The sequence below is a fragment of the Vicia villosa genome, unplaced genomic scaffold (assembly GCF_029867415.1).
Source record: "Vicia villosa cultivar HV-30 ecotype Madison, WI unplaced genomic scaffold, Vvil1.0 ctg.001623F_1_1, whole genome shotgun sequence".
NCBI lineage: Eukaryota > Viridiplantae > Streptophyta > Magnoliopsida > Fabales > Fabaceae > Vicia > Vicia villosa.
Window position 1 is genome coordinate 434324 of NW_026705676.1, and position 69492 is coordinate 503815.

General features: G+C 37.0%; 1 protein-coding gene and 3 long non-coding RNA genes across 9 annotated transcripts; 3 read left to right on the forward strand and 1 right to left on the reverse strand.

Moving 5' to 3' along the window:
• The first annotated feature begins 31363 nt into the window (after positions 1-31363).
• Positions 31364-32648, forward strand: LOC131636059 (uncharacterized). 3 transcript variants are annotated; one of them, XR_009293946.1, is made up of 4 exons: positions 31364-31727; positions 31826-31926; positions 32032-32290; positions 32406-32648. It is a non-coding gene; the product is annotated as an uncharacterized LOC131636059 (long non-coding RNA). The 3 variants fall into 3 exon arrangements; XR_009293944.1 differs by having other exon boundaries at positions 31826-32290; XR_009293945.1 differs by having other exon boundaries at positions 31826-32285.
• Positions 32649-43002: 10354 nt separating this feature from the next.
• Positions 43003-44287, forward strand: LOC131636047 (uncharacterized). 3 transcript variants are annotated; one of them, XR_009293943.1, is made up of 4 exons: positions 43003-43366; positions 43465-43565; positions 43671-43929; positions 44045-44287. It is a non-coding gene; the product is annotated as an uncharacterized LOC131636047 (long non-coding RNA). The 3 variants fall into 3 exon arrangements; XR_009293941.1 differs by having other exon boundaries at positions 43465-43929; XR_009293942.1 differs by having other exon boundaries at positions 43465-43924.
• Positions 44288-46979: 2692 nt separating this feature from the next.
• LOC131636058 (uncharacterized) lies at positions 46980-48062 on the reverse strand. Its single transcript, XM_058906702.1, has one exon. The coding sequence runs from the start codon at positions 48060-48062 to the stop codon at positions 46980-46982; it is 1083 nt and encodes a 360-aa protein (XP_058762685.1).
• A 688-nt stretch (positions 48063-48750) lies between these two features.
• On the forward strand, positions 48751-51598 carry LOC131636060 (uncharacterized). 2 transcript variants are annotated; one of them, XR_009293948.1, is made up of 3 exons: positions 48751-48947; positions 49519-49693; positions 50991-51598. It is a non-coding gene; the product is annotated as an uncharacterized LOC131636060 (long non-coding RNA). The 2 variants fall into 2 exon arrangements; XR_009293947.1 differs by having other exon boundaries at positions 49553-49693.
• Positions 51599-69492: the final 17894 nt, after the last annotated feature.

Here is a 69492-nt window from a genome sequence, read left to right on the forward strand (position 1 = left end):
CTTTGCCATAAGACTGTCCCATGCCATAGGAGGGCAGGTAGTCTAAGGTAAGGATCAGAATAAGCCTTATTCGTAGGCAGCCAGAAGATACCTCAGCCTTTTTCCGTAGGCAACTTCCGAGGGTCGAGGTCATATTTGTGTATCGAAGGCAGCATCATTTAGGGTCGTATGACCTTTATTTATCGAGGCAGCATGGCTGAGGTATCCTCGTATTTGAGGGACGTGGCTTATTCTGCAAAAACACAAAGGCAACAGGCAACAGGCAACAAGGTAACAAGGCAACAGAGAGGTTACCCCAAAAGAGTGTGTGTGTGCCACAATCACGTGGTTCAGTTCCGTTATTTATCTTGTAAATTTAGTGATTCTATGTTCAATTCAAGGGTTGCACTCCCTAGGATTACTAACCACGCATTTAAACAATATAATCAAAACAGATATGGGGGAGGGAAATTGTAACCAGCGGATCCCTTAATAGGGTTTGACACAAGTAATAATAAAAGCCATAAAATAAAATAGGGTTTAGGGTTACCGATATTCGACGCTTTGGCAATTGACAAACCCTGAAAAGGTGGGAAAAATGACAAACAAAAATAGGGTGAGTGCATTATCAATTCAGCCATAAACAGGGTTAACCCTAATCAATAAAAGTAAAAATACGAGAAAGGGAAAGAATACTTAGCTTCAATTGACGAAGGTTGATAGTCGGGGTTGCCTGAAGCATTGACTCTGACCCTCGGAGAATTGACAGAAAAATAACAAGAAGCAGTGAGTGTATGGCTAATTCAATGGCAATTAAATTTAACCCTAATTTAATAAAAAGAACAAAATAAAATAAAATGATTACTTAAAATAAATACGAAGTAGGACTTAGCTTTTGGCTTGACGTGGCGCATAGTCGGAGCGTATTTGAAGAGCAACCCTGAAAAGGACACAGAAACACAAATATTTTTTCAGTGTATGACTAATTCTCGCAAACCCTAATTAGGGCACAAGTTAACCCTGATTAATAGAATAAAAAAGAAACAAACTAATTAATTATTAAATCGGCAAAAACAAATTTCGATTAAATTTTCTAACCTAATAGGTAACATTAATCTAATTAAAATAATTTAAACAGAATAAACTAAGTTAATCATTTAATTGTTTTAAATCAGATAACAATTAGTATTAACAATTAAATTAAATTGAATATTCAATTATAAAATAAATATCTTTAAAATAAATGTTTTTTTTTATATAAAAAAAAAGAAAGTTTAAGGAAAATTTTATTTCAAAGAATATTTAAAAGAAATCTAATTTAATAAACAAATAAATACATAACATATAAAAAATTAGTTATTGAATAAATAACAATAAAAAATTTAGGAAACTTAGCTTAGGATTCAGTATGGTATAGGCTTGAGGTTCCATGGTGCGCCTGCAGCTCTGGATTGTTGGATGGATCTGGAGATCAGATGGATGGCCTGGATGATGAGGGTGCATGATAGGCTTTGTCTGGCAGCACGCGTGGGATCTGGAATTGGAATAATTCCCAAAATATATGTCTGGGAGCAGGGATCGAACCCTCTCCCTAATGAATACACGACGCTCTCGTTCACCACTAAGCCAGTACAAGTTTGCGTTCAATGAAGTAGACACAAACTAATATATACAAAACGTGAATGACTCAAAAATTTAAAAAACGCAACACACGCGCGCAGATCGTCTTCCTCGTGAGGATGCTTCTGAAAAACTACGTTTTTGGGCTACGGTTTATAAACGTTACCATAGACCTCCCATGTTGAAACCTGCAAATAATCATTGATGAACACAGAACAATAATCCAGGTTTACCATATGCTAGCCTCCGAGTCTAACGAAACCCCTAGTTTCGGCCAATTCGTTGTGTATCCAAAATCCCCAATTCCAAGTTCAGAAAACCTAACTATGGCACAGTCGATAATTTGCAGCCAAACACAAATTAAATAAAACAGAAAGCTTCCAAACATCATTACAATCACAAATATATCATCAAAATGCGTTAAACATGTATAGATATGCGAAATCGAAAGTGAAGAAAAACCATGAAAACGAGTTGCGAATTGTGCAAACCAGAAGGCCGTGCTTGCTTGTGAATCACTGGAATCGATCAATATGCACCAAAGAAGGTATTGGAACGCCTTGTATGACTTCAATCGCGCTAAAGCTTGGTTCACGTCCTTTTTCCAATGCCCCTGTTTTTTGAAGTCTGTCTATAGCTTTTGAGGCTGCCACCCCTTATCAATCCGCCCCTGAAGTCTGAAAACATTTTCTATATATAATGATTCACACTTAGGTTAATAATCTCAAGAAAATCCAATCAAATCCTATATTTTGATGATGAATATTTGATTGAAATTTTTCATATAAAATTCTTCTATTTTGGTCCAATCTTCCTTTCCACGCCTTTCACTCAATATCTCATATTTGGATTTGCTTGTCATGATTCAAAAATGCAATTTAAACTTTTAAATCAATTTATTTCATATTTTATTTTATTTATTTAATATTTAAATGAATAAATTTCAAATGAATATAAACAAATGTCATAAAAATAAAATAAATAGTTTAAAGGTTTTTATTTAGCCCATATGCATGTTTGAAGTCCACAAATTAGGCCCACCAATCTAACATTGTGAAAATTGCTCATTGGGACTTCATGCACTTCTTGGAATTCGATCAATTTGTGCAATTCGTATCTCCCCCAATTTTTTAGATATGGAGAGGTTCTAGGACTTTTTTAGAAACCTTTAAGAGTCATCTAACCAATGTTTTTTGGTCTCATATCAAAATGATTCTCCATGCTCCTTGTGTGTCCTTTTGAAAAAAGTGTCTTCTTGTTGATTTTTGAAAAGGACCTATAATAATTTAGTCCATATCTCTCAAATGAAGCATTTTTGGACTTGGCATGTGAGAGACAATTTTGTAGAGAATCAAATTTCCTTCAAAATGAGCTTTGGATGGGAAATTTATGATGTTCCATGTGAGAGTTATGGCTGATCAAAGTTCAGTTGACTTTCTCCTATACAAAACCCTAATTTAGAAACTTTTTGATTTGTTGATTTTTGATCTTTTCTTGATGAACCATGATCAATTCTTGATCAAATGGTGAATGATACTTCAATATGAGGATCTTGACAACAAATCAGGAGTTTTGACTTTGCTTTGACCACAGTTGACCTTTTGGATCAATCGGTCGACTGTTGACTTTCTGAACAATTGAGTGACCAATCTTTTGATATGAGACTTGATACTTGTCATGGAGACGATGTGAGATATATTGAGCCATATGAGATGCCTTGGAGCCATTGATGCACTGATTTTCCTTTGAATAAGCCAAACCCTAGTTTTAGAGCCTTTGTATAGGAGAATGTGTCTTATGAGTTTTGCGCATTGATCTGATTTTGAATAGGAGAAAATGTATGGGCAAATTTTGGGGTATGACAGAAAGGATTTTTGGCATTTTACCTTGTACTCAATAGTGTTTAATGTACATGCAGTTTTGAATTTTCACTAATCAGTTGTTTTCTTTCTTCTATTATATTTCCGGTTGTTTAGAATGGTGCTGTAAGGCAACTTGCAGCTCTAAAGTGCATGTACATTTCTCTTAGATTAGGTTACTTTGAAAGATGTTGGTTAATGAGAGTAACATTATGCATCACTTTGGTATAATATTATGCACCTCAAGAAATCATGATTTATACCGACTCCCAGCTCGTCGCTTCCCAAGTCAGCGGCGATTACCAAGCCAAAAACGACACACTGGCCGAGTATCTCACTCTCGTCAGAGAGAAGATGAAAAGATTCTCGAAGGCAAGCGTCGAACACATCCCCCGGGAGCATAACTCACGGGCCGACATATTATCCAAACTTGCGAGCACGAGAAAGAAAGGTGGAAACAAGTCGGTAATCCAAGAAGTCTTGCCCAGACCGAGCATAAACAAAAACGCGCAAGCTTTGCAAGTATTCGCTATCGGGGACGACCGCTGTTGGATGACCCCTGTATATAACTTCCTCACCAAGGACGAACTTCCTACCGACGAGAAGGAGGCTTCAGCTATCAAGAGACGAGCATGCTCGTACACTATCCTCGAGGACAAACTATACTGGCGAGGCTTCTCCATCCCCCTTCTCAAATGTGTCGACGCCTCGCAAGCATCTGAGGTACTTCAGGAACTTCACGGGGGGATCAACGGCCAACATCTCGGCGGCCGATCACTAGCAAGGAAAGCCCTCAAAGCCGGTTACTATTGGCCGACCATGCAGCAAGATGCCAAAGAACATGTCCGTAAATGCGACAAATGCCAGCGTCATGCCGACATGCATTTGGCTCCCCCGAACGAACTCAAATCTCTATTCTCGCCTTGGCCCTTCTCCACCTGGGGAATAGATCTCCTCGGACCATTCCCGGTCGGCTCATACCAGAATAAATATCTTGTGGTCGCCGTGGATTACTTCACGAAATGGATAGAAGCCGAAGCACTCGCCAAGATCACGTCCCAAAACGTGCTCCGTTTCTACAAACGAAACATACTCGCTCGGTTTGGGGTACCGCAGGCCATAGTCACCGACAATGGCACCCAGTTCACCGATAGAAAGTTCCAAGAGTTTGTGACCAAGCTCGGCACGAAGCAAAACTTCACCTCAGTCGAGCACCGTCAGACGAACGGACAAGCCGAGGCAGACAATCGAGTCATCCTCTGGGGACTGAGGAGGAGGCTCGGCGAAGCTAAGAAGGCTTGGGTCGAAGAACTACATAGTGTACTTTGGGCATATAGGACAACCCCCCAATCGAGCACGGGTGAAACTCCATTTAGGCTTACCTACGGCACCGAAGCCGTAATCCCCGTAGAGATCCGAGAACCTTCTCGGCGCACCGAGTCACCACTCGAAGAAAAGCTCAACGACGAGGCTATGAGGGAAGAGCTCGACATGGTCGAGGAGATCCGAACAGGATCTTCCCTCCGAGAAGCAAAATTAAAACAACAGATAGCGCTCCGCTACAACACTAAAGTTATCAAGCGCGAATTCGAAGTCGGCGCCCTAGTGCTCCGCAGAAATATGAAAGACTCACGCGAGGGCAAACTAGCTCCGAACTGGGAAGGCCCATACCGAGTTTACGATAAAACCGAGAATGGCACCTATTACCTCGAGGACCTCCTCGGAGTAAAACTTGCTCGACCTTGGAACGCTGAAAAACTCAGACGTTATTACAGTTAGACACAACCTAACGCACCCGGACACCTGTAATCAACACGGGTACTAGGCGGGCATGGACCCGCGTCATCGGTACGAACGCGAGGACTTCACGACAACAACGGTCGAATCCCCCCACCGGATGGGGAGACCGACCACACGAAAGATTCTACACCTAGACCTTCCGTGGAAGTACCTGCACGGCAGAACCCCAGCTCGCAATGGGAACGTTCACGCCGCGAGAACTTGGCCCTGATCACGGTCTCGTACTCGCTACCAGCGCACACCTGCTCTGCGCACCCGGACCGTACTCAACACGCCCGGGCAATCAATCTAGGCCGAGCATAGTCCACAAAACCAAGATAACAAAAATTACGAAGGTAACTCCTCGGCGTATCCGAGCATAAACCAGCAGTTACCAAAAACATTCAAAGTATCGGGGTACATCCCCGGCATACCCGAGCATAACCGATTAAAATCGAAAAATATCCTAAGTGTTGAGGAAATACCTCGGCATACGAGCACAACAGATAGTTATCAAGATACGAGCATACAACGATAAAACTTTGAATGTGCAAAGTAAACAGATATAAGCAAGCAAGATTATATAAAGCATTAAAACTGCCGACCAAATTGGTCGGCGATATCCAAAGGTTACAATCAAAATGCCGGGCACGCAGGCCCCCAAAATAGTTCGGGCATAGCCCAACAAAACATAAGATGGCACGTAGGCCGAAGAAGACGGGCACGCAGGCCCAAGATAACACTACCTACTCTTCACTCCCGGGAGATTCGGTCACCAACACACCATCCACAATCTTCGAAGAAAGCCCGATGTTGTCCTCCTTCAAACTAGGGTTTGGAAACGTTAGCTGTTGAACGACACGCTCGAACCCGGCTTCGGCCATATCGGCGAGACTCATCTTCAGGTTGTCTATCTTATCCACAAGCTCGGCTCTAGACTTCAGGACTGCCACATCCGGCAACTCGTCAGCCGAGGGAGCCTACTCATGCTGGAGATCGGCAACTTTCTTCTTCTCCGCCGCGATCTCCCCATCCTTCTGCTTCAGAACGGCATCAATCTTCTTCTTCAACTTCTCACGATCGACCTCCATGGTTTTCACCTTTCCTCGGCAGTCTTCCTGGCCGCTTCCGCTTTCTTCAGAGCCTCGGCCGAACCCGAGCCACCATTGGCAAACACCTGGGCCATCCCCAGAACCCTCATCACGGCCGCACTATCGCACGCCAGCTGTTTTTGAAGAGCCGGGGAATCCATCTCGCCGATCCGACGGGCTTCATCCGGAGAAGTGATCAGGGGAAACTGGTCGAAATAACCTCCATCTTTGTAACAAGGAGGCAATACGAAGCCACGATCGGACCCCAAGTTCGACGGCTCAGTACGACGAGGCTTCTTGGGAGACCTCTCGACCACTTTCACCCGAGGGGAACCCGCCGAGGCCGAGTTCTCTCCAGCATTAGTTCCTCAACTTTTCTTCTGACGAATCTTCTTCGCCTCTTGAGCCATCTTCAAGACCTTGTCTTCCTTCTCCGGCATAGCATCTAAAAAGAAAAAGGAAACACACGAGTTAGCAAAAACACCAAACAGAAAAAGGCAAAGCAAGGCGAACAGACAAGACCTAACAACGCCCGAGTCTCCTCGGGGGTCCGACAAGATAATAAAGCCTTAGGGTTAATAGGCCGCAGCTCCACAACCGGCACACCATTCTCGTCCAACACGGGATCCCCATTCTTCGTCACCCACTGAGACATGGTGAAGCTATCTACGTACTTGCAGAGGATCGAGTACGACTCCGTGTCTTGTTCGTCCAAATCGCCGTCCTCCCAAGCGTAGTATTTCGGAGGAGACGAGAAATGGCCCTTCCACCAGAAGAACGGGAATGCCGTGCAGAATTCCCTTACTTCCTGTCCGTTCTCGTCCCTCGCTATCTCCCCGTCGGCATCCCGCACAATCACCATATCCGACACCGCAGAATAAGCCATCGGGCTGAGCGGACGAACGACAAAGTATCGATCCTTAAAGCCTTTAACAGAATCAGTATACATCCCGAAGAGTTTTCGGTCGGCACTTCTGAACGAGACCCAACTATACCGCCCGTCTTCCGCCTGCCGTTGAACACAAAAACACCTGCCGAACAGTGCAGTCGTAGCACCTATACCCAAATAATTACAGACGATCTCAAATGCCCGCATAAAAGCAAAAGCATTCGGATGCAGTTGGGACGGAGCCAGAGCTAGAAACGCCATCACCGAAGTCTGAAAGTCGGAGAAAGGCAATCGGAAGCCGAGCTCCTTGAACACATGTTCATACATCGCAAAACCGTCCCCGTCGAACCGAGAGCATACGCGCTCGTCTTGAGACGGACAAACTACTTGATAATTTGGTGGCTCACCCTCTCCCAGAACCTCAATTTCTTTAAAAGCCCCATCCAAAGACTCAGTGTATCGAGAAAAAACCGTCAGAGCTTCATCGGCTATCCAATCGAGCGCAACGGTACAGTCATAACTGAATAGCGGCATCGGGGAAACCCCTCCCTCGGCATCCGAACCAGGAGAATCAATGTGGTCATCGTCGGCCGGGGGAGGCACACATCCATCCTCGACGATTTCAACGTCGGAGCTAGTCGCCATCGAATCGTCCGACCCACTAGTCCACGAGTCGGATTCCGAGCTGGATCCTGAGCTGACACTCGAATCAGATTCACCTGCACGCAAAAGGGAGAAGTGAATTCGACAGTTCATCAAATCCACCCTTCCACCGCAAGGCAAGCGAAAGGGTAGAGCAGGAGAGGCAGAGCCCCCGGCTAAACCCCCATCGAGGAAATGCGCTCGTCAGCCGAGGACTCACGAAAATATTAAAGGACATGGCAACGAAAAAATCGAATCTGGACGAACGCGACGATCCGACGCGAACGTCATCCGATCCGCTAACCAACGCCAACCCCGGGCATCGCCTAGATAACCCGAAGAGAAAGCATCGACTGCGCATCTGGCCCAGCCGACACGGATAGCAATCAGTGACGAAGACCGCGAGAGTAAGCACACTGAAACCCTACGGGAATAGAATAAACGACGAGGGGAGATACAAACTTACTTGTAGACATGATGACAGTAACTGAGAAGAACTCTTCGGTGAACGATGATCGTCGCGACGAACAAGGTGCTAGACAACTGAGGAAGTATCTCCCGAGGGTCGTCTGCCTAAAGCCGAGCAAGTAAACAGAGAGAAGAAAATTTCCAAATGAGGAGATTCGCCCCCTTTTATAGGAAAGAGGCTCGGAAGGCGAAGCGTCGCACCCCCTGACAAGCGCCGCCTCCTAGACCCTAGGCTATCATTGCCTATGCCACGTCAGCGTGTGCCACCCACACGCGACGCTTCGTTCCGACCCAAAGACCAATCCTCCGAGGACGTTGGATAACCGAGGCGATATATCATCGAGCATCACCAAGGTCATGGAATCCGAGCATCATCAAAGTCACAGCTTCTTGACCAGAAAGCTCCTACTTGGTGGGATCCTGTTCTGGACTGGCCCAAGGTTAGGCCCAACATAGTTTCGGCCCAGTAAACCTCAGGGGCCCAAGTTCCACCATGGCTCACTTTTGTGCCTAGGATTCCCACCGTGGACCTGCTCGGCAAGACGGTGTCCACGGATCATATGGCGCTCGGCGTGATTACATACTCCCCGCAAGTCAGCGCTCGGCAGCGGCATTCTTCCCGAACACATTCATTGCCGAGGACCACGCTCCGCGCAAGGCTCCTTCATATCCAACCCTCCGAACAAGACGGCTTCCACGTGGCTCCTAAAAGACCGCGTCTCCCTTGAACTTTGGAGCGGTTAACCAGGACAGAGGGCATGCACGCACCTCTGATATTTCCGTTCAGGAAATCTGGCAGTCTCCTAGTTGGGCTTGGGAATCCAACCCAATAGCGAGATCATGGCCCAGCGCTGGGGGCTATAAATATCCTCTTTGACTAGAGGGTCAGGTATTCAATTCTTACTCACTCTTAGCTGGTACTTGCACTCCTTTGCTCGTCAACTTACTTTGGCATCGGAGTACCTTGCAGGTACACCCCCGTCCTCCTTCCTAAAAGATCCAATCCGAGCAGCTATCGACGATCCTTCTGATCAGGTACGATTAGTAACTAATTCGTTAGAATTGATATTTTAAATATTTTATAAAGGGAAATGATTAATGTCACGTAAATTTATTTCGTGAATTTTCACGAATAATATTGATCTCTTCTTAGAAAAAGTGGCTACGTTATTAAACCTCAATTCAATCAATTTTCTCATCTCTTATAATTTTCTTCAAGGCTCTTCCTGTCTAAAGAATGGTTTTGTAGACATGCGGTAAAGCAACACAGTAGTAGGCAATGCAAGTAGAGTGGTTACTTGTCTACTTTTTTAAAAAAATTAAATTATAAAATTAAAACAATACTTTAAATATAGTTATAAATTTTTATGAGCATATTTAGTTTACGTAGAATGTCGTTATGTTTTCGTGAAATATTTTGTCGCACTAAATAGCAACGCTTTTTTATAAATCATTTATTTAGAATAGAAAAAAAGGGGATATGCGATTTACTAATAGAGAAAAAGAAAAGAATAAAGGGGATATGCATTGACGGTGTAAAATATTTTTTCACGGTCAACCAGTCACAACCATGTATTTAATTAAAGCACAATTTTAATTTTAAAAAACTAAAATGACATGCCGAGTTTAAGGATTTTGATTGATTGTATTATATGTATAAAGTTAGTTTACACTGTCAGTTTTACCTTTAAACTCAAAATAATACAGGTAATTATTTAACTATTTATTTTTCGTTACAATTTTTTTAAAATGACACAAAAAGGCATAGAAACATTTTAATCTTTTTCATTAGGTTAAATTTATAACATCTAATAAATAAATAATTAATTGTTTAGAATTGATATTTTAAATATTTCAAAAATAATTTTTTACATATAGAAAAAAATGTAGGTATTATTTAACTATTTATTTACTTATTTATTAGATACTAAAGAAATTAATTTTTTTAAATGATACAAAAAGTATATAAATAGTTTAATATTTTTTATAAGTATCAATTTTGTGTCCAATAGGGTAAATAAATATTTAACTACTAATTATAATTAATGTAATTTGGATAATGAAATACAATGATTGGATTGATGAAATTAGATAGAGCGAAATTGAATAAAATTATATTATATTATTTGGATAATTTAAAATAGATGGAGCGGAGAAGAATAAAGTGGCATGAATTTCATTTCATTCCATTATTTATCATTATATTTATTCCCTTCCGATTTGGGAAGAATGAATTATTTTCATTATTTCATCATAAATTTTTGAAACAATAAAATGATGTTTTTGTTTCGCTCCGCTCCATCCCACTCTGATCCGCTCCATTCCACTCTGTTCATTTTGTGATATCCAAACATAGCCTAAAATGACAAAATAGTGAAAGTGAGTAAACGCTAATAAATGCATAAAATAAAGTCTCGCATTGGAAGATTTACTCATTTTGAAAACCTTTATAAAGAGTTAATACCATTAACTCAACAAAATGACAGAAGAGGATAAAGTGTCACATTGACAAATGTGGTGGTCCCAAGCATTATGTCACTTGTCTCAATTATACAACCACTCGCCGCTGTCGTCACCGGCGACACCGGTTTTGGGTCCGGAGGCGTGGGCGTAGAGGCGCTAGTGGGGGTTTGTAGACAGCACTTGAGCACTTATTACACCTCTCATATTTTGTTCATTTCCTATGTAATAAGAACCAGAGCTACATTTTACACTTATGTTGTCAAAGAACATTTGGTGGTTCTAAAGTGAAGATATTTTTTATTTTATTTCTAAATATACTAATTGCTTTGATGTTGTCATTGTATAAACTATTTTTGGTTCTGTAAGTATAATGTGAGTATAATTAAGTAATAAAATAAATATTAAGAGAAAATTTAAAGATTTTTAATATGAGTTTAATGTTGTTGTTTTTTTTAAGCAAGATTCATTGATGATAAAAACTCGGTTACAAAGACGCCGAGAAAGCTACTCGAAAAAAAGAAAAAAAGAAGGGGTGTCTCTTACTTAAAGTGAATTTGAAAAGGCTTACAATTCTATTTCTTGGAACTACCTTAGATGGATAATGAGAAGAATGGGTTTTGAGAAGAGATGGATGAATTGGATGGAATCTTGCATCTTCTCTAGTCACATGTCCGTTTTGGTGAGTGGTAGTGCTACCAAAGAGTTTAAAGTTCATTGGGTCTTTGTCAAGGTGATCCGATTTCTCCTTTTCTCTTTGTTACAACTATGGAAGGTCTTAGTGCTCTCATGAGGAAATCGATAGAGGTGGGGGACTTCCAACCTTTCAAATACGGTGAAGATGACTTTGTTGATATTCTCCAATTTGCGTATGACACCGTAATTATTGGAGAATCTGTAAGTAAAAATCTTTGGAGCATGAAAGTAATTTTGAGAGGTTTTGAGCTTATATCCAGATTGAAAATTAATTTCCACAAAAGCAATTTCTTTGGTACTAACATTGGTGATTGGCTTTATACTTCGGCCACTTCTTTCTTATCTTGCAAAAAAGAATCTTTTCTTTTTAAATTTCTTGGCATTTGGGTTGGATAAAGAGCTAACAAGATGAAGGTGTGGAAGGACGTGGTTAACAACATAAAGGCAAGATTGTCGATGTGGAAGGGGAGAAACATTTCTATAGGTGGAAGGGTGACTCTCATTGGGTCGGTGCTTAACGCAATTCCAATTTTCACCCTTTCTTTTTATAAAGCACCGAGCAAGATTATCAAAGAGATTAGAGGTCTTCTTGGTAATTTTTTGTGGAATGTGAATGCAAATAAAAGAAGTATACATTGGGTGAAGTGGGAGAATGTTTGCAAACCTAAGGAGAAAGGGGGTTTAGGTATTAGGGATGTTGGTGATATAAATAGAACTCTTCTTCTCAAATAGAAATGGAGAATTTTGAAGGAGGATAATGCCATTTGGAGTAGATTTCTACTCTTTAGATATCACAACCCGAAATTCAACGTGCTAGCTTCTTGTGGGGATGTTTTAAATCGGGATGATTCTAGTTAGTGGAGGGATATCATTCTTAATGATTATAAAGAGGAGGATAGCGTTGAAGGCTTTACCGATTCGATTAATTGTGAGTGTAAGAATGGAAACAATATTCTCTTTTGGCATAGTTGTTGGTTGGCGATCAAACTCTTCGTGAATCATTACCACATTTGTTCGATCTTTCAACCAATAAACTTCGCAAGGTTAGCGATATCATATCTTGGAATAATGGTGTCTTTTCTTGGAATATCAACGACCTCTTCGGCATTGACGGAGTGTCCATCTTGAACTTGTCTTCACTCTCTTCCGGCCAAAATGGTACCATCTCGGATTTGGCTATTCAATTGAGGGACTTAAAAGAATCTTTGGAGAGATTCACTCCGATCAATTCAGACAATGACGTTTTTCATTGGAAACTTAATCCTTCAGGTGTTTTCTCGGTTGCAAGCGTGACTAGTTTGGTTTCTAATGCCAAAGACAATGCTTGGCCAATCTATACAATCAAGTTGTTGGAAACAATGTGGAAGTCTAAGGTTCCGAAAAAGGTCCATATTTTTTCTTGGAGATTCTTTATTGATCGTCTTCCTTTAAAAGACCTTTTTCATCATAGGGGGGGTTTCTAATTTCATCTCTCTTGATTGTGTCCTTTGTTCTAACCATCTGGAATCTTCGATTCACCTCTTCTTTCATTGCAATGTTTCGAAAGCGGTGTGGGAGAAAGTCTACAATTGGTTGAGAGAAGACATGGGTTTAATTTGGACAAGTTCAAAAGCTTCGGTTGCATTCAAGAGAAGGTGAAGAAACACAATATTAGAATTAAATTAAATTCTATTTGGTTAGCTATAATTTGGTGCATTTGATTGATGAGAAATGCTATTATCTTTGAGAACGCTACTTTTAGCTTCGAAACGGTAATCTCCAACATTTTGTTCTTCTCTTGGAGATGGTTAGGTGGTAGTGATCCTATTTCTAGGATCCCTTTCCATGATTGGTATAAATTACCTCTAAACTGTTTCAACTCTCTTTAGAGTTTTTGTTGTAAGGTTTGCACCCCTAGTACGATATCTTATAAAATTGCTTATTAAATAAAAACTCATATGGACACCTTCGAGTTATTAATTTTTAATTTACTATCTTTTTTTGGAGTTTAACCTTCTTGTATAAAAAAAATGTGAATATTCTGTACTTTCATTCAACAAAAATTCCATTAAAAAAAAACCTTAATTTTACTAAATAAAAAAACCTTATTTCATATTATATAAGTTTGTTTAGTCTTTAAAAAAAAAATTAAGTTAAACATTACAAGACGTAGAAAAAGTTGTTATTATTATTATTATTATTATTATTATTATTATTATTATTATAATTACTATTATTATTATTATTATTATTATAATTATTATTATTATTATTATTATTATTATTATTATTATTATTATTATTATTATAGTAGTAACTTTTTCCTATTATTACTAAATATTAAATATTAAAAGTATTAATTTTAATTGTTGTTCCTCTCCCTTGAAATCGTTCCACAAGAGTAAAAAAAGTTAAGATCATTCATGAAGTGTAAGTTAATTTTATTCAAAAACCAAAACTTAATTTGGTTAGCTTGGACTTAGTTCCAATCGTATTATGTTTTGAAGGATTGCTGTAATTTTTATATTTGGAACATTCTTCCTCTTACTTGATTTGAGTAATTGAAGAATAATTCTGCTTGTTAAAAAAAATAAAAATTTACTCAATATAAAAACTTTATTTCGCACTCTTTAAAAAAAAAAAGTAAGTTTTTTTTTTTTCACAAAAAAAAAGTAAGTTAAACATTACAAAACTTAGATAAAAGTTCTCTTATTTTTTAAATAGTTAATATTAAGTGTTGTTCTTTCACTCCCTTAAACTTCGTTCGTCCACACCCTAGAGACTCGTTCCATCACCCCAACTCGCTCTTGCCCACAAGAAACCCTAACTTCTCTCTCAACCAAAGTTAATTACTTAATCAGTTGAATTTGACCATCACTATAAGAACAGTGCAATCTTGAATCGCTTGTTCTATTGCACAGTTGGATATTCAATCGAATTTCTCACAATCACTTTCTATTCACTAGATACGTCTATTACAATGATGATTCAATCGCTGGGTACATTTGCAATGATGCTTTAAATTGATTCCAAGATGATAACTGTGGTGGGACGGAGATGTGATCATTGATACGAAAAAACTTATGTTGCTCTAAGTTAGTTTAGAGAACTCAATTCAATGGTATATTTTCAACCTTGTTATCCCTTTTTTATATTGATATATAACATGTTTATATCTTTGAATGTTTCTGTTACTATTCTTAAAATGCTATTTAAAATATATTTGAAAAATGCTCATATCATGGCGATTAAACGCTCATATCAAGTTCAATGTTTTCATTATTTTATCATTAAAATATGTTTGAGCATTATGTAAATAAATATTATACTCTTAATTGTGATACAAGTTTGCAAAAGGGAAAACAAAATAAGTTTATTGTATTTTTGTTGAAGGATATGAGCGTGGATGACAAAATATTTGTAAATATTGTGATAGATGTAATATCACTTTTGTTTTTCAGATATTCCTTCAAACCAGTGGATGACAAAATATTTATGATGTGATATTATAATGTCAGTGCAAATAGCATGGATTTTGATATGTTGGAACTATAATGATTATTACTACTTGATATGAGTTGTTGATTCTTGTTAGTTTAGAAGTAGAGAATTTGAGCCCCAACTTTGAACAATTTTATTATTTTCTATATTATTTATATATTCTAATTCCAGTCAATGTGGTAGCTAGCTCTCATGCTGAATTTGTTTTGTTTCAGCTTTTGTATTGACATTCAACTTCTATATTCAATTGTTAATTAAATTATATCAAAGGGATGAATAAGAATTACTGTCTTGAATGTTATAATACTCGCACCATGCTTATAGTTAATTAGATTAAAATTAATTAATTGATTTTTGAGTTGATCTTAAGTTGAAAATTTTGACATCTGTAGGGAATGAGATGAGTTTGAGTTAGTTAAGGTTCTGTGGAGAATTTATTGCTGTGTTTATTATTGTGACTAATGGGTAAATTGTGATTTTATGTCTCTGTTGTTAAAGTTTAATTTGATTGTTATGTAACAAGTAAATACTTTGTAGGAAATTTATTGCAATGCTTGTTATTGTTAGCATTGAGAATATGTTGAGTTTTTATGAGAAGTTGAGAGTACAATTTTTTTTATAGAAGTTATAGTTGATTCAATGGTGGCACCAAAAGGATTAGCATATTTAAAGAATTTAGGAACCTTAACTTTAACCTCCAAAATGATCCCTGACAACATTAATTTAATTGTGTTTCTCATTATAGCAATTAATGAATAGAAGATGAGTGGTATAATAAGTAATAACTGAAAAAGGAATGATTATTTATGGACCAACAATCCATCCAAGTTGGGGGATAGCCCATAATATTGACAATATAGCCTATGCTGATGAGAGCATGGCCCATCCTAATGAAAACAGAATCAGTTTAAATTATATTTTTGTTTTCATAAGGCGGTCGGTCATATATTCTTCTGATATAACTCTTTTCATACGTCTATTTATAATATGTTCTGATTTTCTTTTTATTAGTATGGGGCATGTTTTTATCTTCTTAGGTTATGTTGTAAATTTATGAACTTTAGCCCAAATTAGATGGATTGTTGGCACATAAATTATCTTTCTTTTTTCAATTGTTCCTTATTACACTTTTCATATTCTGTTCATTTATTATCTTAATAAGAACCAAAATTACACTTTACACTAATGTTGTCAAAGAATATTTGGTGGCTCTAAAGTTAAGGTTTCTATTTTTTATTTTAAATATATTAATCGCTTTGATGTTGTCATTGGATAAACCATATTTGTTTCCATAAATATAATATGAGTATAATTAAGTAATAAAATAAAATTTAATAGAAAATTTAAAGATTTGTTAATATGAGTTTTATGTTATTGATGTTTTATGCTTAATTTAATTATTTATATAGAAGTTGAGGGAAGGTTAATGATCCACGTCATATATATGAAACACTTTACATGATTACATTTGGTGTGGGTGAAATATTTCTCTCACATATTCTTGAAATTGATAAGTTACGGTGGTTCTCAAAGTGAATGAAGGGACCTTGACGGAGGAAGGCGCGTGTCTTAGTTTTAAGACTAAGGAGGAGAATAGAGCGAGATTCTGCAAGGCTTACGTAGGCAGAGTTATCATTCCGGGTTCCGCATACAACATTAAAACTCAATTTGAAATAGAGTGTTTATTCGTTATTAAGGTCACACCGATGGCGGGGAATTTATATCTGTTAGAAGAGTCGGGTGAGCGGTTTATATTAGACCTTATAGGAGAGGGTGATACTTGGAACATTGCAACAAATCGTGTAACAGATGAGAGATGAATTGTTGGTCGTAACAAGCTTGTCTTGATTGTCATCATTTTGGTTTATCGTGTGGGTCATCCAACGCTTCTTTAATAATGAAGTTCTCCCTTTCTTTACTTGAAACATGTTCCATTGATATAAAATCTGAATCGAAAAAAACATGTAATATATTAACCGAAACATTTAATAATATGTGTACCTTGATTCCATAATGTATCATATTTCAACTATACTTTAAATGCTAAATGAACTTTGGAGCATATTTATCAATATTTTCTACAACGTAGACAAATTACAAGAACTGTAACCCAGAGGTACAGAAAATTATTTTAAAATGTTTCAAAAACAAACTACAAAATGTTTAAAGAAAGGGTACACATTAGTAGTTTCATTATTTGCAATAGCTTATTGGCAGTATCAATAACTATAAAGTAGCTTTGTGTTATAAGCTACTAATAAATTTCAAGGAACATTTACATTATAGTCATGGCCATATAATCAAGGCTTCCAGCGGACTATTTCAAACTCATTATTTCAATTCAAAATAAATCAAAAGTTCTTCCTGAACTAGATTCACATTGCTTTGGTTGATTCCCTTCATTATACAAAAAATAAATTAAAATAATGCATACACATTTAAAAAATGTTAAATTTTCATAAAATAAACTGAGGCACCTCAAGAGTCCTTGTAGAGACCGTCAATGATTCTACAATGTTAAATTTTCATAAACTAAACTGAGGCACCTCAAGAGTCCTTGTAGAGACCATCAATGATTCGGTTAGAGCTAGTTCACCGAGCCAATTGAGTAGAACCAAAGGATAATTTTTTACATAAATTCCGTCGTGTACATAAATATTTACATGTTTGACGGAATTGCTAGCACTCTCGCTAAGTTTTTGAAAAGGATTGCCCTTAAAATCAAAGTTACAGAGATTTGGGGTAGACAACTCAAATTTGTAAGGATGGTAGACAAACATATTTATTGTTAATTTGACAAGCGTGACACTTGATATGAAGAGTTTCTCTTCGTCATGAATTTTAAAAAAATCAATAATCAAAGTTTTCAAACTTTTAAATGTTAAAAGGGCTCAACATAGCCATCATCACCACTACTGCGAAAGACAAAGGACTCTATAAACAGATTGGTTAATGCCGGAAAATTAAGAGAATATGGAAATATTGTGAGGGGAGTAGTAAATTTAAGAAACGTTAAAGTATGAGAAGAAAAGTAACAAAGTGGAAAGGGTTCAATAGTACAATTTATCCATATTTCCAATATCTTGACATTGTGTGAAAATGCATATTTTATAACTCTTTTGAGCAAGCTATCCGCCATAGAAGCCCGGGGATAAAAATTGACAGCATGCAGCGCAGTTTTGTCATGCGTAGAGACAAAAATCGAGACACAAATTTACTTAAACGACTGATAGTTTTAAAGTTAAGAGAATTCATGGAAAGAACGGTAAGAAACATCTAGAGATTTTTCCAGGAGAGGATGCAAGTTTGAACGGTGTATTTGGTGTTCAAAGTGAACAATACGTGAATTAAAACACAATCAGGTTTTCAAATAAAAATTCATTAAATTAGAAATATATTTTATTAATAATAAATATATGTAATTATTGTTTAAAATGAATATATTAATTTATCGCTTATTATTTTTCTTATTAGGGTTTTGGAATTTAAAAAAAAAAAAAACTCCTTACATTAGAAATTTATTTATTAAAAATAAATATACGTAATTAATAAAAATAAAGGTAGTATATTTAATTAACCCTTCATTAAGAAAAAAGTAGTTAACTAATATATTATTATTATTTTTCTTTAGTAAAGAGTTTGGTTAGCAGGATTCGTGAAATAATTTGTGGGCTTTTAATGTTATCTTTAGGGGGTTCAAACTTGTTTCGGGTCTTAAAGTAAATTTATTTAAAAGTAGGTTTTTTTGAGTTAATCATGAGCCGTAGTTTATCCAAGCGGCATCCTATTTTCTTTGTTGTGACATTGGTTCTTCGTCCTTTGTGTTTCTTAGTATTTCAGTGGGATCAATTCGAGAAGGTGTGCGGTTTGGAGACCAATTGTTTTTAAGCTCAGAAGAAGACTGCGAGGGTGGTATCACAAACATCTTTCTATAGGAGGGAGAGTGGTCTTATTGATTTCTATTTTGTCTAACATTCCGATTTTTTTGTTCTCGTTCTACAAGGCTCTGACATCTATTATCAAGGACATAATGTCCATTCAACGTTCCTTTCTTTGGAGGAGTTGTGAGGAGAAGAAAAATATTAATTGGATTAGTTGTGAGGAGAAGAAAAATATCAATGTGTGTCAACCGAAAATAGAAGGGGGGCTTGGGGTGAAACATTGTGGGAGAATTAATTTGGCTTTATTGAGCAAGTGGAAGTGGCGGATCTTGAACGGTGAAAACTCTATATGGACTAACTTTCTTTCTTGTATGTATGGAGATATTAAAAGAGCAATGCTTAGAAAGCCTTCCTTCAATTCTAGGAGTAAGGTTTCTCTTTGGTGGAGGGATCTTTGTGCCATTGGATCGCTTTCTCCGAGTAATTCAACGAATTGGTTCAAAGACTCAATATCTTGTAAGCTTGGATTGGGTAATTATTTTGAATTTTAGCTTGATCCGTGGATGGGAAATTCTCCTTTTTGCAACCTTTTTCCGAATTTATTCCTATTGGTGGACGATACTCATTGTAAAGTGGCGGAGCTAGGCGACTGGAATGACGATTTGTGGGTGTGGAAGTCTCTTTTTCCGGGTGTTTTGCTTTTCGGGGCAGCCGCGGCTCAATTGGATTATTTATTGATTCTTCTTCAATAGCAATGATATTATTTCAATAGCATTATATTGTCTTCTCTTGATGGTTTGGATAGGATCAAAATTATCTCTTGAGAATGGTTGGTAGTGTTTTATAAAGGGGTTGTTAATGGCTCTTGGGAAGAGGATCGGTGCATTGATCCTAGGCTAATTTTTTGTTGATTGCTTGAGGGGTTGTGTCCTTTTTTTGTTGTTCTTGTTGTATTGTTGGGTTGTAGCACCCTAGTGCTCTTTATTGAAACCCTTTTGCTTAATAATAGAAGAAAACAAAAAATTTCATATAACAAGAATATTTTGATTCAAAAAAGAAAACACAATTTAACTAAATAAAAGAACTTTTTTTTTTCTTATTATATAAACTTTTTTATAAATTTAACTAAATAAAAGAACTTTCTTATTAAGTTAAATATTACAAGACGTAGAAAAAGTTTTTCTTATAAATTTTTTTTAGAATAAATTATTCTTATTATTATTAAATATTAATATTAATTGTTCTTCATACACTCCTTGAAACTCGTTCCTTCACGAGAAAATGTTGTCCATGTCATTCTCGCCCACAAGAAACCCTAGCTTCTCTTTCAACCAAAGTTAATTACTCAATCAGTTCATTAAGTCCATCACTATAAGAACAGTGAAAGCTTGAATTCCAAAATACATTAATTGTACAATTGGATATTGAATCTAATTTCTCTCAATCACATTTTATTTACTAGATACATCAATTATAATGATGATTCCATCCGGCGATACATTTGCAGAGGCTTGAATTGCTGGATGTGAGTTTAGAGAACTCAATTCAATGGTATATTTTATACCTTGTTATCCCTCTTTGATATGATATATAACATGTTTATATCTTTTAATGTTTCTGTATATCCATGCTATCAAATTCAACGTTTTCATTATTTTATCATTAAAGTATGTAAATAAATATTATATTCTTAACAGTTAAACAATTTTCACAGGAGAAACCAAAATAAGTTTATTGTATTTTTGTTAAAAGGATAAAATTGTTTACTTATGTTTTCTTCGAAACCTCTCTATTAAATCTTTAACTCCATAGTTCAATATTGTGATAGATGTAATATCACTTTTGTTTTCTAGATGTTCCTTCAAACTAGTGAATGACAAAATATCTATAACGTGATCTTACAATGTCAGTGCAAATAGATTTGGATATGTTGGAACTATAATGATTATTACTATTTGATATGAGTTGTCGATTCTGTTAGTTTAGAAGTAGATAATTTGAGCCCCAACATTGAACGATTTTAAAAGTGGTTTTATTTGTAGGGTGATTTGTTAGTTGATTATGCTCTCTTGAGTTCTGTGTGTAATTTTCCCAGTTTATATATATGCATATCATGGCTTATTAAAAAAAAAGTGGTTTTATTTTTTATTTATGATTTTTTATATTATATATTCTAATTCCACTTAATGTTTTAGCTCTCATGCTGAAATTCGTTTTGTTTCATCTTTTGTAATGACATTCTCCAACTAGTTTCATCTTTTGAATATTATAATTCTCACATTGTGTTTATAATTAATTAAATTAAAATAAATCACTTCACTTTTGAGTTGAACTTTAGTTAATGAGCTGAATTTTAGTTATTTAAGGTTTTGTGGACAACTTATTGCTGTGTTTATTATATATTGACTAATGGGTAAATTGTGATTTTATTTCTCTGTGCTTAAAGTTTTATTTGATTGTTTTGTAACAAGTAAATAATTTGTAGGAAATTTATTGCAATTCTTGTTATTGTTGGGCATTGAGAATATGTTGAGTTTTTATGAGGAGTTGAGAGTACTATTTTCTTATAAAAATTATAATTGATTAAATGGCCGCACTGAAATGATTAACATATTTAAAAAATTTAAGAACTTTAACTTAAAGCTCCAAGTTGTTCTGACAACATTAATTTAATTGTGTTTCTCACTATAGCAGTTCATGAAGAGAATATGGGAAGTATAATAAGTAATAATTGAAAATAGAATGATACTTTATGGGTCAACCGTCTATTTAAGTTGGGGGATAACCCATAACATTGACAACATAGCCCATGCTGATGAAAGCATTGCCCATCCTAATGAAAATAAAATCAGTTTATATGATTTTTTTTATTGGGATGGGATATGCTTTCGCCTTCCTAGGTTATGTTGTCAATCTATGAGTTTTAGCCCAATTTGAATGGATTGTTGATACATAAATGATCTTTCTTTTTATTTGTTACATATTTAAATACTCATATCCTGTTCATTTGTTATCTTAATAATAACTAAAGTTACACTTTACATTAATGTTGTCAAAGAATATTTCGTAGCTCTAAAGTGAAGGTTATTATGGTTGTTTTAAATATATTAGTCGCTTTGATGTTGCCATTAAATAGACTATTTTTGCTTCCGTAAGTAAAATGAGAGTATAATTAAGTAATAAAGTAAATTTTAATAGAAAATTTAAAGAGTGGTTAGTATGAGGTTTATGTTATTGATGTTTTATGTTTGATTTAATTACAAAGACAATTAAATAATGTAATTGTTTACATACAAAATTGATGGAAAGCCAGTGATGCATGACATATCAGTGAAATACTTTACATGAGTACAATTGGTGTTGTTGAAATATTTCTCTCACATATTCTTGAAATTGATAAGTTACGGTAGTTCATAATTTTTTTCTGCTATTATGTCCTTTATGTACTTAACCTGTGGTTTTGGTATGAGACATGAAGATCATTTCTCTTCTTATTTATTTATTCTCTTTGCTGAATTCTATCTAGTTTTATTTCTAAAAGTTTGAGTAGGGGTTGAACCCATGGCCTTGTTATTGTCAAAAGTACCATATGGACATACCATTTTATCAAAAAATTAGGGGATGAGGCGAGTGGAGGTAATGATGAGGCTATAGAGAAAAAAGGGACAAGAAGAGGAAGGAAGTGGATATGAATGTGAAGAAGAATATGATGAAAAATGGTGAAGAAGAGAGCATGATGACTACATCGCTTCCATAACTTGACCAGTGTCAATGTGAATCTCTATTTACATTGTTTATTTGTTTCCAAGTTTAATCTTTTTAGTTTTTTAATAATTTCTGTGTGTTTTATGTATTTTACTTATAATGCCATAAATAAAAGGAAATTGGAGATATTTATCAATTTGTATTTAGTAAATGAGCATGCCGAAGTTTTCAATAATCTGAGTATTTGTTTGGAGATCATTGTTGTTGAATATACGTGTGTTTTCTATAATTTTTTAATGTTTTTTTTATAACACGAAAGACACTGTGATGCCAATGTTAGTTATTCGGTATAACACGAAAGGAATTGTGAGATTTTGGATCGAACTCTAGTATGGCCGAAGGGTAGCTTCTTGGTTCGACAGGGTTAAGCATGAAGTCGAAGGTTGTTCACATGCTTGTGTCGAAGATGCTAGGGTTGTTAGCATGTTAAATTAGGTTTTAGTGTTTAAACCCTAATTTGTTAAGTTAGCTTGTTTATTAAGTTGGCTTGTGTAATGGGCCTTGTGGAAAAAGTCCATTAGTTAGTATGTTAGGTTTTATTATAAATAGCATACTAGTCTCTCATCATTGCTAAGCTGCAAATCCTAATTTAGGGTGAGAGAGGTTATTTGTTATTCTTGTAAACTTGTAATCTTGTTTTAAGAGAAAGTAAAAGAATAGCAGTTATAACCAATTATTGTGTTCTTCTTCTCCCCTATAATTCCCTATTATACTTTGTTATTGGTATCATTTTTCACAACAAATTGGTGCGGTGAGCGTGGAGAAGATGCCTTCAACAAAGTATGAGATTGAAAAGTTCACCGGAGTGAATGATTTCGGTCTGTGGCGCTTGAAGATGAAAGCCCTACTAGTACAACAGGGTTGTTTGGAAGCGTTGAAGGGAGCGGCGGCTATGGACGTTGTGTTAACGGAAAGAGAGAAGACATTGCCGAGTTGCAAGTTTTTCCACTGTATGCAGTTGATAAAGCTGCATGAAGAAAGCTAGTTTGTTCTCTTGATGTTGTAGAGTTAGATCCAAGGTGGAGATTTGTGAGATTTTGGATCGAACTCTAGTATGGCCGAAGGGTAGCTTCTTGGTTCGACAGGGTTAAGCATGAAGTCGAAGGTTGTTCACATGCTTGTGTCGAAGATGCTAGGGTTGTTAGCATGTTAAATTAGGTTTTAGTGTTTAAACCCTAATTTGTTAAGTTAGCTTGTTTATTAAGTTGGCTTGTGTAATGGGCCTTGTGGAAAAAGTCCATTAGTTAGTATGTTAGGTTTTATTATAAATAGCATACTAGTCTCTCATCATTGCTAAGCTGCAAATCCTAATTTAGGGTGAGAGAGGTTATTTGTTATTCTTGTAAACTTGTAATCTTGTTTTAAGAGAAAGTAAAAGAATAGCAGTTATAACCAATTATTGTGTTCTTCTTCTCCCCTATAATTCCCTATTATACTTTGTTATTGGTATCGTTTTTCACAACAGGAATGTTTAAGTATTTTATGAGTGTTTTCGGTATTGATTTATGTTGATAATCTTTATAAGGATTCTTTTAGAGTGTCTCCTCCTCTGGCATTTATTTAACCTTCCATCTTGTCAAGTGGCCTGAGGTAATTTGTTATGTGATCCAACAATCACTCTTGAATAGTATGGAGATTTGTTGCTTTAATAGGGTAGATTTTTGCTTGTACCCCTGGCTCTATAACGTTCCCTAGGGTAATACTCAATGACGTCTTAATGGTGACGTCATTTATATCACCAATAGTTATATATAAATGACGACATTAAACTTTAGCCATAATATGATTTTAGATTTTTCTTCGATCTATATCCTGATAGGAACATCGCCGAAACTTGAAAGTTGATACAGTAGAAATAAGATTTCAGATGTGTGATACAGATTTTCCTTGCAGGAACTAAGAAATAAGAAATCAGCCAACAATAGAACTATGTAACAATATTTTTTGGCGGCTTAGAGTATTAATATTCACCTAGCATTTAACTGTTGACCTCAATTTAGACTATAGTCTAGGGATCTTGGCCGTGTGATAATTCTTTATACCTAATAACAATGTCTTTTTAAGGTATAAGGTTGTTTGGTGGAGGAGAATTTGTAGTAATATTGTGACTAAAGTCTCACGTCTTGCAAAAAGCCTATCAAAAACTTATCACTACAAAGGTACAACCAAACTATAGTATTCAAAATCATAATGTTGATACGATACACATATCTCGTATTATATATTATGTGAGACTTTCTTTTTCTTATTTCTCAGCTAACGTTGGCATTAACATTTATCAAACGTCTCTCATACATTCCTTCATATGTATAAGCTATAAAGTTTTTAAAGTAGTTTTCTATAAGATTATAAGAATTGACGTTTTATTTCCTTTATGTAGTTAGTTTTTTGAGTTCATGTAAAATCCAATAATAAGAGTTTGTAAGCGCATCATTAATAATTTGTTTTGCGAAATTATTATCTAATTTTTATGGTGCGTCATTTGTTTATTCATTTTGAGTTTAATTGAGTGTTCACTACTTTCGTGAATCAATTCTGTTTTGATCCTTGTTGTGCATAGAGGGATGAAACTGTTGAATAATGACCATACTTCTGACAGTTGAAACATTGAATGTGACTCTTGTCAGGCTTTCGACCACCACCTCTTCCTCTACCTGCAGCACCATCTCTTTGGTTGCCTTGATATGAGAATTTTTTCTGATTCGACCAATTTCCTTCTTGCTGATTTCGACCAGTCGAATTGTTGTAGCCACCTCTACCTTTATTTCCAGTCCAACTTCCTTTACCTTTTCTTTCATTTGCTGACTGAGCCTGCAAAGCCACATCGCTCTTCAACTTTCCTACAGCTCTTTCAGCCATTCTTTGTTCATGAGATTCAAGCGTCGCTTGAAGCTCTTCTTTTGTCAACTTTGACAAGTCCTTCGAATCTTCTATGGCTACCACGATGTGGTCGAACTTCCGGGCCAAAGATCTCAAAATCTTCGAGACAACAACTCTTGTTGTTAATACTTCTCCACATATCTTGATTTGATTCACTAGTTTCATAACCCTAGTGAAGAAATCAGTTATGCTTTCGTTATCTTCCATCTGAAACAATTCATATGTTCTCTTGTGAGTTTGTAACCTCACCTCTTTCACCTTTTCTGCACCTCCAAAAGATTTTTCAAGAATCTTCCAAGCTTCTTTTGAAGATTCTATATTGTCGTGGGGAAAAATCGAGGTCTTTTCGGGATGAAACACCTGATGCCTTCTTTGGGCTCGAGTGCTCAAGGAATGATTTTTCTTTTGTTTTTGTCACGACCAAACTTTTTAATGTTTCCAAAATAGGAAAAGAAAAAAAAGTTGCAATAACCTTATAAAAAATGCAAAGCACAAATCTAAAAGCAATGCAAAAGTGGGGGAGAGATTCTGGGTAAGAGGGTTGGTTATACGAAGGGAAGGTATTAGCACCCAACGTATCTATAGTACTCTATAGGTTTCTTTATTATGTTTGTTTCATTCTATGTTATTGGGGGTTCTGTTGTGAGATATGTAACATCCCGATTTTTATTAATATTTTTATTAATTATATTAGTAATTATATTGTTTGGTGTTTTTAATAATAACTTACTTATTTAGTTATTATGTGATATAATAATTATTTAAGTATTTAATTATGTGAGTGTTTGTGTTGTTTGACTTAATTGAGTTATTAGAGAGATATAACTAATGGGCCTAAGTGATAGAAACATAATGGATGGATTGATGAGTTAAGCCCAATTGACATAAGTGAGATAGTAAGAGAAGGTTAGGGTTTTAGAGGTTACTATTTTCATTTGGGGGAAAAGATAGGAAGAAGAGAAAAGAGGCAAAAGGGAAGAGAACAATGGTGGAAGAGAAAAGCTAGATGAAACCTCATTTTCGCAGCAAGTTTCAGCATTGAGTCACCTTAGCAAAACGGACGTATCTCTCAATCCAACCGTTGGATCGTTGTGGTACTTGGACACAACGTTCCTGACCCATAGAGGTAAGTTCTGACCGGAGCGATTTTGATTTTGAGGATGTTAAGTTCGTCTGATAAGCTGATTCCCGAACTGGTTTTTAGGTGTGTCTCCTAGTGATGTTAGAAATGATTTCTTTTGGAGAAAAGCTTAGAGTTATGGTGAAAGAGTCCATATTTACCAAGGTAAGGGTGGGGTTCTTTCATGCTAAAGGGTTGTATGATAGTATGTTATAGTGAGTTTAATTCTATACTTTGATATCCATATTCTTCTATGTTGCATTTTTGGGTATTTGATGATTTGTTGGAATGTGATGATATAAATGTGATAAGTTGTGTGGAATTGATAATCTATGTGTATTAGATTGTTATGTTTGTTGTGAGTAAACCATTGATAGTGAAATAACGGGTTTTGTTATACAATTGGAAAATAATGGAATAGAAATATAATAGTTGAATTGAAATTAATATAGTTTAATTATTAATTGGATAGTTAAATTATTAGTTGAATTGATTCCAATAAGTCTATGTGATTGGAATATACTTGGACTTGGACCAATTATTCGGTTTACCGGTAAATTACGGTATTTTGAGAAATTGTTTGTAATTGTGTTTTGGCTTGAATATGTATGTTGAGAAATATATATTGTCATGCCAATGATGTTGTTTTGATATTGATTCTTTATGGTTAGTTAGTTAGCATTAATTCTAATGATTAATTGCTTGATGTTGAAAATGTGTGTTCATGTATAATTGACAAAAATGAGAATTAACATGAGATAGTATGATTACTAGTGTTAATTGGATTGTGTGAATCGTAATTGATTAATTGGTCTCTCATATGTGAATGATGTGTGTGTGTTGTGAATGTTGTGTACAGTTGGTGAATAATTCATAGAGTTGAATTATTGTGATATGTGGAAAGTTAAGATGGTAGAGATGATCTTAATTGCATATATTTGTGAGATTGTACATACATTCATATCATAGTGTGCCTTGAAACATAGGTGGAATTGATTTGAAACACAAGCGTGGCTTGGATTCTAGAGTGAATCGGAAAGCGGTAAACTATATGTTTACATTTGGTGGCTTTGGTCTTATCCGGATCTGAAGCGTGGCTAGATTCTATATGAATCGGAAGCGGTGGAACTTTGGGTCCATATTGGGTACCACATGCATAGAGTCACATGTCTTGCATTGAGTTACATTGGAGTTATGTGATGTTTGAATATATGTAAATATGTGATTAGGTAATTGTTATGTGTGCATGAGATGTGATAATTAAATTTGGTGATGTTTGATACATGATTTTGGTGATATATGTAAATGAAACGTATATGATGAGAATGCAAATATATATATATATATATATATATATATATATATATATATATATATATATATATATATATATATATATATATATATATATATATATATATATTAATGATATATGTATATATGTGGAATATATGAACCATGTTTTGCCATTGTTGATAGTTGTATTAATTTACGTTGTGATTATGAAGTATATGTTATTATGTGCTTGAATGACATACTTGTAAAATTGAATACATTGTTATAGTTGATAGTTAACATTATTGTTGTGATGCAAATTGCTTATATTGAGAAGTGGTGAATTGTGTATGATTTTATCTTTGCTATATGTATTATCATACTTTCCTTTATAATGTTTGATATCTCACCCCTTCTGCTGATGTTTCCCCTACCATGGGAAATGGGCAGGTACTCAAGTATAACTATGGAAGTTTGTAGGTTCATCGTATCCAATTTTTTAATTTACTAAATATTTTATTTGTTAATTTTTTAAATTGAAGACTAGTAAATACTAAATATTTGAAACATTGCATAGTGGAAATAATACGAAAATATTATGTAAAATATTTACAGTTATTTATTATTGTAAAATATTATTTATTAGAACAAAATAAAAATTAATACCAAAACTCAAAATAAAATAAAATCTATTTCAAAAATTGGTATTAATTAAAATATATTATTATTTAATGTATACAAATAAATTGCAAATATAATACAAGTAATAGGAGTGGCTGAGTGGGAAGCCTTTGATGTTTATAAGGTATATGTCATGGGTTCAAGTTGGACGTCAGGGACCAAAATTGCCACGTGGTAAGCATTTTTTTAACGCAAGTTGGACGTCAGGGACCAAAATTGCCACGTCATTTTCGTTTGCCATGTAAGCATTTTTTTAACGGAAGTTAGACGTCAGGGACCAAAATGAACAAGAAATGGACATATGGGGACTTGGACCAAAAAAAAATACAGGAACTAAATTCAAAAACACGCTAACTTACAGGGACGAAAACACTATTTAAGCCTATCTATAATATACTGTACTTTTGTACTTGATAACAAGAAAAAATATTAAGATTGGTAAGAGCCCCTAACCCCCACAACTTACACTGGAACTTTTCTTTTTGATAAAACAAATATGGATGAGATCATTATTTTTATGAAATTAATGATATAAATAAATATAAGAAAATGATAATTTTAGTTTATTTATCATTATCATTGTTTTGGATTGGGCCGATGCATGGCCTAGTGTCGCTACCGCGAAAATTAACAGAGTCGCCACTAACATATTTATCCTGAAAAGGAAGGGAATGCCAGCAAACCACAAAACAAAACAACGGTCTCACGACCAGAGAAAAAGGGTAAGGGAGTCGGTTACGCGAGGGGAAGGTATGAGCACCCCTCACGCCCATCGTACTCGATGGTATCCACGCATGTGTCTAAATCTATGGGTGTGTAACAAATCTACGCTAATCTGGACTAAAATGAATGCAGAATGTAGGGAAAAGAAAGGATTGTGCTCGCACGGGCCCTACCCCGCTGCCTACGTATCTGTTTTGCAGAATCAGAGCTACCGTAGCTCGGCTAACTAATTTCTGTTTGTTTTGTGTTTTTTAGGTGAACGAGTTACATTCACACTCCGCTGCTCGACCTTTGGAGACTTATGCTGGGAATGGAGCGGAAATAACAAGCTCTTAAGAAAAGAAAATCAAAGAGTGTGGTTTGTGTTTTAAAGAATGCATGAGGAAAACCTAAGCTAAAGGGGGAAAGCTTGCTAGCTAATGTTATCATACAAAGGGTACAAGTCTAAACCAAACTAACAACCTATGAGGGAAAAGGGAAACAAACAAGAATATCACACAAACGAGCATCCGCTCGTAAAGCAAACAAAACCAACGGTACTGACCGAGTGGTAGAAAAGCGGTCCCGCCATAGCCAAGGGGAGCAGCTCAACCCAAGTCAACCAAGCATTAGACCTCGCGAAAATGATCGGGCCATAGACAAGAGGGCGGACCCCTCTCAGCAACCAAGCCGTCACGGATCATAAAGGAAAACGGTGCATGCGTACACCGAGCATCAACGTCGAGCGACGCGAGCTGTAGGAAAGGCGGGGGTCCGGCTGCATGAACCCTTTTCCTGACATACTCGATAACAAGATCTTGTGCAGGTTCAGAAGCGAGCCACGCGTAGCGTGCGCATACTGAACAGACTCGATGAGACTAGGCGGGGGTTGATTACGAACCCTTGACCGCATGCCTTCCATGAGGACTTAACGGAGTGCCATATAGGACTTATTACACCGTGACTCCCTGCCGCAAAGCACAAATATAAACACACCAACAAAAACAGAGCCTCTTTCGAGGGCTTGGCCAGATGCATGTCTAGGTCCTACTTCTCATGTTATAGGATGATGCGGAAAGCGGTAAAAGGGACCAGGAGACAATACCGAACGGATAGCAAATCCGCAGTGAGCTAGCAACGCAAGCAGAACTAAGAAACTTCACGTAATCTAACATCCATCAAAGCCAGGAGTCCAGCATAAGCGTCAAAGCGATGCGGTGTGAAAATAAATCACAACCGCTATGTGGTGCGTATCAAACACAACCACACAAGCAACCTGCAAGAGAAACACAAGCCAGACGATACAGGAATATACATCTCAATGAATGAGAGATCAGGTGAATCGCATCGGTAATAAGTCCGTGTCCCACAAATAAAGTGGAACACGATGCAAATCAATCGCACCGGAAGCGAATTCGTGTCCCACAAATAAAGTGGAACACGAAGCAATCGAAGGCCCTCTTGAAGTACCTCGCACATCTCAACAACCAAATCAGTAATAACAAGGAGGCACCCACCCTCCACAGAAATAAATTCTAAGTAAATTCTAAAACAACATCTAACAAGATTAATTCTAAAACAAAACCTAACAAGATTAATTTGTTTTTATGACATTTTTATCTAAAAATTAGAACTAACTATGTAAGAAAACAATTAAAGTCTAACAAGCAAAAGATATTACATGTTTTTGTATTGCATTTTATTATGTCAAAAAAAAACAAAACTCAACGACTTTATATTCTATTATCATGTCAAAATATAACAAAAATATCAAGTATTTATCATACTAAAAGAGATAGGAAATAAACTAGTAAAAAAAACTAATCTAAAATAGAAAACTTATGTACACAGGGGGTGAAAAGCTGAAAACAGAGTATATTGACAGTAATTGGGCGCTGCAGCCCAAGGGGATGGCCCAACAGAGGTTTTTATTCAGTTTTTTGTAGCAATAACCAAAAACAGAGGTGATATGGGCTTCCAGGGGGTATAGACAGCAATTCGGTGGCCCAAGGTCCATGGAGATTGGATCAACATTCAGATTTCATTCAATTTTTGTCATCCAGATTTAATCACACTAAGCATTTATTAACAAGAAGATTAAAAACAAATTAAAATTAAAAAAGGAATTAGGGTTAGAAATGGGACCATTCGAGTTTTTCTTTTCACACGCAGACTTCTTCTTCCTCTTCGCAAACAAGAAAACCGCGGCGGCTATTCCATGGATCTCCGGTGAAGACTCTTTCTCGCTCCACCGTGAATATCGCTACGACCTCACCATCCTCACCCTTCCCAAACTTCGCTCAATCTCTCGGTCACTTGCAGCGGCGACGGTGATAATGACTTCACCCTTCCCCGACGACGAATCTCCGACTGTCATTTGCAGATGAAGGAGCGTTGCGTGCTGTGTAGCGAAGAAGATGATTATATGTTACGAAAGGTTTTACGAAGATGATGAAGATTGTAAGTTATCATTCGTCTTCTCCTTTTTTGCGTTTGAACTGTTACTGTTGTGGTTGCCGTTTTAAGATGATGAACGTTGTTCTCGATGTGATTTGCAGATCGAAGCGAAATGGCAAATTGTCAAGAAACGGTTATGGTGATGATGATGAAGATGATGGAGGGCGAGGAAGATTGAAAGAGGATTCCAGAGCGGCTGAAGGTTTGTTACGTTTCAGTTTCGGTTATCTCTTTTTTTTCTCTGTTATCGATTCTCTCTGATCTTTTTCTATCACATTTTTCTGGTGATTGAATTGGAGAGGTTCAGAGTGAGATTCTTGAAGATTGAAGATGCGATCAAGATTTTCTGGAGATTTTCTGTTGTTCAAGGTGAATGGAGAGAGTGAAGATTGGGGAAAGGTTGAAGATGATATTGATGGAGGGAGAATCGAGAGAGAGATTCAAGAGAGCTTCCAGTTTTTGTTACATTCTGTTATCGTGAATTGAAGTATGGAGAACTCAGATCAAAGAAGCTGAAGAACGGTTTTGGAGAAACGTTTCTCGGTTAGAAGTTTGTTATAGGTTTGGTACTGATTTGTCTTCTCTTATGAAATCTCTCTTTTCTGAACTGTTCTTTTGTTCTGGTGTCATTCCGTTAGAAAATATTCTGAACCGGTTTTGACGGTGCTTTCGGTTGTGCAGGGCGCTTGGTTTTGGTGGCTGCCGGTTCACAAAGTGTTGCGTAAACACTGCTTAAGACACGTCATGGCATTCTTGCCCATGGAGCAAATTTGAAGGTAGACGAAATTGAAGATTAGCATAGGAAAAATGGATTTTAGGATCACTAATGGCATATCTTTTGTAACTCAATTTTTGTAATGAATTGTATGTATTTTCCTTGAATTTAATGGATATTTGGATGAATGTGAATGATATTTATAATGATATTGTGATGAACAAAGTCTATTTAGAACATGCCTTATGACTTTGAATCATGGTGACCTTGACTTGACGAATGAAATCGGTGAAAAGTCTTGAATGATTTTGTATTCCTGTTTTAATTCTCCAATGAACCTAAATTCAATTTTCGAAACAATTCACCTTGTATTGCAATCAACGAACAATTGAACGAAATGATAATCCCTTGATAAAAAACAATCCACAACCTCATTTCTCGCACCAAGTATTTTAGCTTGAATTAAGTTCTTGATGAACAAAATATCTTGAACGAGATTTGAATAATAGGATCAATTAGACCATCAAATCAAACTCATCTTCAAATCATTGTGACTTTAATTCAATCTCAATTCCTTAATCCGAACCAAACCATTAACAAACTGAACTTATAACGATGCCTTGAACACAACGCTCTCCTTAAGCTCATAACCTTGTACCATGACTCATTTCTTCTGCAACTCACCTCACAAGCTCCTTGACTTAACAATCTCAAAACAATAGAAACTCTTTAATTATTTTCTTCGATTTTCGAATGGCGAAATAAACGCCATCCATAACTTATAGCACATAAAAGAGGGCAAATTTTGGGGTGCAACAGCTGCCCCTATTCAAACTTCTTAAACCTGACGTGTGAGAAACGAAAGTTTCGAACCGTTGAGGTGGAAGGAGATTGAATACCAGAATGAACTCGAAAATTTGCGCTCTTGATCAATAGAAGATTCCATCTTGCATGAAGAAGGAATGTACCACCCCGCAGGCAGGGAGAAAAAACTTCAATTGATCTGGACAAATAAATATGCTCCAACTTGTAATAAGAAGGAACGGGCACCCACAGGCAGGGGAAACACTTCAATTGATCTGGGCATCAAGAGAAGGAACATCTCGAATGATCTGAGTATCAGACGTAGCAGATGTCTCCGAACATGCATCGGGATAGATGTCTTAAGTCGATCTGGGAATCGAGGGAGATACATCGGTTGAATCAGACATCAACGGGTAATAGGTATCTTTGATCTGGGAATCATGATCTGGGAATCTGGGCAGACATCTCTTCTGATGCAATTAAATCATCAGGTAGATATTCCAACTAATCTGGGAATTAGCGGCTAGCTCCTTCGTAAGACCACGGGGATCCGGAGGCGGCTCCTTCAACTGAACTGGAAATCAGGATAGGAACAATATCTCTTCCGAACTGTGTACGCCGGGGAAAGAATGCCTTTAAACTGATCTGGACATGATGCCAGAAAATAAGTAGGACAATCTTCATCTGAATGAAAAGGTCAATCAGGCAGATATCTCCATCTGATCTGATGATATCAGTGGCTTGCTCCTTCGTAAGACCTTGGGAGATCCGGAGGCGGTTCCTTCAACTAATCTGAAACTGGATATTAGGATAGGAACAGATATCTCTTCCGAACTGTGTACGCCGGGTAAAGAAAACGTCCTCAACTGATAGTAAGGTATCAGGACTGGGCAAACGAGTTTCTTCTTCTGAACGAACTAAATCGTCAGGGAGTAGATATTTCCAACTGATCTGATGTATCAGAGGGCTTGCTCCTTCGGAAGATCTTGGGAGATCCGGAGGCGGTTCCTTCAACTGAGCTAGATATCAGGATAGGAACAAATATCTTCCACCGATCTGATGGCATCGGGAATAGGAATGTCTTTGAACTGATCTGAACTATGCCAGAAAATAAGTAGAACAATCCTCTTCTGATTCAAAACATCAGGATAAGCGCCTGTAATGACTAGGCGAATATTGCTCTCTAGGGAGCATTTGAATCTGGATAACTTTCCTGCAGAAAGAAACAGATATGATATGATTTATGCATGATGCATGTATGAATGTATATGGAATAACGCTCCCGAGAGGGAAGGCGCTATACGTTTTTGAGAATGCAATGCAAATGATGCATGATTCGAACGTTGCTTGGGGAGACAACGGAGGAGCACTGAATTGCTGAAGAAGTCCTGAATAGAGTATAGAACTCTGCGGGGAGGACAAGATGAGTGACTAGAAGTCACAACTACAAGCTGGCAAAGATGGATCAGAAATCCGCTGGAGACGATCAAATCTAGATGCGAGCTCTGCTTGGGGAATAAATCTTGCTTGAAGATAAGAACATTCCACTTACTTGCTTGGGGAATACCCTGGCAACTTCATTGGAGAAGCAAGTTCTCAACACCCTGGGGATGTGAAGATAAGGGCAAGTCATGAAGACAACTCTGACGGGGAGTGACCACTTGCCGGTGTATGACGCATTCCGCTGGGAAAATCCTTGAAGGAAACAGATTCTGCTGAGGATGCATGCGAATCTCTGCTGAGGAAAGACTCGGTGGGGAAGATTAATACTTCTGCATAACGATCCACTGAGGAGATGAGAGATCCGCTGGGGATAAGGAACTTAGCATTAGAACCTTTTGTTAAGATCACTCCACTGGGGAATAAGATGACTCTCTTGGGGAAAACAGGTCAATCTGTTGGGGAGAGAAACGCTCTACTGGGGGAAATGAGACATTCGGGCAAGGAACCTCATTAAGAGCTTGTTGGGGAATCAGATACCATTTAATCCTGATTCTACTGGGGAGAAGATATTCCACCTGGGAACAAGGCTTCTGAAGCACGAAGATTGCATTGAAATGTGCTTTACTGAGGATATGAGAATCTTGGAACAAAGAAAGTCTCATCTGAATGTACTCAGCTGGGGAGTGAGAATCTCTCATTAGGAAGCACTCGGCTGGGGAGTGAGAATCTCTCACTTGGCTAGGTCTGCCATTGTGCTGACATGGTGTACTCGAAAGGACGTACCTACGAGATAAACAGATGAAAATGCCCCAGAACATAGCATGAAGTCTTCAAGGGGTTTCCTCACATGACAGAGGATAGTGATGCTCACCCATAGACATCTGGGCTTGAAACTTTCCAAACAGGCAACGGATTCAATGATTTGACAGGCAAGTAGTGATTAGAACGCCAAACAAGTATCAGCCGGAGTGTCATACATGCGTTGGTTCTTCAAGAGAAAGCCACCAGGAAGTGGGCTTAATGGGTCAAGCAAGCGTTGACTTCATATGGACCAAACATGCATTGGCTTTCATAGTGTTCTACATATTCGTATTGATTGTAAAGATGCCAATCAAGTAATGGGCTTACAGACACATTGGAGTGTATATGACAACTATCTGCAACTGTTGGAAATCCATGACACGAAGGTCAGAAAGGAGATAGACTCACGACACGAGGGTCGGAAAAAAGATATACTCACGACTCGAGGGTCGGAAATGAGATAAACTCACGACACGAGGGTCGGAAAAGAGGTAAACTCACGACGCGAGGGTCGGAAAGGAGATAAACTCACGACGCGAGGGTCGGAAAGGAGGTAAACTCACGACGCGAGGGTCGGAAAGGAGATAAACTCACGACGCGAGGGTCGGAAAGGAGATAAACTCACGACGCGAGGGTCGGAAAGGAGGTAAACTCACGACGCGAGGGTCGGAAAGGAGATAAACTCACGACGCGAGGGTCGGAAAGTAAAGGAATCACAACACGAGGGTTGGAAAGCAGGTAAACTCACAACACGAGGGTTGGAAACTCACGACTCGAGGGTCGGAAAGCAAGGGACTCACAACACAAGGGTTGGAAACTCACGACTCGAGGGTCGGAAAGCGAAGGACTTTGATGTCCACATGACATGACTCTAGTTGAGGGATACCGATAACCAACGGTTGCAACCTCTGGAAGAGATTTGAAAATTGCACTGAAATGCAAAGAGATGCCACCAAAGATTGGACTTTCAGCCTCTGATCATTGAGGATGACGACCCTGATAGTTCTCAAGTTCATAAGTTGTTTAGCTCACACCTGAACTTTAAACTGAACACCTCCTGATGAGGATAAAATGCCAATGCATAGTGTCTTGCCCCAGCCTGTAGGGAATTTGGATAGATTCATCTTATAAGGATCATCTTCTGATATTTGTTCATATCAAACTGACTTGCCCCAGTATCAAGAATTTTGGCACCATGCCCCCGCCTGACTTGTATTGTAAGTAGGTTTGACCGTGCTTGAGTGAATGCCCCTGATTATTCAGCATTTTGAGAGATTCTTCGAATCTTGACCTGATTGCCTCAGATTGATTAAAAACTTACTCGATAGAGTAATCAAACGCTTTTATGCCTCTGAGGGGATCAGACTTTGAAATATTGCCGCCTCTGCTCAACGGAGTTCTGAAGACAACTCGTCCTTCGGGAGGGATAAACTTTTCATCTGAAGTTCATGATGGAAACTCTTTTGATGTTAAGCACTTGTTCACATGCAAAGAATGTTTATTATGAGAAATATAATTCTAATGCAAAGAGTATGTTTGTCTCGAAGTTTAAAGAAACTTTTTGAAAGGATGTCATAACATCGATTTTTTATGAAAGAAAGAAAAGATGGTGTGATACCAACTCAAGCGTTTAGCGGATCTCCTAGGAGTCAGCTTACCGTACTCTCGTGTATTGTCTGCTTTTGAATTAACCCTGCTTCAGTTAGGACTTTTGAGGGTTGTAACGTGGCCAGGTTCACGGTTTTTTTAAAAAAAGACTTTTAGGCTCAAATTATTTGGTGCCCACCCCCTTCGTGATGTTCTCCAGTCCTAAGTTCAGTTAACTTGACACGAGCATTCATCTTTCAAGAAGAGTTTGAGAATGATTGAGGAGTCAATGAGGTGCTCGGACATGGCAGTCACTTTACCTTTCGTTTTTGGTGTCTGATCACACGACTTTGTTCTTTTGATGAGGATTCTTATTTTGTAACCCTTGTTTTTCGCTTTTGCTTTTCTCTTTTTTTTTCGTTTCCCTAACTTTTGCCTGGACAAATTCTTTTGAATTTTGATTTGGATGTCCAGCGGGATGCCCTAACTTTTGCCTAAGTCACATGTTTTCAAGTTGTTGACTTAGCAGGCTTTTCTTCTTTTTTTTTTCCTTCTTTTTTTTTTCTATTCATTCTTTTCCTTTGAACAAGTCGTGTGATCTTGCATCTCGGATTTGTTGGAAGTGATTGTGACGGCTTGAGTCATTGATTGACGAGAGATTACCATTGTGGTATCATCATATTTTGACCTCCTGATATGAGGGATAAACCACAGCGGTTTGGATGTTGATCTCGACCTACTGATGTGAGGGATAAATTTGATGTCTCGACCTCCTGAGGTGAGGGATAACCGTTGTGGATTTGACTTTCCTCAACCTTTTGAAGGATAACCATTGTTGTATCCTTAGATGTGTGCTCCTGATGAATTTTGAATGCTCGATCAGTTTAACTGAACACTACCCGCCCCTGGGTTAAATGTGAGGGTTTTTTTTATAGAAAAGAAACTCCTACTTCGAAGGCTCAGAGGGGTTAACGAAGGTTTCACTCCCTTATATCTCCAGTGTTTGGGAATTTCAAACAATGCCTGTACATCATCAACAGGGTTCTACTCAAAAGCATACCATTTGAGGTTCTTGGTATCATGTTCATCATCCTCCCTTCGGAGTTATCATGCTTTGTTAACAAGAGTTAGATATCACAAAAGCATATAAAAACATATAAGAGCAAAAGCGAATGGATTTTTCCAAGACAAACATATCAAATGCATTATGATTATAGTTCAACAACAAACAAGTTTTACATACAAACAGTATTGCACAAAACAAGAAAGCTTAAACATGAACATGCATGATGAATTCAGAAATTGCCAATGTTGAGGAGATCCTCTCCGTATGGACTTATTGCTTCAGAAGATCCGCTGAGTCAGAGGAAAACTTCAATTCTGACCTTCAGGTGCGAATGTGATAGCCTTTGAGTCAATCAAGTCTTGAACCTTTTCTTTGAATGGCTTAGAGTCTTCAACCAGATAACCAAGTACCCCCAGAGTGGAAAGCACACCAAGCACTACATCAGAACACTTTAGATCACTTCCTGGAAGAAGATTTCGGCAAAGTCATACAGAAGTTGTAAGTGCTCAGCTTTAGGGATTTGAGTTGTGCAAGTGGTGCACAAACTCAAGATACAAGGCGTCTTGCTTATCCCTCGGTCGGGAGCCCCAAATAACAGCTATGGGAATTTGTGAATGCTTTAGGGGTTTGAGCTGCCAATGTTGCAAACTCAAGAACACGGAGTCTTGCTTATCCCTCGGTCGGGAGCCCCAAATATAACTGCTGAAACAGAAATCAACATCATGAATGGAGGAACTTTGTGTTGCTATCAGCGAACAACAATAACCTCTGCCGGTTGGTCATCAAAGTCATTACTTGGAACACACAGTAGCTGTTAGGAAGGAAGCCTCTGGCAGTACAAGTTGCAAGTGATTCACATGAGTTACTTCCTCGAGAAAGAACAAACAATCTACTTGCCGCAGATGAAAATGGATTGACCAGTAGAAACCATTATGAATAAACTCAAACATCTCTGCATCGAGCAAGTCTTGGACTCTTTGTACATCAACACCTTGTAAGGTTTGACATTATGATCAGGTGCCCCAGAATGGAAAACACCGAGTATAGTCATCAAAATCAGGAGAGCAACCTGTGGTAAGAAACCCAAAGCGACGAATCTTAACCAACTGAAATTCCATTAAGCGAGGAAGCAACTGAACACCAGGCATTGGGATCAAATCAACTTGCTTCTTACATTCTTTACATCTCTGTTGAAAAGCAAAGGCCACTGAAAAGGAAACTCCCAGAGGAGGTGACTCAGAATATAAAGCAGAACCTTGAGAATGGGAGATGTCTCTGCAGAACTCTTTTGATTATTATCTTGTAGAAGATTCTGGCGAAGTCACACAGAATTTGTAATGCTTTAGGGATTCGAGCAATGCAAATGGTGCAATACTCAAGATAGACAATGTCTTGCTTATCCCTCGTGCGGGAGCCCCAAGCAATTTCAAAGACTTGTAGATACTAACATCACGACCAGGTGCCCCAAGATAGAATTCACACCTAGTGTCATTGTCATCAAGCAGAGAATTCATAGACATCCACACAGTACAGAGCTTAACCAGTTGCAAATAAAGCAAGCATGGAAGCAAATGAGCATAAGACACGTCTTCAAAAAGAACCTCAACTGAGTTTTCCTCTTGATCACCCCACAAAGTTGTTTCATGACTGATCTTTCAGCACACAATAAGAACAAGTCAAGTCTATGAGTCTGATGAGAGTGCCAAATCTGAATAAGAGACCCTCAATCCTGAATATCTGTTATGCATGAAATGTATGAGATGCATGATATAAATGCAATGCCATGTTCATTCGATTTCCAAGGAATCCTCGTGTTTTGATTTTTTAGCAAGCAAGATATGGAAAAGCTCAATATGAGGCTTAAAGATACAATTCCTTGGAAATGGAAGGAACATGTATGCTAGTTATTTTTTGTACATCATTTTTTGGAAAGTAAATATGCAATGATGCAAAATGGTGGGACTTTGGATGCCTCCCACCGGACACGTCTGGATTACCTCAAAGTTACACAGCCCAGGTTCAAAGGTTCAACACCAATTCGGAACTCCCCGTAGATCACGGGACATAATCAATAGAATCAGAACCATAGTCACCGTCACGGAAATAGAACCACTCGAACAAGAACCAAAGTAACCCTCGAACAATAACCACGGTAACCCTCGAACGAGAACCAAAGTAACCCTCGAACAAGAACAGCGGTAACCCTCGAACAAGAACCAAAGTCACCATCAATGTACCTGTTAATCAATGATTGATTCCCGCCCCACTCACGGGTAAATCTAGGCCAAGGTAGGTCAAAAAGCCAACAGAGGATCGAATGTAGGCGTTATCATACGATATTGCCTCATTCCACCAAGCTCTGCCCGTGGATACGTGATCAGATCAATCAGGCATACGCCTTCTGTCCGTCACGGCCACTCTAGTCCTAGTTCCTATGGTATCACTCATAGCCTGGGTATTGGGCCTTTTACCTCTTGAAACACCCACCCAACAAACAGAGATCCAGACAGTCCAGAATATGATGCAGAAAAGTAAAAGCGCACATAGAATGCAATGCAAACAGGTAAATATGCAAAGCAGTAAAAACACCCAAAGATAAACACACAAGCGCTAGGATCGACTCGCTAGGTCCGGACCAGCAACAGGTCGAGACGTCCCCAGCAGAGTCGCCAGCTGTCGCTACCGCGAAAATTAACAGAGTCGCCACTAACATATTTATCCTGAAAAGGAAGGGAATGCCAGCAAACCACAAAACAAAACAACGGTCTCACGACCAGAGAAAAAGGGTAAGGGAGTCGGTTACGCGAGGGGAAGGTATGAGCACCCCTCACGCCCATCGTACTCGATGGTATCCACGCATGTGTCTAAATCTATGGGTGTGTAACAAATCTACGCTAATCTGGACTAAAATGAATGCAGAATGTAGGGAAAAGAAAGGATTGTGCTCGCACGGGCCCTACCCCGCTGCCTACGTATCTGTTTTGCAGAATCAGAGCTACCGTAGCTCGGCTAACTAATTTCTGTTTGTTTTGTGTTTTTTAGGTGAACGAGTTACATTCACACTCCGCTGCTCGACCTTTGGAGACTTATGCTGGGAATGGAGCGGAAATAACAAGCTCTTAAGAAAAGAAAATCAAAGAGTGTGGTTTGTGTTTTAAAGAATGCATGAGGAAAACCTAAGCTAAAGGGGGAAAGCTTGCTAGCTAATGTTATCATACAAAGGGTACAAGTCTAAACCAAACTAACAACCTATGAGGGAAAAGGGAAACAAACAAGAATATCACACAAACGAGCATCCGCTCGTAAAGCAAACAAAACCAACGGTACTGACCGAGTGGTAGAAAAGCGGTCCCGCCATAGCCAAGGGGAGCAGCTCAACCCAAGTCAACCAAGCATTAGACCTCGCGAAAATGATCGGGCCATAGACAAGAGGGCGGACCCCTCTCAGCAACCAAGCCGTCACGGATCATAAAGGAAAACGGTGCATGCGTACACCGAGCATCAACGTCGAGCGACGCGAGCTGTAGGAAAGGCGGGGGTCCGGCTGCATGAACCCTTTTCCTGACATACTCGATAACAAGATCTTGTGCAGGTTCAGAAGCGAGCCACGCGTAGCGTGCGCATACTGAACAGACTCGATGAGACTAGGCGGGGGTTGATTACGAACCCTTGACCGCATGCCTTCCATGAGGACTTAACGGAGTGCCATATAGGACTTATTACACCGTGACTCCCTGCCGCAAAGCACAAATATAAACACACCAACAAAAACAGAGCCTCTTTCGAGGGCTTGGCCAGATGCATGTCTAGGTCCTACTTCTCATGTTATAGGATGATGCGGAAAGCGGTAAAAGGGACCAGGAGACAATACCGAACGGATAGCAAATCCGCAGTGAGCTAGCAACGCAAGCAGAACTAAGAAACTTCACGTAATCTAACATCCATCAAAGCCAGGAGTCCAGCATAAGCGTCAAAGCGATGCGGTGTGAAAATAAATCACAACCGCTATGTGGTGCGTATCAAACACAACCACACAAGCAACCTGCAAGAGAAACACAAGCCAGACGATACAGGAATATACATCTCAATGAATGAGAGATCAGGTGAATCGCATCGGTAATAAGTCCGTGTCCCACAAATAAAGTGGAACACGATGCAAATCAATCGCACCGGAAGCGAATTCGTGTCCCACAAATAAAGTGGAACACGAAGCAATCGAAGGCCCTCTTGAAGTACCTCGCACATCTCAACAACCAAATCAGTAATAACAAGGAGGCACCCACCCTCCACAGAAATAAATTCTAAGTAAATTCTAAAACAACATCTAACAAGATTAATTCTAAAACAAAACCTAACAAGATTAATTTGTTTTTATGACATTTTTATCTAAAAATTAGAACTAACTATGTAAGAAAACAATTAAAGTCTAACAAGCAAAAGATATTACATGTTTTTGTATTGCATTTTATTATGTCAAAAAAAAACAAAACTCAACGACTTTATATTCTATTATCATGTCAAAATATAACAAAAATATCAAGTATTTATCATACTAAAAGAGATAGGAAATAAACTAGTAAAAAAAACTAATCTAAAATAGAAAACTTATGTACACAGGGGGTGAAAAGCTGAAAACAGAGTATATTGACAGTAATTGGGCGCTGCAGCCCAAGGGGATGGCCCAACAGAGGTTTTTATTCAGTTTTTTGTAGCAATAACCAAAAACAGAGGTGATATGGGCTTCCAGGGGGTATAGACAGCAATTCGGTGGCCCAAGGTCCATGGAGATTGGATCAACATTCAGATTTCATTCAATTTTTGTCATCCAGATTTAATCACACTAAGCATTTATTAACAAGAAGATTAAAAACAAATTAAAATTAAAAAAGGAATTAGGGTTAGAAATGGGACCATTCGAGTTTTTCTTTTCACACGCAGACTTCTTCTTCCTCTTCGCAAACAAGAAAACCGCGGCGGCTATTCCATGGATCTCCGGTGAAGACTCTTTCTCGCTCCACCGTGAATATCGCTACGACCTCACCATCCTCACCCTTCCCAAACTTCGCTCAATCTCTCGGTCACTTGCAGCGGCGACGGTGATAATGACTTCACCCTTCCCCGACGACGAATCTCCGACTGTCATTTGCAGATGAAGGAGCGTTGCGTGCTGTGTAGCGAAGAAGATGATTATATGTTACGAAAGGTTTTACGAAGATGATGAAGATTGTAAGTTATCATTCGTCTTCTCCTTTTTTGCGTTTGAACTGTTACTGTTGTGGTTGCCGTTTTAAGATGATGAACGTTGTTCTCGATGTGATTTGCAGATCGAAGCGAAATGGCAAATTGTCAAGAAACGGTTATGGTGATGATGATGAAGATGATGGAGGGCGAGGAAGATTGAAAGAGGATTCCAGAGCGGCTGAAGGTTTGTTACGTTTCAGTTTCGGTTATCTCTTTTTTTTCTCTGTTATCGATTCTCTCTGATCTTTTTCTATCACATTTTTCTGGTGATTGAATTGGAGAGGTTCAGAGTGAGATTCTTGAAGATTGAAGATGCGATCAAGATTTTCTGGAGATTTTCTGTTGTTCAAGGTGAATGGAGAGAGTGAAGATTGGGGAAAGGTTGAAGATGATATTGATGGAGGGAGAATCGAGAGAGAGATTCAAGAGAGCTTCCAGTTTTTGTTACATTCTGTTATCGTGAATTGAAGTATGGAGAACTCAGATCAAAGAAGCTGAAGAACGGTTTTGGAGAAACGTTTCTCGGTTAGAAGTTTGTTATAGGTTTGGTACTGATTTGTCTTCTCTTATGAAATCTCTCTTTTCTGAACTGTTCTTTTGTTCTGGTGTCATTCCGTTAGAAAATATTCTGAACCGGTTTTGACGGTGCTTTCGGTTGTGCAGGGCGCTTGGTTTTGGTGGCTGCCGGTTCACAAAGTGTTGCGTAAACACTGCTTAAGACACGTCATGGCATTCTTGCCCATGGAGCAAATTTGAAGGTAGACGAAATTGAAGATTAGCATAGGAAAAATGGATTTTAGGATCACTAATGGCATATCTTTTGTAACTCAATTTTTGTAATGAATTGTATGTATTTTCCTTGAATTTAATGGATATTTGGATGAATGTGAATGATATTTATAATGATATTGTGATGAACAAAGTCTATTTAGAACATGCCTTATGACTTTGAATCATGGTGACCTTGACTTGACGAATGAAATCGGTGAAAAGTCTTGAATGATTTTGTATTCCTGTTTTAATTCTCCAATGAACCTAAATTCAATTTTCGAAACAATTCACCTTGTATTGCAATCAACGAACAATTGAACGAAATGATAATCCCTTGATAAAAAACAATCCACAACCTCATTTCTCGCACCAAGTATTTTAGCTTGAATTAAGTTCTTGATGAACAAAATATCTTGAACGAGATTTGAATAATAGGATCAATTAGACCATCAAATCAAACTCATCTTCAAATCATTGTGACTTTAATTCAATCTCAATTCCTTAATCCGAACCAAACCATTAACAAACTGAACTTATAACGATGCCTTGAACACAACGCTCTCCTTAAGCTCATAACCTTGTACCATGACTCATTTCTTCTGCAACTCACCTCACAAGCTCCTTGACTTAACAATCTCAAAACAATAGAAACTCTTTAATTATTTTCTTCGATTTTCGAATGGCGAAATAAACGCCATCCATAACTTATAGCACATAAAAGAGGGCAAATTTTGGGGTGCAACACCTAGACACAGCAAGAGGCCCAACTTCAGCCTATTTCAAGGGAAATGCCCAATCTAGTTCGTCATCATCAGTGGCGTCAACTTGTCCATACACCGGGCACGCACCACTCTTTGTTCAACCTGACAAGTCCACGAGCTCCTCGAGTAGGGCTACAGACCAAGCGGAACTATAGGCATATAGTTAACCAGGCGCTCCCTGCGAGCATCTCTGCCTACCCCTTCAGTCTGAGGACCCTCCTCCTCGTAGGATTCATTCACTTACAACCCTCCGAATAAAGCGAAATTCCCACCATCCTTAAAAGACCGCGTCTCCCCTTAAAATTCGGAGTGATTGACCCATAATGGATATCTGGTGCTGGTCTCCAGTACACACGTATGATTGTGGCAGTCTCCATTTTGGGCCCGGGCATCTAGTCCAAGATAGAGATATTGGCCTAGCACTGGAGGGTATTATAAACACCCTCTTTCACTAGAGGGTCTGGTAACTTCATTCATTCTCAATCTTACCTTGTACTTGCACTCTAATTGCTCTCTCTTTCCACTTTGACATCAAAGTACATTGTAGATACACGCCCCTCAGTTCACATGAATCCAACATTTTGCAGACCCTGACGATCCTCCTGATCCGGTGAGATCAATCATAAATTAGTGAAAAAATATATTAACATCAGGTTTAAATTTTATGTAGGTTCTCAGAATTGGCAAAAGAAGTACAAAGATTTGGAGTAGATAGTTTGATATTGCCCTGGTAAGAATATGATTGTATTGTTAAGTTGAGATGGGTGCTACTTGATATGCAAATATTTTGTTCACCCTGAATTCTAAAATGAGAAATCTCCAAAGTAATCAACTTTGGAAATGCTGAAAAAGGATCTGCTCTGCCTAAAAAAGTGACATACCTTAGATGCAAACTGCTTAATGCTTGAAAACACATAGGATTGGGAAATAATATTTTTAGAAATTCTTGAAAGGTGTGGCGTGATAAAAAGCAAGATGGAAAGACTTGAATAATTACACTGGACATGGATTTCTATTTGTTGAACATTGTGCGCAACAACATAATTTAAAATCCTTTCAAATAGACGACACTTCATGGAAATGGGAGAGTGAAGATTAAGAGCGTGTGGTGAGGCTGAGGCATCGCGTCAAGTGTGAAGAGCTTGATGAAAGAGTTGGAAGAGGCTTCTAGAGATTTCTTCATAGTGTGGAAAGAATGCAAGTATGAATGGCTTCTTTGGCATTAAAAAATGAGAGTATGTGAAGAAGAATACAAATTGGTAAACAATTTAACCTGTCTTCATTTATATTGTTTCAAGAAGAGTGAGAAGATGCTTTAGGATATTTTTCCATCGATATTTTAGAAGACACTTCTGATGAAGACGAATGAATTATATTGTTGACAGAATGCTAAAAAATTCTATTCCTCTACGTTTATAAGTTGCTTCAGAGGTGTGAAAAAGATATTCAACAAGATATTTAAAGTAGTAAACTTAATTTACACTTTGTAAAAAAAAGGTATTCAACAAGATATTTAAAGTAATTATTTTTTTTTGTTAATTCTATTATGGCGGTACGCTATGCTCTCTCGCGACCTTCAAGCCTGATTTCAAGTTCAGGTGGCACACCCCCCACACAAGCACCACTATTTTTCTTTTTTGGTTTTAGGAATTTAATATAGAAAACTCCTTATATTAGTCATAATAGAGTTATTAATTTATAATTTTAATTTTTTTTACTTTGACTTATTTTATATAAAAAATAAAGATGTTAATATTTTTTAATCCCATTATGTCAGATGTCGGATGAGGTTTGAATGCAAATTGCTAGGTGGATAGAATTGTCGAATTATAGAGCGGATGATTTAAAGGAGAGTTTTTGGAAATGGCATGTGTATTGTAGTGGCAAGAAAGTGAAAAGAGGGAAGGCGGGGTGTGTGTTGTTGTCAATCCTTTGGAGTTTGTTTTTTTTTTGTAAGCAAGCAATTCATTAATGAAGGAGAACCCAAGTTCTCAACCGAACTTACAAAAAAGCAAAAGGGGCGACAAACGAAACGCCCCGAGAAGAAATTAACCTCCAATTACAACTTATGAAAAGAAAAGCAAAGGATCTTTGCTAAAATTATAAAAGTCACATTTGGGAAGGCTAATTTTTCCTATGGCCAACCATTTCCATGCCGTAATCTTAGCGTTCCAAACTATATCGTCGACGTTCCACTTATCGTTTCTGAACACGATGCCGTTCCTAACCATCCAGATATTCCAACAAGTGGCCATCCACAAAACCCCTTCTTTTCTTTTCCTCACTCTTTTGAATTTGGAATACCCATGCCATCTCATGAAGCTTTCCTTAATGCTAGAACACTTGTCCACCTTCCATCCGATCCAATCCGCCATATCCTTCCACACCAAAGAAGCTACGACACAGTCCAAAAAAAGATGCTCGATTGATTCATCACATTCACCACAAAAACAGCAGCAGGTCGAAGAATTAAAACCACGGATCTGAAGCGCCACTCGGGTGGGAAGCCTATTAAAAAAACTCCTCCAAACAAAAGCCTTAACCTTCATAGGGACTTGCATCTTCCATATAAGCTTAGTAGCTTTTTCATATTTATCCACAGGACCCATAGGAATGTATTTAGTACTTAACAAGCGATAACAGCTAGCTACCGAGTACGTACCAGTGCTTTCCAGCATCCAAGAGACGGAGTCAGCAGCGTCTGTCGAGTCAGCAGCGGCTGTCCCAAGCTCAGACGTGATACTGCCGGTGACGAAACAGAGAGGATCCGAAAGCTGAGCAGCTGAAACACGAAGGCCAGTGGCTTCATCCTTCGGACTATAGTTGTTCAGCAAGCTTGTCATGTTTGATAACGGGATCTGCAGACGCCTCTCCTCTATAACACTCTGCGGGATTCCAAAGTCAGACCATTTCCAGCCATTACTCGTCCACCCTCCCATTGCTGCGACTGAAACAACCTGTAATAAAGAACAAGAAAACAGAGATGGAAACGGACTTTTTAGAATTCCTTCGTTCGTCCACCACGCATTCCAAAACGACGTCTCAAAGCCATTTCCCAAGATAATTTTACAATTTTGCGCGAACAAATTCTCCGGAACAGCACTGTCAAGGGCTAGAATATCCTTCCACCATATCGAAAAATTCTTCATACTTTTATTTTCAAGAATTTTGTGTTGTTTAGGAATGACATTATTTTCAAGAATTTTGTGTGGAATTCCCGGGATGTGGTTTGGGGGTGAAAGCCTTGATTTGGAGATGGTCGTTTATTGGGAATATTTCTCACGTCAATTGTAACTTTTACGAGTTTGACAAAAACCCGTTGTTTTACTTAAGTTAAGTTTCAATTGGTGGGCAATTTTCCGCCCGCGGCTTTGTCCGCTTAGTTGTAATCTTGTTTTGAGAACTTTGTTTATAATCATATCTCTTGATTAAAACAAAAACAAAAAACAAAAATTTATTCAAGAAAACAAAATACAATTTTACTAAATAAAATAACTTTTTTCTTATTTATATAAACTTATTTACTCTTTAAAAAAAGAAAAAAAGAAAATGCACTGACAGTGTAAAGTATTTTTATACTGTCATTCAATGAGAGACATGAATTAAAATTAATTTTTTTATAGTAAATTATTATTATTATTAAATATTAATATTAATTGTTATTCCTACACTCCTTGAAACTCGTTCCACGAGAATATGTTGTCCAACTCGCTCTCGCCCACAAGAAACCCGAGCTTCTCTCCCAACCAAAGTTAATTACTTAATTCGTTCATTAGGACCATCACTATAAGAACATTGAAAGCTTGAATTCCAAAATACATCGATTGCACACTTGGATATTCAATCTAATCTCTAACATTCACTTTTTATTCACGTATAATGATGATTCAATCGGTTGCAGAGGCTTCTATTGAATGATGATGTAATTGGATTCCAAAGATTATAATTTATAACTTGTACATAATACATTTGCAGAAGCTTGAATCGCTGGATGTGATTATAGATGTGAAAATAACCTTGTTATCAATTCAATGGTATATTTTCAACCTTGTTATCTCCTTTGATGTTATATATAATATGTTTATATCTTTGAATGTTTATGTTACTATTCTAAAACTATTTTAAAAATGCTCATATCATTCCCGATTTAATGAACTTGTTTTGGCCATTTGGGTACGTTGATTTTGGTTTTGCTTGACATATGAATTGAGTTCTTGTTTATTAACATGGTTTCATTATTTTTTCATTAAAACATGTTTGAAAAAACAAAATAAGCTTTTGTAATGACATTCTCCTTCTAGATTCATTTTTGTTAATTAAATTATATGAAAGGGATGAATAAGAATTACTATTTTGAATATTATAATACTCACATTGTGTTTATAGTTAATTAGATTAAAATAAATTAGTTGAATTTTGAATTGAATTTGAATTTAAAATTTTGATTTCTTCCGTGAATTAGTTGAATTTGAGATATTTAAGGTTCTGTGGACAACTTATTGTTGTGTTTATTATTGGTGGCTAGTGGGTAAATTATGATTTTATTCCTATCTAAAAAAAAGACTCCAAAAATGACAATTTGTGGTTTACTATATTTTGATGGAGACTTTGGCATGGTTCTGCTATGGAAAAATTTTAGGACCATTGAAAGAGTTGAAAAAGAGAGTGGAGGAGACTATAAAAATATGTTGAAGAAACAAGCGTCAACTAGAGATTTAAAGATTACGAGACATGTCAATCCTTCGGAATATGTTGCCAAAGACATTAAAGTGATCAAAAAGTATGTCGCCTCTCTCTTTAGATTTTCTCCTTTAACTGTATTTCTTGTGTTCTACATTTTAATCAAGTAAACAATGACACTATATGGGATATATTCTTTAGATTTAATTGAGAGTATATAAATTTCTTACTTTATTAATCAATCACAATTTAATATTATTTTTCTCGACATTTCTCAAACAATAATATAAGTCCTTATACCATTTTAGATTATCTCAACTCAACATAGGATAACAATTGGATACGAGAGATTAACAATTAGACAAAAAGAATGAATTGACTAAATTAATGAAAATCCATTTGCTGCCGGTGTTTTACTATCATGAGCACTTGTTATAGAATTTTATTGTGAAAATAAAGTTACGGTAAACTATAATCATAAGATAGAGACTCTCTCTATCTGGCATTGGCTAATATGCATAAGGATTTTCCTTATGCACCATGCATAAGTCAATCTAAGCCATTGGATCATGTTCTTAATCCAGTATTGAGTATTGAGTATTGAGTATTGAGTGGTGAGTATTGAGTTTTGAGTGATGAGTATTGAGTATTGAGTAATAACAATTGATGTTTAGAATTTGATCTAATGATCCAATGGTCCATAATAATCTATGCACGGTGCATAGATTTTTATCTATGCACGGTAACTGCACCCTATCTATCTTAGATCAATATCAATTGTTGAATATGTGAAGGACATAGTAGCCGTTAATGTTGAGAACTACCATAATTTATCAACTTCAGGAATTTGGTAGAGAAATATTCCCACCACACCAAATGATATCGTGTAAAATATTTCACTTGTATGACATTGATCATTTACAACTTCTCCACTACTAATTAAACAAATATACCTCTTAATTGCCTTTCTAATTAAATTACACCTCAAAACATCAATTAACATATAATTCATATTAACAAATCAATAACTTGTTAATATGTATTTTATGTAATTGATGTTTTATGTTTAATTTATTTAGACAATTAAGACATGCAATTATTTAGATTGAAATTTCGAGAGTGTTAATAAACCATGTCATATCGGTGAAATACTTCACATGGCTAAATTTGGAATGCTTGAAATATTTCTCTCACATATTCATGAAATTGATAAGCTACGGTGGTTCTCAACTTTATCTATTATTATTTCCATTATGTACTCAACCATTGGTTTTGGTATTATACATGGAAATCTTTCTCTCCTTATTTGTTTAATTTCTATGTTGAATTCCATCTAGTTTTATTTCTAAAAGTTTGAGTATGGGTTGTATCCATGGCCTTGCTATTTCCAAATGTAGCATAAGAACATACCATTTCATCTAAAAATTTGGGCATGAGGAGGGTGGAGGTAATGCCGAGGCTAAAGAAAAATAGGAAGAAAGTGGAGATGAATAGAAGGAAGATTGCGAGAAAATGGTGAAGAAGACGATGATGACTAGACTGCTGCCATAACTTGACCATCATCAATGTGAATCTTTATTTACTTTGTTTTATTGTTTTGTTTTTTAATATTATCAGTTTTTCATCAATTTATGTGTGTTTTATTTATTTTACTAATAATGGCATCGACAGGAGGAATTTGGAGATGTTGATCATTTTATATTTAGTACTTGAGCATGTCCAAGTTTCCAAACATCTAACTATCTGTTGTAACGTAAATATTGTTGAATGTATGTATGATTTCTATGAATGTGTATTGAATATGAACAAGTATAGCAGGTAAAGATAAAAGTTGCGAGAAACTTGCAAGGCTAGCTATGTTATGCGCTAAGCGAATTTTATGCTACAAACTCGCATAATGAGAATTTCTTAGCTTAGCAAGGATCTCTGCAAAACCAGCCTTATTTTTTATGAGTTTAGGACATGTTATGATTCTCTACAGGGGTAGAATACAAAGGAGATTGAAATTGAGCCTACACTTCAAAACACCTATGATATTTTAAAAGTTTTCAATAATTTGCATGCATACTTGTTTACAAAATTTAAATGTTTTGTGTATGTTTGTTCAGTTTGTTTGTCGACGAATGGTTCAAATGATTGAAAAATCAAATCCACATGAATCACAAGATTAGGTTATTGACAATCAAGAATGATGGAATGATAAAAAATTAAATCTTTTAAATCTTTTATTCATGATTAATATTGTTATTATCTTTATATTAATAGAATGATCATAAATTAGTTTCTTGTTTAAAGTTTGATTTTATTACTTTTTTTGTGAAAATCGTAAGCCTAAACCAAGTGAAATGAATGCATAGCTCACATTTTACATATATAAATGAGAGTAGACATGCATTCTAACCATCATAATTTTTCATAATTCTTACTATTAGTTAATGTATAATGATGTCGTGGATATGAACAATGTATTATTTTCTTATTTAGGAAAAAACTACTAGACTAAAATGCTTAACTTCTGAGGTGTTAATGGTTGATAACTCATTTGGACCTAAACTTTGACTTTTTTTTGTTTTTCGGAAGTTACAATCCTTAGCCAACTTTAAAAGAAGAACAACATTCATACCATAACTTAAGCATAGAAGAGAATTAAATTTTCAAGGGTTTACAAAAATGATAAAACTGGGGAGAATGAAATGTTTTGAAAAAGAAGAAAAGCAAGTAGGAAATGGTGATCATGATAAAAAAAAAATAGATTTGTAATTTGACAAATCGAAAAGAAAAAGAATGAAAATAAAAGGAAAAAGTTTTAGTTAGCTAGTTTATGAATATATCAATTTATTTCTAAAATTTTTAAAAGAACATATGCTTTGATAATGCTAATCATGATTCATTGGCCAAACTTTGCCCTTAGTTTCAGATTTATAATAGACTTAATTCCCTTCCTTATGTAACTTGAAGCTACTAAAATTAGAAAAGAAACAAGAAATATTTAAAGCAACATCTTCATCCATACCTGATGGAATATTTGACTTCTTGCTTCAAAACTCTCCTTCATTAATTACATTTAAGAGGTAAAATTTGCATTCTACATTTAGTTTTAATTTTGCTCCTATGTGTTTCTTTTTTATTTTCTTTCAAGTTAGCATTTGTTTGATAATGTTGTTTCTAATCATGTTTGACATCAACTTTGTGATAGGATTTGTTATAGCAGCGTTTCTTTACTTGATTTAGTTGACTATTGGTAATTTTTATTGATTTTATAGAAAGTTGTTTATATGTATGATTCCTATGTGTTTTTACTTGTTTTAAAAAATGATAGGTTCATTATTTGTGGAATGGTCTTGTTAATATCCGTTAATATCTTGCTTCCTATATTAAATTTCATTGGTATATACGCTATGATCTATGAAGCACAAATGCATATGAAAAATACAAGACACTAGCACGTCGATACTATTGAGAGAATGATTTAAATTTAACATAATTATGTGTGTCGGCGTCGTGTCGGCGTCTGACATGTACAAATGTCAAACATATTACATAAGTAACACATTGTTGAAACATATTAATTCAAAATTTTAATTTTTTTCTATAAGGATTGACTATTTATTTTCTTGATATTGTTTACTACGCCAAAATTGATATTTTGTATTGCTTAATTTAATAGCATTTTTAACGAAAGTGCTATTAAAAAGGAGACAAACAGATTTATAATAGCACTTTATGATCGGGCGCTATTATAGAATGCTGACAATATATTGTTGATAGCACTTTGTAGAGAAATGCTATTATTAAACTTAATTAAGATAGCGCTTTCTTTAAAACGCTATTACTAAACTTTATTAAGATAGCGCTTTCTTTAAAGCGCTTTTAATATTCTTCACTAAAATAGCGCCCTTTGTAAAACGCTACTAAAGTTCTTCAACCTTTTTTTTTTAAAAAGTTTTCAATAAATAGCGCTTTTCTATGAAACGCTACTAATATTTCAACTTTATTTTTGTAAAAAAAATAGTTTTATTTAAATAGCACTTTTCTATGCAACGCTACTAATAAAATAAAATAAATTAAAAAGGGCACTTTTTTTCGTTTTGGCGCATAACATTGGGGGAAATTTTCATGTTGCCTCCAAAAACCTTATCTCCAAACTTTTCCTATTGCTCCAAAAACCATATCTTCAAACTCTTCTTTCACGTCGATTTCAATTTTCTGCCGAGCCATCGAACCCTATTCACGCCGTCAAAGACTCTTTCCAATCGTCAAACCCTATTCACGCTGTCAAACACTCTTTCCAATCGTCAAACCCAGTCGCACACACCACCAGAAGGAGGATCAAGTTATCAGAGACCGTACCGGAGTTGAAGTCTTCGTCTGTATCTTCGAAGGTAGGTTATGAATTCTTCTTTATTTTGAGCTTTTTTCACTTTCAATCATGTTTGGTTCTGTTTGAATCGGAAATTTAGAAACATAGGGATGTTTTATTGGTGTGATTTCTTTGATTTGTGCGAAAGGACGGTTTTATTCTTGTGCGATTTCTTCTGGATTTGTCTAACGACTTGTGTTTTCAAAGTTGTGTGTTGTATGATGATTATTAGTATTATTATTATCCCACTTAGCTTCTACTATATAATGATGATGATTTTCCATCAATCCTCCCCAAGAAAAATTTTTGTTTTGCAAGTTTAATGTATTGCTATCACTTTTCATCTTCGATATAGAATTGTTGCACCAATAGGAATTAGGAAGAAACATAGTATTGCTATCACAGAGGAATATTGAGAGAATTATCGCGTAACTCGTTTGAATCGGATAATTCCACATCAAATCCAAATTCTGAGTGTTCGAACTCATGAACCTGTCAATTAAGAACTCTTTGTTGCAGGAGCCTTCCATTTCTAGTGCGTAATCTTTCGGTGAAATTGAAGATGATGTTCTCTGCTCATAGCTAGAACCCGCGTCTGATTTAGAACTCTCCTATTTCAAAAGGTTCAGTTCAATCGACGAAAATAACAGTAACTCCGACGCTTTCTCTTGACTCTTCGAATTCTCCTCTCCATTATTCTCAACCTCAGACAATGGCTTATGAGTTACAATATCTATACTGTTTTGACTTATGGTCCCATTCCTATGGTATTTGACTTTTAATCCACTGCTAGAAATCCTAAGCTCCTTAATAGATGTCAGGCTAGGTAACTCCTTTGGATTGAACCCTAGTAGCGTTTTACAAAGGGCGCTATTTTAGTGAAGAATATTAAAAGCGCTTTAAAGAAAGCGCTATCTTAATAAAGTTTAGTAATAGCGTTTTAAAGAAAGCGCTATCTTAATTAAGTTTAATAATAGAATTTTTCCACAAAGTGCTATCAAAAATATATTGTCAGCATTCTATAATAGCGCCCGATCATAAAGTGCTATTATAAATCTGTTTGTCTCCTTTTTAATAGCACTTTCGTTAAAAGTTCATTTAAATTAAGTGATAAAAAATATCAATTTTGGCGTAGTGAACAATTGGTATCTAGAGCTCGGGTTAGATTCACAGCGAAACATGAGTGTAAGTGAGGCGTGTGCGATTGAATTGGTTTCTTATATTCGTGTTGAATTTACGATCGAAATTGGAACAGAATCACATTACTTGTTTCTGCAGGATAGAGAAACACGAGTGTTGGTGATATCTAAGTGAATTTACACATGAACGAAGATGAATGAAGGAAATGGTATCTTGAACATAAAGCTTCCAGTATTTGGTGGAAATTAATGAAATCGATGAATGATTCATATGCATGTGTTGTTTAGCGCTCAAGACGTTCTTGATCTCATATGATGGTTATAGGAAGGTTGTAGCAGATGCAATTGAAGCACATAGAAACGCGCAAACAGAAATGAGGAAAAGGGATCAGAAGGCGTTGTTCAATATTCATCAGTGTATAAATACGAATGTGTTTGAGAAGATCGGTGATTCAACGACGGGGAAGGCTATGTGGGACACACTGGTACGGTTCTACGGAGGTGACTCATCAGTGAAGAAGGTAAAGCTTCAAAGTTTGCGTAAACAGTATGAGAATTTCAACATGAATAAAAATGAGAAAGTACCCGATTACACTCTAGAGTGATTGTGGTCACCAGTGACATAAAGGCTTATGGAGAAACGCTCTCTGAACAAGTTATTGTTTAAAAGGTACTCAGATCCCTTACACCTCAATTTGATTAAATTATTGTAGCATTGAAAATTCTAAGAACTTGAGCACCATGATAATTGAAGAGTTATAGAGTAGTCTAGAGGCACAAGAAGTGCGTCCGATAGAAAGAAACTCTGAAAGAGAATTAAAGTAGGCTCTGAAAGTGTCTACTAGTACAAAGAATCAGAAGAAGCCTTGGTCAGAGGCCAAGAAGAGACATGATGGTTCTCTAAATTCATAAGCCTCCAACTCTGATGAGAAGAAACATTAAAAGGGAAAGGACAAGTGCGGAAAGAGAAAGGTCGGTGTTACAATTGTAATAGGTTTGGTCATTTTGCTAAAGACTCATAGTCAAACAAGGAAAGGAAGTCAAAAGAATCAAACATAGCCAGAAGAGATTTTGATGATGAACCTCTGCTATTGATGGCTTATGAATTTGATGGTGGATATTTGGTATAATTATGGTATATGGAAATGGCCTTCTCAATTTACCTAACTGGAAACAAACAATAGATGATTGATTTTGACTTTAGAAAAAGAACAAAGATCATATGTGCTAATGATAAGTACCTTAGTTTTGAAGGAATGGGAAATGTCAAAGTCCGAGTGAAGAATGGAAAAACTGTTTTGATCAACGATGTTTTGATATGTTCCTTATATGAAGAGTAATATAATGAGTGTATATAAACTAATTGAGAAAGGTTTCTCAATAACTATTAAGAACAATCTCTTGAATTTCTATGGTTTTGATCAGAAGTTGATTATGAAATATGAGTCGGGAAGCAATAGAATATTCAAGGTGAATGTGGAGACACCTGAAACTAAATGCCTTAGTGCAGAAGGCACTGAATGTGATAGTGAGTTGTGGCACAAGAGATTGGGGCATCTGAACTTCATAAGCTTATTGAATATAGGTTCTAAGCAATTGGTACATGGCATTCCTATGATTGTGAATCCTGAGAAGTCATGTGAGATATGCATAAAAGGAAAGCAACCTAAAATTTCAATTGCATCTGAAGTGGCTCCAAGAGCAAATCATGCTTTGGGAGTAGTAAATTTCGATGTATGTGGGCCATTTGAAGTACCTTCACTTGGAGGAAACAAGTACTTTTTCTCTTTTATGAATGACTTCATAAGGATGACATGGGTAGCACTCATCAAGTTTAAGCATGAGGTGTTTGGTGAGTTTCAAAAGTACAAAGTGAAGGCTAAAAAGCAGAGTGGTCAGAAGTTGAAAGTGATCAGAACTAAAGATGGAGGTGAGTAAAATTCTATAGAGTTCAAGAAGTATTGCAAGGAGAATGGAATTGAGCATGAGGTTACTTCTCCATACACTCTTTGTCATAATGGTCTTATTGAAAGAAGAAATAGAACTTTACTTCATATGATAAGGAGTGTACGTGCTGAAAGAAATGAAGCTCCCTCACGACTTGTGGGTGAAGATGTTGCCACTATACCATATGTGCTTAATAAGTGTTAAACCAAGAAGTTGAAGGAAACTATTCCTTTTGAGAAATGGACTAGAGATAAGAAAAGTGTGAGTCATTTCATAGTATTTGGATTTGTTTTTAACAAACATATTCCAGGTGCAACTAGAATGACACTAGATGATAGAAACAAAGTAATGTTGCTGATTGGGTGCCACAGTATAGGTGCTTATAAGTTTTATTGTCCAATCACTAACAAATTTGAAGTCAGCTGAGATGTCATTATGAAGGAAGAAGACGTGTGGGGTTAGAGCAAGTCTTAATCCAACTCTGGTGCAGTGTTGACACCTGGGATAACTTCTGAAGGAGAACCTGTCTCTGGAGGGGATTCTTCCTCTAAAAATGACTTAGAGTCTAAAGGTAATTCTAAAACTGAAGGAGATTCTGAAGGCGAGTATGACTCTGAAGGTGAATCTAATTCTGATACAAATTATGATAATGATCTAAACTCTGGTGGTAATATAACCTCTAATGGTGGTCATACCTCTGAAGTTAGAACTTCTAAAGGTAGTCCACCATCTGATAGTGCTCCAGCTTCTGAAGTACATTATGAACAAGTTTAGAGGGCACAAAGAATATGACAAATACGAAGAAAATTTGAAGAGTTTGACATGTTGCAAGATAATAAAATAGACTCTCAAGGAGAAGTCATTCAGTGTACGATGTTAGTAGACTCTGAACCAGGTACTGAAAAAGCTCTAAAGAAGAAAATGTGGCTGAAGGCCATGGAAGAAGAACTTGAGGCTATAGAAAGAAACAAGACTTGGGAGTTGACTGAGCTTCCAAAGAACGAGAAAGCCATTAGTGTCAGATGGGTTTTCAAGATTAAGCAAAATCTATATAGATCAATTGGAAAATACAAAGCAAGGTTTGTAGCTAGATGATTTCTATAGAAATCTTGTTTAGACTACTTTGAAGTGTTTGCGCCTGTAGCTAGACATGAAATAATAAAATTGGTGATTTCTATAGTTGCAAATAGGAATTGACTTATGATTCATTTAGATGTGAAACCAGCTTTTTTGAATGGTCCTTTACAAGAGGAATTTTATGTTTCATAATCTATTGGATTTGTGAAAAAGAATCATGAATGGATGGTGTATAAGTTGTATAAAGCCTTTTATGGACTGAAACAAGCTCCTAGAATTTGGAATCTGAAAAATTGATACATTTTTCAAGCTTCAAGGATACAAAATATATGAGATGGAATATTGGGTTTATGTTGAACATACCTCTGAAAGCAATATGATTCTGGCGTGTCTCTATGTTGATGATAGTTTGCTAGCAGGGAGTTATTCAAATGAAATAGTCAAGTTTAAGAAGGTGTTGATGAATCAATTTGAGATGACTGATATAGGAAACATGGTATATTTTTTAAGGATGAATATTTTGTATTCTGAGAAAGGTACAATTTTGCATCAGCTGAAGTATAGGAACTTGAGCTTCTTAAGAGATTTGAGTTAAGAGATTTCAAGTTTGCAATCACACTTGCTGAAAGAAATCATAAGCTGGATTATAATGTTGAAGGTGATGATGTAGATGCTACAACTTTTAAAGAGTTGGTTGGCTCATTGAGATATCTCTATAACACCAGACCTGACATTTTCTATGCAGTTGGAATAGTGATTAGGTTTATGAACAAACCAAAGTGGTCACATTACCAAGTTGCTGTCGGGATAATAAGGTATATTAAGGGAACTCTGAGGTATTGAGTTTTATTCTCTTCTAGTGCTAAATCGAATTCAGAGCAGATATGTTATTCAAACTCTGATTGGTTTGGAGAGATAGTTGACAGAAGAAGTATTTCTGGATATTTCTTTAAGTATCTGGGAAGTACTATTTCTTGGGGCTCCAAGAAACAACATGTGGTTTGTAACACCCCGATTTTTACCAACAAGAGTGAATTAAAAAAATGGATTATTTTCACATTTAAATCAATTAATGGTTTTCCTTGTGAGAAATAGTGTCCTTTTTTTTTTATAAGCATTATAGTGGATTTTATATTTAGATTGGTTTTAATAATTCAAACTAGATTAAAACTTAATAACCATACTAAGCATAAACTTGACATAGCGTCACAAGATATAAGTACGAATAGTGTTTAGGAAATGCAACCCATAAAGTGATAGAATAAAAGTCCCCTCCAGACACTCACGCAGGAGAACTGCCCCAGGGAGAAAATTTGAACCATGCGTAAGTACTAGAAACCTGCTATCAGAAACTAACGTAATCCTACCACCCACAAAAGCTACACCCTACCTAGGCTGATCTCAATCTATCGACATCCACAGTACTCCCTTGCCCCAACTCCACATATCCCACCACAAGCGCTCGATAGAGTGTGATCGGATCCATCCTCATAATCATGCTCTGACGGGTCTTCCTCACTGTCGTAATCCTCTGCCTCGCCAAGGACTGGCTCAAGTGACGGCACTTGCACTGGATCAATCTGGGGAAGCTCGCCTACAGGGAAAATATCACGAGTGAAAGTCGATGATGGTCCTAGTGACATATCTAGGTTTGGGGAACGCATAGGTATCTCACGAAAAGATGGCCACCCTTCCCCAATTGGGGCGTGTGAGGGTCCGAGCGGGGCTGAGGGGTAGGTCGATATCCCATAACGATCAATCTCCCCTGAGAGAAAGTTGGAGATGATCAACGAGGGTGGGATCGGAAAGGTCAGAGTTGAGGGAGAATAAGTAGTCTCCGGATCCTGTCCCACAATAGTCGTGGTCTCCATGACGCTCCCGGTGTATGACAGTTGTCCCAGGGCCAGGTTAAACTCCCAAGACACGTCTGTGCATGAATCAGGAAAGCTGAATTCCGTCGTCTTCGACGGCGTCATCTCCCAGTGCCTCGGAGTCGTCATATTCTATTGGCGTATAGCCCACACAATCCACTTAAAAGGTCATTGTAACATCCTATTTTTATTATATTTTAAATAATAGGGATTATTTGATAATTGGTATTGTTTGTGTGTTTATTTAATTATTGTTTGAATAATAATTATTTGATTTTGTGGTAATATGTTATTTACTTAATTAATAAATGGTAGAATTTTATTTGGAAGTAGCTAAATGGGCCTAGTTGAGTGAGAAAGAGTATTAGGTGGGTTAAGCCCAATGAGAAATGAGAGTTAGAGGATAATTTTATGAGTTAACCTAAATTAGATAGAAAGATAGAAAGAAAAGTAGAGAAGAGAAAAGAGGCAAAAGAGTAGAAAAGAGAAGAGAAGAGGATTGTAGATTCTTGAAGTTAGAAGGAGAAATTCAAGAGATAAGGGTTTGAATACAAGTTCTTATAGACTATATGATTGGGTAATGTGTTTGATTATGATTTTCTCTTCATCTTTGCAATCTCATGGAAACATAGAAAAGTTAGGTTTTATGAACAAATACATGAATTGATGATTTGAAATGTGCTTAGTTGAATGTTTGATGATGGTATGATGTTATAAGACCCATAAAATGTGTTGTATTTGTGTTTATACCATGTATTCTGTAGTTGTTTGTAATGTGTGATGTTTTCCAATTTGATTTGGGTTGAGTTTAGAGGTTTTTGAATGAGATTCGTATGCTGTTTTTGGGTTTTGGGGTTTTCTGAAAATCGCCAGTTCGCGCCGCGAACCACTGTTGGCGCCGCGAACCTCTTGGCAGAAACTTGGGAAAGGCTGGATCTGCTCAGTTCGCGCCGCGACCCCTTGTGCGCGCCGCGAACTGCTTGGCAGAAAGTTGGGGATTTTTGGATTCGCTCAGTTCGCGCCGCGACCCCTTGTGTGCGCCTCGAACTGCGTGGCAGAACTAAGGAATATTTGATTCACTCAGTTCGCGCCACGAACTACTTTTCGAGCCGCGAACCCTGTTTTACAGAACTTTTTCCAAACTTTGAAAGGCCATAACTTTTGATCCGAAACTCCGTTTTATGCGCCGTTCGAAGCGTCAGAAAGCTATCGTGATATTCTATATGATAGTATAGGATTTAATTGCACTTGATTGATTAATTGTGATGTTATTGTATGGAATGATGTGTAATTGCCTTATGTGCATTATGTTAGTATGTGATGTATATCCATCGTTGGGACACTTTGTGTAGATGTAATCATGAGGTGTGTGATTGGATACATGATGGTTGTTATGCCTTGTTGAATTTTTTAATTGTGTTGTGAATGTTGTGTACAATTGACGGATAATTCATAGAGTTGAATTATGGTGATATGCGGTGAGTTAAGATTGATGAGATAATCTTAATTGCATAAATTGTTGGTATTTGTACATACATTCATAGCATGGTCGGCTTTATGGTGGAAGCGGTGAAACTTGGGTTCACATGGTAAGAGACGTCGATCCTTAATTGGAAATAGGCGTAGAAGACGTGTTCCTTAATTGGAGATATGCGTATTGGCTTTGATCTTGTCCGAATCGGGAGCGTGGCTTGGATTCTAAACATTGAATCGGAAAGCGGTGAAACATCGGATTCACATTGGGTACCACATGCATTGAGTCACATTTGTTGCATTTCGAGTCACATTGTGTGTTATGTGATTGTCTTGTATACATGTGATTTGTTTTGGAGTGATGATTGGTATATGATATGTGAATTGCTTAATTGAGAAGTGTGATGAATAGTAAAATGTATGCTTGTTTACGTTTACATTTCCCATTATTATGTTTTCTATAAGAAGTTGAATTCTCACCCTTCTGTTTGAATGTTATCCTTCGTTGATAACGTGCAGGTTCCGACGAGTAGTAGCTTGTCTGAGGATTTAGCCGAGGAGCTCCTGAGTTTGTTATTGGATTAGGTAGCGAGTCATATGCTCTGATCATGTAACACTTGGGGGAATTTTATGTAGACTCATGCTTATGTTTGGATATTACTATTCTCTATGTTTTGTTGGATATTCGGATGTATTTGTTTGAGATCTCGGATATGTTGTTTAAGGCTATGTAGCCAAAATTGTGGATTTGATGTTAATTCGAATTTGGTAGATGGATATAGTATGGGATATATTCATTGAAATTTTAATAGCAATTAAATTGTTTTTCCGCAAGCGTTTATGCATATGTAAGAAAGCATGAGATTTACATTGTGTTACAAATATGATCTTTGAATATTAAGAATGTTGGATGTTTTGCTTTAGGTTTTCATTGTGATGAAAATAACATGTGACGCCCTTTTCCTTATGCATGCTTACTGTAATTCGGTGAACTGACTTTTATTTTTAATCGCAAACAATGTTGCGGTGAGCAAGAGTCGCCACCGACTTTTATTTTGTCCAATGTTAGGAAAGGTAAAAAGTACAGAAAAAAAACCTTTTTTTGAAAGAAAACGGGCTCGGGGGGTAAGTTATGAAAAGGGAAGGTGCAAGCACCCTTTTCATCCGTAGTTATCTACGGGCTCTTAACTTGCTTAGCTCATGTTTGTTTGTTTTGAGTTGAAAAGAGGCATAAGGACTTTAGCGTAAATGCGTAGCCTTAGTTTTTCGAAATAGTAGTGAAAAGATGTTTTTTATTGAGCTAGGCAGGTTAAGAGCACTACCCTACCTAACAGGTCTTTTTCTGTAATTTTTAAGGTTCCTAGGACTATCCATACTATATAGGAGTAGGTAGTCCTTGTTTATATTGGACGTACGGGTCATCGGAGGTCGTTGAAGGCAACAGGTAGAGGTACCTTTAGCAAATTCGAAGGGACGGTCGTCACTTTTTCGTAGGCAACAATCGAGGGTCATCGAGGGACTTAGTGACGATTTTGTATCAAGGGACCTTTGCTAATGGGTACCTCTACATTTCGAGGGACACGACCTTATAATCGAAGGCAACCAAGAGAGGCGTACCCTAGAGGTGAGTGAGTGCAATTGATTTAGATTCGAATATTTTATCTGAGATTAGTGAGCTAGCGTTTGTTTAATTATCTTGCCATACAATCCTAAGCATACATCTACCAGTTAAATATATACAGAAAATAAAGTGCGGAATGTAAAGGTCCTACGCTGTTACATGGCTTCGGGGAGGGGGGTTACAATAAAATCGGGAAGTGAAAGGATTATTATAAACAAAAAATTATAAATGCCCATCAAACAATTCGAGTATCTCAAGATAATAATACCTCGCAAAAATAAACAAAAGTTAGTACGGATATAGAAAATGATTCATGAGAGATGATAAAAAAAATATTAACAATTAATCAAGATTAAAAAAAGCATATTAAAAAAATTTCTAAAAAAAAAATTTAAATTAAACAACATATTTTTTGTATTTTAATATGAAATAAAAAACTAATCTAATCTAATAATTTTTTATATTTTTTTTATATGGAAAATAAAGTATAATTAAACCTAAACCTTAATAATATTATTTATTTTTTTGTACATTTTAAGAGTTAATAACTTAATCTACTAATTAAGATTAACAAGACAAACAAAAATAACAAGGAAGAGAAATAAAGTGAGGGTGTAGATTAAATAAAAGCCTAAAATCCAAATCTAATTCTAAAACTCTAATCCTAATTTACATTAAAAATATTATAATTTAATTGAGTTAATAAAAAATAAATAAATAAATAAATAAAAACATATAAATAAGAAAGGAAAAAAAAAACTAAGCATCCTAGAATGATGGGGGCGCCCCATATGTTTACTGGTTTGTAGTTATAAACCAGTTTGACTCTTTTTCATAGGAAATAAAATAAATTCTAGCCAGTAAACAAAAGACACTTGGCATGTCATTAAGAAATAATAATAAAAAAGAACATAAATAGATAGTGCTAACATGAGAGGAACAATAAAACACAACATAATCTCTCTATCTCTCACATCAAAAACAACAACCACTATTCTTCATTTCTCTTGCCCACTCGGTCACCACCCTCCATCTCTCTGTTTCTTACGGTTAACAATAAATCCTCTCTTAATTTTCTCAGATTTGTAACATTCAACAACAAAATCATAAGCATCAAAGAAACGAAAAGTGAAACACATCACTGCAACAACATCATACATGGCTATAGTAAAAACAAAGATCAACAAAAATGATTCAATATCAAACGCAAAGAGAAAAGAACATTACCATCTCGGACGTTACCGAGGGAAGAATTCTCCACGAATGGTGTTTCCTCTATGTGTTGCGATGAAGATGTATACGGTTCTGCTGTTGTTGTGTTGCGATCTTCGTTTGTGATGCTGTGTAGATGTTCGAATATGTAGGTGCGAATGGATCAGAGGCGTGTGGATTGTTGTTGCGATCTGAAGATGTTATCGCGGCCGGTTCGTTGATGCGAGCTCGTCGGCGGCTCAGAAGTGTGAAGGCGCCATTATTGGTGGTCTGAGCATGTTCTTTCTTCTCTGATTTTGTGTTGTTGGATCTCACGGTGATACAAAGATGCTGGCGGAGGGAGTAGTGTTATCGGCGAGTTAGAGAAGATGGAACGGTGAAGTTTGTTATGGTTGTATCTACAGGTTGTTGTTAGTGATCATGGTGATAGAGGTTGAATGGTGGTGGGGCTTAGTTTACTGGTTTATGACTTGTGTGGTGTATGGTTTCATGTTGTGGCTGAAAGTATTTACAAGAAATTGTTTGTGATTAAGTTGGTATGTACGTGAGGTAGTGTTAGTAAGTGAATTGTCCTTGAGTGGCTGTTGAATTCCTCCTCTTTTTGTGAGGGATGGATAGCATAGTTATAAGGTGAGAGGCACAACTCATTATGGCCAGGAACATCCTTTGAAGACAATTGAAGACCAAGATTATTTCCTTACCATTTTTTTTGAAAAAATTCCAAAATTGTGAGACCAAGGTTTTGATGGTGATTAAAACCAATGAATGAGTGTTTGATTTGGTCTCTAGAAGTTATAAAAAAAAAAAAACCGCCCAACTTTGGCCAATTATTTTGTTTTTATTATTTTTATTTCTAAGTATAAAAGTGAGAAACGAAAATAAATTTTTTTCTTTTGATTAATAACGTGAATAACAGCACCTAGAATACTAATCTAAATAATAATAATAATAATAATAATAATAATAATAATAACATAATAAATTAACTCTAATATAAGAAATAATATCCTAATTATAAAAATTATAATATTAAAAAAAAAGGTTAGAACTAAAATTAGAAAATAAAAGGTAAAAATGTTAGAAGTGGAATTCGAACCCGTGACATTATACCTGCAAACCTTACCTCCTTACCAATTGTGCCATGTCATCTAATTGAAATAAAATGACATTTGTAATTATATGAGGGCAAATTTTGGGGTACAACAGCTGCCCCTGTTCAATCTTCTTAAACCTGAAGAGGTAGATTGGCTTGTGTGCCTATCGGAATCTGAAGGTGGAAGAGGATTGAACACTAGAATACCCAGAAATTTGCCCTTGTTGATGGAGGGACTTTTGTATGAGATGGGCTTAAAGATGCCATCCGGAGGTTGACAGAGAACTGTCTGAGACGGGCTTAGAGATGCCACCTAACTGAGATGCTTGTCAGCAACCTAGGGGGTCATGCTTCCCATGGCGCGTATATGATAGATCTTCAGAATGTTTGGGGTTCAAGCTTCCGAACGTATATCTGGAATAGAGATTCATAGATGTTCGGGGTTCGAGCTTCCGAAACATCTACCATAGAATTCAGATCAATCGGGGTTCAGGCTTTCGAAACATATCTGCCGTAGATTTCAGAACATCCGGGGTTCAGGCTTCCGGAACGTTTCCGTTGTAGAATTCAGATTATCCAGGGTTCAAGCTTCCGGAACATATCTGTTGTAGAAATCAGATCATTCGGGGTTCAAGCTTCCGAAACATATCTGCCGTAGATTTCAGAACATCCGGGGTTCATGCTTCCGGAACGTTTCTGTCGTAGATTTCAGATTATCCGGGGTTCAAGCTTCCGGAACATATCTGTTGTAGAATTCAGATCATTCGGGGTTCAAGCTTCCGAAACATATCTGCCGTAGTTTTTCAGAACATCCGGGGTTCATGCTTCCGGAACGTTTCTGTCGTAGAATTCAGATTATCCGGGGTTCAAGCTTCCGGAACATATCTGTTGAGAATTCAGATCATTCGGGGTTCAAGCTTCCGAAACATGTCTGTCGTAGTTTTTTCAGAACATCCGGGGTTCATGCTTCCGGAACGTTTCTGGCGTAGAATTCAGATCATCCGGGGTACAAGCTTCCGGAACATATCTGTTGTAGAATTCAGATCATTCGGGGTTCAAGCTTCCGAAACATATCTGCCGTAGTTTTTCAGAACATCCGGGGTTCATGCTTCCGGAACGTTTCTGTCGTAGAATTCAGATTATCCGGGGCTCAAACTTCCGGAACATATCTGTTGAGAATTCAGATCATTCGGGGTTCAAGCTTCCGAAACATGTCTATCGTAGTTTTTTCAGAACATCCGGGGTTCATGCTTCCGGAACGTTTCTGGCGTAGAATTCAGATCATCCGGGGTACAAGCTTCCGGAACATATCTGGCGTAGATTTCAGAACATCCGGGGTTCAAGCTTCCGGAATGTATATCTGATGTCGCTGTCTTCAGAATGTCTGGGGGTCAAGCTTCCAGGATGTCAAGATGAACCGTGCACTAGACATTTGTTGAGAATAACAGAAGGAACCGTACATCAGGTTGTAACAACATGAGTCATCTATTTAGACTATACTAGAATGCGCCGTCCATTAGGAGATGTCGAGAGAAGCCATACATTAGGCTATATCAGAAGAGGCCATACATTAGGCAAGCCGTACACTAGGCTATTTCAGAAGAGGCCATACATTAGGCGAGCCATACATTAGACTGTATTAGAAGGTGCCATACATTAGGCGAGCCATACATTAGGCTGTATCTGAAGGTACCATACATTAGGCGAGCCCTACATTAGGCTGTATCAGAAGGTGCCACACATTAGGCGAGCCATACATTAGGCTATATCACAAGGTGCCATACATTAGGCGAGCCATACACTAGGTTATATCAGAAGGTGCCACACATTAGGCGAGCCATACATTAGGCTATATCACAAGGTGCCATACATTAGGCGAGCCATACACTAGGCTATATCAGAAGAGGCCATACATTAGGCGAGCCATACATTAGGCTGTATCATAAGGTGCCATACATTAGGCTGTATTTGATTCGTTGATGATACTTGCTTGGCCGGTTGGTCGACCTGAAAGACAAAGTTAGTTTTATGAAATGTCATGATGCATGTATGGTATGTTTTTTTAAATGAATGAGAATGTTATGCATATGCCATGAGATGTATGATGCATGAATGCAAAATGTTGTTAACGATGACATCAAATTGTAGCAGTGTTTTGCGGGAAAAATAAATCCCTGGCTGTTCAGCGCCTTTGAGAGATTATTTGAATCTCGACTTGACTGCCCCAGATGAATTGGACAATAACATGTCATGCCCCTTGTACATATTGGCGTTTTAGCCAACTCAGTAAGTCGTGGAAATATTTCTACTCTTCGAAGCACTTTTTAAAGCATGCCTGTCGGGAGGGCTTCCTGAGATTTGTGCTGTTATAAGCAATTTGCCCCAGTATCATGAGTTTAGGAACAATGCCCCCGATTAATCCGGGTCGGATGTAATTTTCAACTATGCTTGGGTGAATGCCCCTGATTGTTCAATACTTCTGAGAGATTCTTCGAATCTTGACCTGATTGCCATAGATTGACTGAACTATTACTCAATGGAGTATCCAACTGCTTTTGTGCCCCTGAGGGTGATCAGAATTTGAGATATTCTTGCTCGAACTCAACGGAGTTCTGAAGACAACTTGTCCCTTAAAATTTTCATCTGCAGTTCATGATGGAAGCTTTCCTGGTGTCAAGTACTTGTTCATACGCAAAGAATGTTTATTATGAGAAACATAATTCTAATGCAAAGTTCATGTTTGTCTTGAAGTTTTTTTTTTTTTTAAAAGATTTTTTTTTTGAAAGGATGTCAAAACATCGATTTTTGTGAAAGATGGTGTGATACCAACTGAAATGTTTAGCAAAACTCCTAGGAGTCAGTTTACCGTATTCTCGTTACAGTATGCTTTCGAATTAACCCTGCTTCAATTAGGACTTTTGAGGGTTGTAACGTGGCCAGGTTCATTGTTTTAGAAAAGAAGATTTTTAGGCTCAAAATTTTATTGGTGCCCACCCCCTTTGTGATGTTCTCCAACCTAAGTTCAGTTAACTTGACGCGAGCATTCATCCTTCAAGAGGAGCTTAAGACGTACGATTGAGGAGTTGATGAGGTGTTTGGACATGGCAGTCACTTACCTTTTATTATTGGTGTCTGATCACACGATCTTGAATTTATAGACACACGAATTTGCCCCTTTTGTTGAGGATCTTTTTTTGTTTCCCTAACTTTTGCCTGGACAAATTCTTTTGAATTCTGAGTTTGAAGTCCAGCGGGATGCCTTAACTTTTGCCTTAGTCATTTGTTTTCAAGTTATTGACTTAGCGGGCTTTCTTTTTTTTTTTTTAATTCGTTCTTTTTTCTTTTTTTTTTTTGAGCAAGTCGTATGATCCTGAGACGTCTTTGATTTGTTGGAAAGATTGTGACTGCCTCATTTCTTGGTCGACGAGGGATAGTCGTTGTTGTATCGTCATATTTGACCTCTTATTGCGCGAAAGATGACCATTGCGGTCTCGACTTTTCCTCAACCTTTTGAAGGATAACCATTGTTGTATCCTTATATGCGTGCTCCTGATGAATTTTGAATGCTCAACCAGGTTAACTGAACACTACCCTGCCCCTGGGTTAAATGCGAGGGTTTTCTCGTATAGAAAAATAAACTCCTACTTCAAGGCTCAAAGGGGTTGACAAGGGACTAACTTCCTTATATCTCCAGTGTTTAGGGATCTGAATCAATGCCTGTACATCATCAACAGGGTTTTACTCGAAAGCATACTATTTGAGATTATAGGTATTATAGGTTCGTCATTCTCCCTTCAGAGTCATCATGCTTTATCACTGAGATTTTGGTATCACAAGCAAATAAAAACATATTAGAGCGAGAACGAATGGATTTTTTTCAAGACAAACATATTCAATGCATCATTATTATAGTTCAAAAATAAACAAGTATTGCATATAGACAGTATTGAACAAGAACAAGAAAAATTACGCATGAAAATGCATGAAATTACGAATTGCCAACATTAAGGAGATTTTCTCCGTATGGACTTATTGCTTCAGAAGGTCCATTGAGTCGAAGGACAACTTCAAATATGGCCTGCAGGTGTGAATATGATAGCCTTTGC

Bases quoted from the DNA above. Each gene is read 5' to 3' on its own strand.
- LOC131636058 (XM_058906702.1), bottom strand. From the start codon at position 48,062: ATGAAGAATTTTTCGATATGGTGGAAGGATATTCTAGCCCTTGACAGT.